The sequence below is a fragment of the Tetrao urogallus genome, assembly GCF_951394365.1.
Source record: "Tetrao urogallus genome assembly, chromosome: Z".
In the NCBI taxonomy this organism is placed as follows: domain Eukaryota; kingdom Metazoa; phylum Chordata; class Aves; order Galliformes; family Phasianidae; genus Tetrao; species Tetrao urogallus.
Window position 1 is genome coordinate 22849384 of NC_136816.1, and position 72089 is coordinate 22921472.

Genomic DNA, 72089 nt, shown 5'->3' on the forward strand with positions numbered 1-72089 from the left:
TGATCCTGCCAGGCACAGAGGTAAGACTGACTGGCTTGTGGCTTCTCGCATCTTTTTTTCCCTTCTTGAAGACAGGGGTTATGTTTCCCCTTTTTCCCATCACTGAGAACTTCACCAGATTGCCATGACCTTTCAAATTTGATGGACAGCAGCTAGGAACTTCATTTGCCAGTGGCAGGTTGCTGTTTCCTCCTGAATTACGAGTGAGTTTATACTGCCCCTCATCCCTATCTTCCAGCTCAGGGGACTGAGGATGACTATTTGACAACTAAACACAAAATGAAGAGTGCATTAATCACTTCTGTCTTTTTGATGGATAAGGAAACATTTCCCACCACATTCAATAAAGGTTAATGTCTCCTCTCGATCTTCGCCTTGCTTTTAATATATGTGTAAAAAAACCAGTTTTTGTTACCTTAGACAATGTTAACCAGATTAATTCATAGCTCAGTTTTCTAATTTTCTCTTTGCATGTCCTAGCAACATCCTCGTACTTGTTCCCGAACTGCAGGTCCCCCTTCCAAAGGCAGTGAACTACCGTTTTTTCCCCCCCTCTCAGTGAAAGTTACCTGTTCTGCCACTTTGGTTCTCTTTCCCCTCAGTTTATCTTATAGTACACAGGGATGGTTTGTTCCTGTGCCTTTCAGGTTTCATTCCTGAGGTACGCCCAGCTGTCTGGACCCCTTTAGGACTGTATCCCAATAGACTCTCTGAACCAATGTCCTAAACAGTCCAAAGTACACCTCCAGAAGTCCAAGTTTTGCTCACCTGCTCCCAGATTTCACCAAGAATTGAGAACTCAATCATTCTGTGGTCATTGTTTTTACTGCAAATGTCAGGCAAGCTGAAGTCCCCCAAAACAAGTTCTAGCAATGGCATGACTTTCTGCCAGCTGCTCACAGAATGCTTCATCTGTCTCTTAATCCTTGTTAAGTGGTCTGTAACAGACTTCCAACAGGATATCAGCTTTGTTTCACCAGAGTCATGGCATTTCAGCCAGGATCCGCCTGTCTCCTCTCCTACTCACACTCACTTATATGTAAATAGCTGTGTTGCTGCAAAGCCCCACCACACTACACATATCCTAGTCTTAGGGAAAACTGCATTATCTTCTGAAAACAGATGTCTTTCAAATCATGTTTGCAATAAGGTAAGCATTTGAAGCATCACTCACATGTTTACAAAAACTATGAAGGATTACAAATAAACTACTGGAGTTATACGGAACAGCTAGTGGGAGCCTATGGACAAACTATTGGTTTCTACTGTAGGAATTCACACCGGGGAAGAGATTCCACAAATCTGCTGCATCTTTAGAGAACATAATCTGCCTGATTTTGCCAGACATTAATTCCCTCCAATACATTAATTAGAGGAATTAATTTACTAGTTACAGGTCTCCTACAGAGCCACACATTACCGAAAAGGTTCATAACATAAAATAATATCTTACAATGTTGTGAGCCCCCTACCAAAAAAATAAGGTAACAATTATTTCACACAGCATTACAAAATATTCTCTTCCCTAACTTTTGTTTTGCATTAATCCTGACCAGCAGACAAGCACCCACACAGCCACTTGCTAAATTTCTCCTGCACAGCAGATGGTAGAAAAAACTGGAAAGGGCAAAGCAAGAAAACATGCGTTGAGATAGGAACAAGTGAAGGAAGGGCAAAGATCCCATCGATGCAGTCACTCACCTCCTCCATGAGGTGAGTGATGCTCAGCTGGTCTGTGAGCAGGAAGATAACAGTAGCTCCTGACCTCTTCCATTTATCCCCATGTTGATTCTGGCTGTGGTATAACCCTCCCTCTGCTGGAGCTGGTCTCATCACCGCCCCCTTCCATCTTGCCCATTGCTTGCTTACTTGGTGAGGACTGGGGCAGAGTGCAAAACACAGGAGGCCTCACCACTGAGCAGCAGTGCCCAGCAGCAAAGAAAATGTGTTACTCATACTCTACTACTCAAAATCCCAGATAGGCACCACCTCAGCTGCTGCAGAAAGTTAACTCCACCCTTACCAGGTCAAATACTCTTGCTCACGTATAATTTAAAGTCATTTTTTCACCAATTTATGATTAAGCTTCTGCTTGAAATCTTGCTTGTAGCACAGTAATGACTTTCCAAAAGCCACTTCCCATAGATTGTGCTCTACTTTTGGATGGTTTTAGGAAAACAGCTGCGCCACTGAAAGACATTCAAGGTTTTTTAATTCTTTGCCTTGTTCTAACGCAAAGGCAATGCCAATTCAGAAAAGTATCTGCACTGTAGCAATCAAACCAAAAGAAGGGACCCTCTTAACTGGTATGAAACATGAGGCTTTTGCCCTTTGGCAGGTCTGTTTAGCATAATGGATCAGAAGGAGAGCCAGTACTTCCTCGCAGCACCTCTTTCTTACAATAAGCGGGCCCAACACTGCAGCAATCATTTACTACAACGAAGCAGGAAACAGAACTTGCCTCCCGCCAGCGCTGCCCATCACGGGACACAGCACCGTCACGCAGTGACCATGGCCGAAGGAGAAGGTGCGGCTGCGGGTGCCTGTGGTACTGCTCGGTGTCAGGGAGCAGCGCGTCCTGGAGAAAGCTGCTGCCGCCTGTTGCTGTGCAGACATCTGCGGCGGGAGCTGACTCCCGGCTACGTGGAGCCTTGGAGTGGGGCTTTTTTTCAGCTCTCTGCATAGAGCCGGTGTAGTCTCTTCCGCACCAGCAGCTGCTGCAAAGCTAGTAAATACCGTATTTATGACCGAAATATATTTTTGATTGAAATACAGCACGAAGACCCGATACAGTTTCAAATAAGAACCATTTTTCTCCTCCAAAAGCAATTTTCTCACCAAAACACAAAAGCACCGAAATAGATTGAATTTCGATGCTGACAATCAGTGGGTCTATTCCTTTTCTCCCAAGAGACGACCACACTTGCCGTCCTTTGCTTTCCCACTCGCGCTGCTGAGCAGCCCCACGTTCACATCACGCCACGGGACGCAGCGACCCACACTTCGGGGCGCCGCCGGTCCCACACCGCGCACCCTCTTCGACGGACGGTCTGGCGGGCCGAGGGCCGGAATTGCCCCGAGGGAGGGGGCAGAGAGCCGACAGTTCGTTGAGGAAGTGGCCGCGGCTGCGAGAGAAAACGAGGAAGCGGCGGCTCCCGCAACGCCTAGCTGGGGTACAGCTCCACTCTTGGCGGAGCCGCGCCGCCCCGCTTGCTCCAGAGAGCGGCAGGAGCCGCCGGTGGGCGGCAGTAGGCAGTGAGCGGAGGAGCCTTGGCAGTGGTGAGTGGGGGCCACGCCGGGCGGGGGCTACACTTGTTAGAAGCGAGCAGGGTGGGCCGGGGTCTGGCAGCCGCCTCCGGCAACGAGAGCGGGGCGCAGGGAGCAGCAAAGCGGCGGGGCTCGTCCCGGGAAAGGAGTGGCTGGCTGTACGCGGAGAGCGGCGAGCAAATGCACCAATCTGAAAGCAAGCTGGACCGTTCCGTCCTTCTGTAATAGTATAATTAGCCCCGGCATTTAAGGAACTAGAATATGGAACTTAAATACAGAAAATATATAGATTTACTTATGTTTTGATGTTTTGTGGTAGTATTTTTAACAGAGCCAAATTTACGCTAAAGTAAGCGATTATCTGGTTTCCGAATGGTGCATAATACATCAAAGATTTGACACCTGGGAAAGTGGCTTTAAAAAAGGGCTTATTTCTTATCAAACTTCTGATTTTGTTTTTGACAAAACAACGATAGAGAATTGATAGAAGTGTTGAAAGTCAGTACTAAGGATGTGATGGCTGACTTACTGCTGATCATTTCAGTGTTGGCCAGTGTTTTCTTCTTTAGCTGTGTACTACATGCACTTTGTGCTAGGGTTCATCAGGTTCGGGTGTGAAGTGATGCTGCTCTGGGCAGAGCTGAACACTGACCCCAGAGGTGGTAGAGTCACTGGTTGGTCAGATTACATGAAGTATTGCAGAGTAATTCCATTCTAAAACAAAATTATTCCTTCTACGGGAATGAACTGCTTGTAACTTTTGTGATGTTCTTTTCTGTTGGGCTTTTTTCATGCTCTTTTTACCCAAGCAAATTTAGATTTCTTGATTCTTTGGTCTGAATCTGCAACTTAATCTGCAGGCACAGCTATCTGGTACGAGTGAATATCAGAGCCTCTAAAACTGCACTGCTACAAGCTTGGACGCCATAAGCTGAAGCAGAATACGTTGAGGCAGCCTAGTTAGAGGAACTGTGACTTTTTTTCATCCCTCTTTTGAACATTCAGTGATAGAGACAAATAAGGAAGTTTGAATGCTGTATATTTCTGACAGTTTTCCTGTGGGGGAGAAATGTAATAGTTTGGTAAAGACCTTGAACTAAAAGGTTTGGAATCACCGAACGTGCCCAAAAATGTGAGTAATTGCTTCAGATTTCAAATGTACATGAAATAATTGCAAAACCCCATAAAAAATACTGTTGAAGTGTTCTAGGTTTGCTGCCTTTGGAAAGTATTAAGTTCATAAAATCAGTGGCGAATGGTGATTTTCTTCTATTTTCATGTTACGAACCTGAAAGAAGAGCAGAATTAGATCGAAAGTTGCAGCTAGACAAAATCAGAAATTTGATTTTAGAAGGAGCTAGCAGGTTATGTTGAAAAGTGAACTGCATTTTAGAACATGGATGGTACAATTAAAAGCGGGATTTAAGCACCCTTGAAGATAGTAATAACAAAAAATATAACATAGACATGTTACTGTAGACTTCCATCTTTTTTTTTTTTTTGCATGATGACAGAGACATGAGCAGAAGTCACTACTGAAGTGTACGTTGTGTACAGAGTTCATGCGATTGCAATCATAGTTTTTTTTAATAATAAATGTTGATTCTTTTTTCATGCTTTTTCATTATGCAATATTTAGCAAAAGAACAGTAAATCGTCTGGCATTCCTAGTTAGAATATTGTGACTGCCAGCAGTCGTGTTTGTGTCTGCATCCATGGAAGAAAGATTCTAGATCTTGCTGTCAATTTTTTTAGCTTTACAGACTCTTGGATCAGTGGTTCAGTATCTATTTTGTGCACAGCAGTTGCATGTTTAGCTCCAGGATAAAATGGCTGAAAAGGGGAACATGTATGGTTTTGTATCGTAATCACAAGGAATGCAATGCATATCTCTGCATTGAGTGAGTAACAATTACAGAAAGATCCTTCCAGTGAGCTAATTAAAATTGTTTCTTTTGTACTTGAAGATGATTGTGTACTTGTGTGAGCTTCCGCATTGGGGTGAATGTACTTGTGCCATTCAGCCTGTGCACGTCTTCAGTCTGAGCACAGTGGTCCTCCTTAAAAGCTCAAGATAGTCTTGTGAACATGAGAAATGCATGAGAGTGAAAAATTCTCACATTGCAAGCATTTGCAGGATCATCTTATTTTCTAATTTGGGGAAAATACCGTATTACAGGGAAACACCTTTGTTTTGCTTACATTTGACAAAATAAGAATCTTGGAGGTGGAGGTGATGGTAGCTTGTTTTCTAACATTTTAGTTGTCATTTCTGGGAATGTTTTAATAGGGAAATGTTCCTAATATTTGAAACAAAAGAGTGGAATACTAGGAAAGGATAATTGGTACTTATTAACATTTGATATCTGCCTTAGAGAAGTAAAATAAAAGTATGTACCTTTATCTTTACATTCCAAAGCCAAGATTAGTTCAGAATTTCCTGTCTCTATATGTACAATGACGAAGTGACTACTTCTTTAAATGAGTTTGTTGAAAGGAAAGAAAGGAGAGAATATTTTAAGACCAGTTGGGTCTCTATCTTCTAAGGACTCCTTCGTATCTGCCCTCTCTCTGTACCATGTAACAGAACAACTTCAAATTTAATAAGACTAAGAACTTAAATAGCCAGTATGCAGAAATGTAGTAGAGTATTACCTTGTGTGGTTTCTCTGCTTGTTTGTAACTTGCTGATGATGGAATGTTTTGTTAATTTGAACAGTGAGGACTACCCTGCCTTTCTTCCTGCTTTGCCCTGATTTTCTCTGGGACAATGTTCTTCAGAAAAAGGATGGAATGCTAGGTGTCTTGAATGAGTAACTCCTAATATGTGCTACAGCTTCTCTATCTTCCAAAATGCAAAGAGATGATACAAGGAATCTTTCAGAGTAGATTCTCAGTAGAGGTAAACCCATAAGTGCTAAAATCTTTTGTAAAGAAAGTAGGACTGAAGTACTGTATGTAAATTCAGCCTTGTAAATCCATGGAGTAAATCCTAGGCTGAAGATAGAGCTGCAATTGTAAGAATCACAGCTGTGCTTCGAGATGCAGAGAATATGTGCAAAGAAAATGGGTGTAAAATTATCTAAATATCTTTTACGTTGTAAATTAAATAAAAACAGAGCTTGTCTATTTATTAAATAAATACTTTAAAATTATTGTGTTAAACAACAGACTCATTAAAATGAGTGAAAGATCCAGGGCTCGTCACTGAATACATCAGCCACAATTGCGCTACACCCACCCCCCTAGACAGTCTTTTTCTTATTTCTTTCCCTTTCTTTGGACAAGATAATGAACTAGTGGGAAAATAAAAATATATACATATTTTTTTAAGCCCGCAGCCTGTAGAACACAGAAAAGCCAGTGCATTTTCTTTTAGTTAAAGCTGGGGTATCTGAGTGCAACATTAAGACTGTGAGATGCCGGAGGTAGAGTGATAAAATGGGTGCTGCTGCTGATCACTGAGTGTGATGTACTGCTTTTAAAAATAGTAGTTCAGTTTTCAGAATTGGCTCTACAAATTTCAGAGGAGTTAACCTTAGCTTAAAATAGTGTCTTTTTTTTTTTTTTTTTTTTAGAAATTTTTTCTTGATGTTTGGTAGGGCTGAATGAAAAGTTAGTTTCTTTATTTGGGGCTGGAAATTTGCTGTAAAAGACTTGTTTTCAAGCTCTTCAAAAAATCTGGTACAGGAAAATACTAACTGAAAAACACTTTCTGATATTTTGTTTGGAAAGAACTTAGAAAAGCAACATATTAAGTGTTTGAAACGTGTTCATGGGTAAGTTCCATCTCCAGGAAACAGCCCAAATTTGGTAAATTGAATCAAGACAACCAGTTCACTGTGTGTAAAAGCAAAAACGGCTTTTGCAAGGTGAAGGTCTCCAATATCTGAAACATTAAGAATATAAGTAAATAAAGCAACATTAGTGCAACCAATCTCTGACATAGAGTGTTAGAGTTTACATCTGCTTTTCAAACAATACATGTGATTTTCATGATATTTTGTTCAGAAGTTGGTAAAGCCAAGTATATGTTTAAATAAGGATTATATTTGGAAATTGGATTTCAATTCCCTTTTATCCAATTAATTCCCTTTTGAATTGGGGAATCATTGTGCAAACTTCTGAGTATTATGTTTTATTTAAACCAATGCACGTAAAGAGGAAGAACACTGTTATGACCAATTCTTGTCGTGTGCACATCAGGACAGCCCCAGAACCAAAGCGAACAGCGAGGCAGGTGACAGTGGGCGAATATTTTGTCTTCAGGTTTCGCAAAGAAACCACCTGCTGCTTCGAGTTAGCTGAACTGTCTCCATCCAGTGAGCATAACAAAGGTTGAGCTGGTGCAACAGGGTCTCCTGTGCGCAGAAGAAGGGGAAGAGTGCGCTCAAATCCACTGAAGCCTTCCTTCTGCAAAGGATGCAGTGTTTTGGTAGCCTGTTGTAGTAAACACCACTCTGAACTCTGAACACAACTCAACCACTGGTTGGCAGTGTAACCATTGACAGTGCACATCACAAATGAAGAAGCCTGAGTACAAATGTGTTAATTTTCCCAGCTTGGGAAAACGAGGGAAGTACTGCAGGTACTTGTATGTCACATACCCCACAGGTATGTGGGGACCAAGGAGGTAAATCCCTCCCCACTGTAAGGGCAGAGCAAGTCCGACAGTGCCTCCTTAGACTGAATGAATACAAGTCTATGGGGCCGGATGGCGTGCATCCCAGGGTCCTGAAGGAGCTGGCTGAGGTGGTTGCCGAGCCGCTCTCCATCATATTTGAGAAGACGTGGCTGTCAGGTGAGGTCCCGGACGACTGGAGGAAGGGTCACGTCACTCCCATATACAAGAAGGGGAGCAGGGAGGACCCGGGGAACTACAGGCCGGTGAGTCTCACCTCTGTGCCTGGGAAGATCATGGAACAGATCCTCCTGGACAACATGCTCGATCACATAAAGAATGAGCATGTGATCCGAGACAGCCAGCACGGCTTCACCAAAGGAAGGTCATGCCTAACTAATCTTGTGGCCTTCTATGATGGAGTGACGGCATTGGTGGACGAAGGGAAGGCGACCGATGTCATTTACCTGGACCTGAGCAAGGCCTTTGACATGGTCCCCCACCACATCCTCATCTCCAAATTGGAGGGAAGTGGATTTGATGGGTGGACGACCCGATGGATAAGCAATTGGTTGAAAGGCCGCAGACAGAGGGTGGTGGTCAATGGCTCTATGTCCAGGTGGAGGCCGGTAACAAGTGGTGTCCCCCAAGGGTCTGTCTTGGGACCGGTGCTCTTTAACATCTTTATCAATGACATCGATGAGGGAATTGAGTGCACCCTCAGCAAGTTTGCTGACGACACCAAGCTGAGTGGTGCGGTCGATACGGTGGAAGGAAGGGATGCCATTCAGAGGGACCTCGACAGGCTGGAAAGCTGGGCTCGGGTGAACCTAATGAGGTTCAACACGGCAAAGTGCAAGGTTGTGCATTTGGGCCGGAAGAACCCCAGGCACCTGTACAGGCTGGGAGGAGTGGTCCTTGAGAGCAGCTCGGCAGAGAAGGACCTGGGGGTCCTGATGGACGAGAGACTTAACATGAGCCAGCAGTGCGCTCTGGCAGCTCGAAAGGCAAATGGGATCCTGGGCTCCATCAGGAGAGGGGTGGTCAGCAGGGACAGGGAGGTGATTGTCCCTCTCTACTCGGCTCTTGTGAGGCCCCATCTGGAGTACTGTGTCCAGGTGTGGAGCCCTCAGTACAAGAAAGACATGGAGATTTTGGAAAGGGTCCAGAGGAGGGCAACTAAGATGATCAGGGGGCTGGAGCACCTCCCCTATGAGGACAGGCTGAGGGAGTTGGGCTTGTTCAGCCTGGAGAAGAGAAGGCTGCGGGGCGACCTCATTGCAGCCTATCAATACCTGAAGGGGACCTACACCCAGGAGGGGAGTAAACTCTTCAAAAGGGCTGACAATAGCAGGACTAGGGGAAATGGATCCAAGTTGAAGGAGGGAAGATTTAGGTTGGACGTTAGGGGGAAGTTCTTTACAAGGAGAGTGGTTAGGCCCTGGAACGGGCTGCCCAGGGAGGTTGTGGATGCCCCGTCCTTGGACGTGTTCAAGGCCAGGTTGGACGGGGTCCTGGGCAACCTGGTCTAAATGTGTATGTTTGGTGGCCCTGCTAGGCAGGGGGGTTGGAACTACATGATCCTTGAGGTCCCTTCCAACCCGGGTGATACTGTGATACTGTGATACTGTTGGCCCAAGTGCATTTTCTCTGCTCAGAGCGATAAACATGTCTTGAAGAGTATTTCACTAGTTCAGGTGCTGCATACCATGTCTCAATCTTTATTGTGAGAAGCAAGGTGGCAGTTCTTTCAAGTGATTGTTCACTAACTAAAAGGGATTCCTGCCTCTGAGGAGACTGGATTTCTTGTTCGCCTACATGATAATTGGTAGCAGGTGCAATTTTCTACATAGTTTCCCTTTCTAGCCTCAGTGCTGGTGGAAGCTATTTTTGGAAAGCCTTTCCTTTGATCTAGGTCCAAGTTAGAAAATTATTTTGTTTAAGAAACCAATCTTTAATGTTAATAGTCAAGCTGTGTAAGCTAGTATCAGATCATCCCTCCTTCTCCCCCTCAAAAAGAAAGAGAGAGGAAGAAGGAAGAGAGGATAAAGGAGGGGAGGGGAGAGGAGACATTTCTTTTGTTCTGTCTTCTTTTTAATAATGACTTCCTTCTGGAAATGATGTTTTTCTTCAGAGGGATATCTTGTTTATCAGTTGCTGCTAAAAAAAAATCCCAAGAAATCTAAACTAAGTCAGGGATTATGCAGATAAAACACGCTGAAAACCTCATCTTTCTGGAAGAAACCAATCTTGTTCTGTTACATTGGTAAAACAAATCCACAATATCAACAGCTCTGTGACCAGGACTGCAGTTCTTTAATTTTTTTTCTTTTTTTTTTTTTTTTTTTAACCTTCTTGTTTTCTTTAAATACTGTTATTGATAAAATGTTCTGGTAGATCTGCTTCTTTTGGTGAGTTTATGAAAAACAACTGATAGTAGCAGATCTTGAAAAAAGATCTTGGAGTCATTTCTAGAGAAAGTTTAGTGACATCTTGACATGTCTTGGTTTTACTTTGCTTTCTTTTTCATAACTGTTCTGCTGTAGCAGTCTCTCTCTGTAGCAGTCTTCCATAAAAATACTGTATTCCATCTGGAAATTTGCTGTGCTGACATCCTTAATGTCACTAAGACTGAACCTGAAAACAGTCAGGCCATTGGTCCTGCATTCCAGTTATTTTTACAGTTCTTGCAAGTAGACTGGTATTTTTGTTTTATGTGTTCTCACTGACTTTCTAAGTTCATTTTAAAGCCCTATCTAGAAGCAGTACTAGCCGCCATGGTATGTAAAAAGGTTTTACGTTTTGCTTTTCTACAGATGCTTTAAATGAGGATCTTCATGTATTAAAGTTAACTCAGCTTGGTTTATCCTGAAATATTCAGAAATAGCTTTTGGCTCCCCAGACAGGCTTTTTTTAACTGCATTCCTGCCCAGGCTTTTCTTGTCAGCACTGGGAAGGGAGAGGTCTCCCTGTACCCCGTTGTGTAGGGCCCGCAGCACCTGGGCAGCCAGACATCAGAGACAGGAGCAGTGGAAGTTGTTGCTTCAGCTCAGCGCCCAGAAATGCTGCACTCCACAGAGCACAAGCTCATGGGCCTGCTTAAACCTGCACAACTTGTGTGTATGGCCATAGAAGCCCTGGACAAAATGCCTGGGACAGCACCTGTGACTGCAAACAGGCTCTGAGGTCATGGGCATCACATTCAATTTCTTGTGAAATCTCAGTGGTCTCAGGGCCAGCTGATAGACGTTGCCCAGCCAGGAAGGCAAGCACTCAAAAAGTGGAAAGCTCGCCTGTTCGGACACTGTTATCTTCTTGGCAACCATGTCATCTTCAGGCCTGTTGAGTGCTCTGCACTGGGAACCTCCTCAGCCCCTGGAGGGCCCTGGTTCACCCCCTGCAAGGGCTGCCAGGATAGGAGGACTCACTCCCGGGAAAGTCAGAGGGAGATCGCTTGAGATGACAGAGTGGAATAAATTGAGTAGCAAAGCATTAGCATTATTGTATGCATTTTGATACACTGGGTAACCACAGTCCTGTGGACAGCAAAAAATATGCAGCTGTGCTTTGTATTTTGATAAAGGAATTTGAAAACAGGTTTTGCCAAAATAATCATCAATTTTTTTTTTTATTTGCAGCTCCATTTCCAGACAGCATCATATTTCAGTCATACATTATCTACACATTTTCAAACAGAATGTGTAGAGTTGCAATCAGACATTCAGCTCAAAAATCTGATTGTGTCTCTCTACGAGATCTTTATAAGCCCTGTGTTACCTGAAGGAAATATCCCTTGCTTCACAGTCGCTCAGTCACGTCACTGCTTCCGGGTGGTATACACGTATGTGAACAGCTTTCACATTTTTCAAGTTTTCAAGGGTGAAGTGCAGGGAGGATAAAATTTCTTCACAGGTCTCTGACACACACCTCAAGAGCTCACAAAGAATGGCAGCCACTGCCATCAAACCAGGCTCATGCATTAGTTTCACAAAAATGAGGTCAAACTAGCTTTATGGTTCTGTTGCTCTCTCTTTTTTTTAACCAAAAAAAATACGTAAGGAGTAAGTTCTGTTGCTTGTATTCATTAGCATACAAGAGTTGTTCCAAAAGTAATGCCTTCTATTTTATTGTGTTGTTAAGCACATTAATGAAGACACTGTCAAAACTGCACACTGACATGTATGGGGCATTAACCTCCTCCATTCCCATGCAACGTATGGCAGGAAAGGTGATGTCGGAGTAAATGGTATTGACACTCAAGTGTGCACCAGGGATAAGTGTGCCGCTGAATTCCTCCATGTAGAAATAATAGCACTCCTTTACATCCATTGCTGCTTGCTGAATGTTTATAGAAACCAAACAGTGAATGTGAGTGTAGAGATGTGGTGGGTGGTTTGTTTCAACAGTGGCAGCAGTGGCACAGGTTCACCTCCTCTGGTGCATATTTTTGCAATCACCACATGTAGGCTTTTGTTCACTGCTGCTGAAAATGTTTTGCTAATGGTGGTGACTGTTTGGGAAAACAGTGTTTTTAGCTGAGAATTTGCTCTATCAAATAGTGTTATTGTGCTCTTTGTACATGTCGTTTCCATGGAAATACATAGGGGACACTACTTTTGGAGTGCCCAAGACAGTACTTCTTTATTCATCTCAGGCAAGCCGATCTGCTGGGCACCCATTTTCTAGAGGAAGAGCTGCCATGCACAAGGCCTGTCTCGCAAATCTGTTTCAGTTCCTAGCCAGTCTTACAGCATGGATGTTTCCTAATGGTAGGAAGAAACATTCTGTGTTTTTGCCTCATCTCAGTGGATAGAAGAAGTAGCTTAGCTCCATTGTCTTTACATTCTCTCTTCAGATATCTTTACACCTTGATGAGATCTGCCCTAAGCCTTCTCTCAGCTGAACAACCCAAGCTCTCTCTGCATCCTACCTATGGGAAGATGCTCCATCCTTTTCCTCATTTTAGAGGTATTCCAATGGACTTTCAACATTATGTCCATCGCTACCTTCTATTGAGGAGCCCAGAACTTCACACAGTACTTCCGCAGGGTGCTTAACAGTGCTGAGAAGAGAAAACAGCTCCCTCCTCAAGCGGCTGGTGGTATTTTTCTTCAGGAGTTCTAGAGTCACTTTGCTGGGTCATGCTTATTTTGTTGTCCACCACAAGTTTAAGGTTATTTTCCTCTGCTTTCCAGGCTGACAGTTCTCAGTGTATATTTGTGTTTGGTACTATTCCTCCCCAGGTGCAAGTCCTTGAATTTTTCCCTGTTCAGATAAGTCAAATTCCTTTCAGCTGTTCAGATAAACCAAACTCCTCTCAGCTCAGCTCTCCACCCTTTTCAGTATCACCGCGAATGGCATCCTCTGTTTTATCTGCTACAGCTTGTGGTTTAGTATTATGTGTGAACTTGTAGCCTCATTGTCCCTCTCATTAATGTAGATGTTGGATAGTACTGGCTCCTGTATGGGTCCTGGAGATACCAGTAAGAACATCCCATTGGGACACGTGTCAGTGATTACAAACCTCTGGCCCTGCAATGAGTTACTGAAATAATGCATTTAATTGAATGGGAGTCCTCTTAATCTTCTGTTGGTGCAAATGTAATTGCTGCTTTAGATGGTATTGTAGAATGGCTGTTTGTGGTGACTGCTGTTCTCTCCCCTCTCTTACCTTACAGGTTTCTTTTGCAATAAATAAACAAAGAGATGTATTGATAGATAATTTAGACTGAGAACATGACTGCCTAAAATGTAGAGATTTAAAAGGCAAAACAGAGGGAAATTTTATCAACAAAAATGCTGAAAATGTTAAATTGAATGTAGAAAGTGATCTTAAGTTAGTAATTTTTGGATGCAAACCACAAGAGTTAATAAATAAGCTGTATACACATCTGTTTTGTAGGACTGTAGTAGTTCTGTAGCTGGTATGTCTCCCTTCTTCAGGAAGGAGAGAAAATCGGAAGATCTGCAAAACATATGGCTCAGTCTTGATTGCACTGTCTATACTTCTCTGCATTGTTTTCTATACTGTGGGATTCTTGTTCAGTTGACTTGTGTGCTCCCCTCACTGCAATTATCTTGTGTACTCAGAGTAGTAAAGGTATTTCTCACCTGTGTCTTGCCCCATGTGCAAGAAATTCTAGATTGGCCACAGTTTGCTAATGATCCATCTATGAACTGAGCAGGCCACAGCCATGCTTGCAGCAAGGCTGCCAGGGAAGATGGCAGCCTGAAGCATCCTGTGACAAAGGGTTCTTTTTTAGGATGCCAACTCCTCAGTTGCAGTGTTGCACCAGGGACCCTCCCTTCTTACAAGGTTTTCCATAAAGTTCTCTCCCCCGCTTTCACATGACTTGGTTGTGCACTTCAGCCAGCTGCAAGCTGAGTGATCTTGACGTATACTTGCATTTTTTTTAATGCTGATTCCATGGACTTCTGCTTCATTTCCCTAAAATCCTGCCATTTATTTTAATTGTGAAGGCTGTACTGCTTCTGCAGCTAGATCCTGCACAGCAACTGAAACAGCAGCTGAGCTTCTCATTCTTTTGTCAGCCTTTATTCAGCCCTTATTCAAAATAATGAAGATGGAAAGACAGAGTAACAGTAATATGAATAAAACTGGTATCTATTTTCTACATGAATGTTCTCCGTTGTTGTACTTTATATACACACATTTTTCTTAGTGTACGTACACTGGAAAAAGAATATCAGATATGCAGTGATCTTGTAAAGACAGAGAAACAGTAGTCTTTTTCTATAGGACAGTACCCCCTAGCTGTCCAGGCAGTGTTAATGTGTCTTAGGGTTTAATAAAAATAAATTTCCCTGATGACAGAGTCAAATATTGAGGTAACTCAAGGGAACACAGGAGACAAGAACAGTACCCCTGTAGGTAGAGATCTGTAGAGACACTGTGCATGTTTTTCAGAATTACATAATTGGAAGAGATTTCTTTAACTGTTAAATTAAGAATAAAAGAATTTAAGCTATCGTCTTCACTACTCTTCAGAGATACTGAACTTCATTCTTTTCTGTATTTTCATTGTCAGTGTTCCTTTGTATTACTATAATATAAGCAATTAGAAATGAAAGCTGTTCAAGGTGACACTATCACATTAATTATTTTTAGTGATACTCATGTTTCCTTTTTTCTTTTCAGGCATTAAACATTAACTGACTACTTGGAAAGAAAAAAAATAATCATGGCTTCCAACATGGCTAGCCCTGCTAACCATCTGCCATACTTCTTTGGAAATATTACACGCGAGGAAGCTGAGGAATATCTGATGCAAGGAGGAATGAGTGATGGACTATACCTGCTTCGCCAAAGCCGGAATTACCTAGGGGGCTTTGCCTTATCCTTGGCCTATGGAAGGAAGGTTCATCATTACACAATTGAGAGGGAGTTGAGTGGGACATATGCTATTGCAGGAGGCAAATCACATGCAAGTCCTGCTGAGCTCATTAACTATCATTCAGAGGAAGCAGATGGCCTTATCTGTCTACTGAGAAGATCTTTCAATCGACCACCAGGCGTTGAGCCCAAAACAGGGCCTTTTGAAGATTTAAAAGAGAACCTCATCAGAGAGTATGTCAAACAAACATGGAATCTGCAGGTAAATCCAGGTGAATTTGCCATAAAGTGGGCTTCAGGCAACCTAAAGCTTCCTCACTAAGGGAGTATAGGGGCAAGCGCTAATCTCTGCTCTATGATAACAGCAGCAGGACCCACCAAGGGAGCTGCATCAGGGGAGGGTCTGGTTGGGTACTGAAAAAAGGCTCTTCACCAGAGGTGATAGGGCACTGGAGCAGGCCCCTGAGAACAGAGGTCATGGCACCAAGCTGCCAAATTTTGAGTAGTGTTTGGACAACACTCAGAGATACAGTTCGACATCTCAGGGTCGTTAAATATGTCTAGCTATGTCAGACTATCTTTTCAGTTGAGATACTGGTGTATTAAGTTACTCATTTCTTTCTCAGAATAAAGGAAAAATCTTTTAATGTCGATGTAGCAACTACTATTTTTCATCACATAAAAGAAATATGTGCATGTTTTAGGTGTCCCAAAAGCAATACAATACAGAGGTTTTATCTGTATATTTTCTACTGCAGAAGACAGTTAGAATGTCCCATTATTTTATCACTCCAGGGTCATGCTCTTGAACAAGCTATCATTAGCCAAAAACCTCAACTGGAGAAACTGATTGCCACTACAGCCCATGAGAAGATGCCTTGGTTCCATGGGAGGATCACTCGGGAGGAGTCAGAGCAGCGTATCCTCATTGGATCAAGAAACAATGGAAAATTTTTGTGAGTGTTTTCCTGCATTGCTGCTGTTTGCCACTAGTGTCATTGCATAGTTCAGTTGAATGAATAGCAAGTGAGAATATGCCCAAAGAGGTGGCTTAGTTGCAGTGAGAGCACCTAGTCCATCATGATAGATACTATATGATGTAACTATTCCTACATTAAGCAAATGTCTCCAAAATTGGGCTTTCACTTATCTAAATTATCTATTATCTATTATGGGAGATGATAATAGGGGGTGTTCATTTGTTTGCAGGTGGATCTGAATTGGCTAGATCAGTGGGTCAATTATCTGATTATTATGGCATTCAACAAGGCTATGTGCTGAGTGCTTTATTTACATCATGATAACCCCATGCAGCATTATAGGAAGAATGGCTGACGAGTTTCCTGGCAGAAAAGGACCTTGGGGTTCTGGTCAACAACTGGCTGTACATGAGCTAGCAATGCGCCTATATGTCCAAGGGCACTGGTATCCTGGCTTGTATCAGAAGCAGGAATTGACCAGGGAATGGATTTTCCCTCTGTCTCCCTCAGCACTGGTGAGACTTTACCTTGAATACAGTGCTCAGTTTTTACAAGCTGCACCAATAGAGGTTTAGATTGCATATCAGAAAGAATTCTTCATGAAAAGGGTGATTAGGCATTGGAACAGGCTGCACAGGGAGCTGATGGCTTTGCCAACCCTGGAGAAATTTAAGAGACATGAGAATGTGGCATGTAGGAGCATGAGTTAGCAATGGATTTTTAAGTGGATAGTTGGTATTGATGACCTTTAAGGTCTTATCCAACAAAAGTGATTCTGTGATTATAATATACGATTCCATATATATATATATATATACATAATTATTGTTATTTCTGTCTTCCTTTTCTGTCTTATTTACTATTAGTAAATAGTTTCTATCTCAAGCTGCAATTTCTACCTCTATTTTTTTTTTTTCCAATTCTCTTTATCCCATAAGAGGAGGGGCGTGAGCAAAAAGCTTTGTTTGATATTAAGCTGCCTGTCAAGTTAAGCCACGAGTACGAAGTGGCTGTGGTGAGTTAACTTTAGCCTACCAAGTTACTCTCACAATCTGCCATGTCAGCTGGATGGGGAGTCAGAAAACAGGAATGAAAAGCTTGTTGGTCAACATGAGAGAGAACTGGGAAATTGTTTACCAGTTCTTGAGAAAACTGATTTATTACCAATTAAAATTTTGATACTGAATTACAAAGGCAAAAACATGTACCACTGTCAGAACACACCCCTCCCATTTTCACAAGCTCATCTTCACTGCTTCGTGCCCAACTCCTCTCCCCATCAGACAGCACAAGGGGTAAGAGTCTGGATTTATAGTCAGTTCCGTAATAGTTTCCTTCTGATGCTCCTTCTCAAACTTCCTGTTGCAGTGCAGGCTCTTGGCAGACTGCAGTTCCTTCTTGATCTTCTCCTCTTAGAGGGCTACACTCTGTGTGCACAGCTGAGGGGCTGAGCAGCACTGTAAGGGTGTCACATTGCTGGCTGTAATGAGCCTTGACCTGCTCAGGGCAGATCTGACCTCCTCCCACTGTGCTCCTCCCACCAGCCTTGCCACCAACAGCCAACACAATGATTTATGGATGACATAAAAATGCCAATAGACAGCCTGTGTTAACCAGTTCTGGTGCCCGTAGCTGTCAGTGTTCTTCTGGTAGTGACTCTGTTTTGTGTCTGTCACTTTTTTTGTTAATGCAGACGCTTTACTGGAGTTGGTGACTTGTTGTAATCTTGTCAGGATCGGAGCCAGTCAAAATTTTCCAGCTAAACAGTCCTTCAGGAGATCCTCATTTCAGAAGTTCTGATGTTTTCACTGTGACATCTTTTGCCATCCTCCCTTCTTTTCCCTGACCCACTCCCCAGCCTCCAAGAAAGAAAAAGGGAAATTGGAGCTCAGAGGCCATGTCTGAGGAAGAACCACTTGGTGGACATTTCATCACCTACCCCTGTAATCTTCTTCAGTATTCATTTAGGTTTGACTTTTCTATAGCTTGTCCAAGATAAAACCTCAGAAGTGAGTATGGGGTGGATGTGCTTCTTCAGTATCAACTGTTTTCGCATTACTGATTTGCCATTATTTTGCCCAGCTCATTGGCAAATTAGGGAGATGGAGCCTTCATATTTTTTTATATGGGTAATTTAAATTTTAAGTCCTGTAAATTTTCCTTTCAGTGTGAGTTAATTCCTGTCGTGTGTTACCTACTAATACTTTGAGTGTATTGACATCTGATTTCTTGAAATATCTCCCATCTTAATCTCTGAGTTTTTTGTACTTCATGATCACTTTCACCCAAGCTTTAGTGCACCTTCATATTTTCGCTTCTTGTCCTGTTTCTTAGGATGATGCCCTAAAAGTCACCTACTCAGCTGTTTTCTCTACACATGATAAGAAAAAAATTGTTAAAAGTTTGTGCAGCCAAAATTTCCTGTTGTCATAGATTCACCTCCTCTGAACACTTCTTTCAGTAGCACTGAAAGGATTGATGAAAGTAGTCAGCACATAGTACATTACCACCAGCACAGCAATGAAATTCCTTCTTTTCATTCCCTTGTTATTTTTCTCATCTCTGTTACTATTTTCTGTCTATAGAAGCAAAATTTTAGCAAATTATTATTGCATCCTATGAATCATGGTATTGATCATATATTAAAACTTGCATCTTTTCCAGTTTACCTCAGGACATATTGTTTTATATGTGGTCAGAGTGCTTCTCTTTGGACAAATAAAGGAAATTAGGTTTCTTAAAAAAAAAAAAAAAAAAAAAAAAAAGATTCCTTAGCTAACATTTCTTAAGAGCAGGTATGTGGTTTGGAATTATGGCATTTTTTTTTTTTAGCAGATCTGACATTTTCGGTCTCCATTGTAGACCTGGTGTCTATTTTTATTATTATTATTTTTTTTATCTTAAGTATTCCTTCAGCTTCAGCTCTAAATAGAGATTATTTTCCAGCACTTTCCTCCTTCCCTTAGAGACAGCCTGGGAGGCATTTCTAATGCTGTTTACAATGAGCTGTGGCGGGCATGGTCACATCTTCCTTGGGACTGATTATGTCAATGGGTATGTGACTTAGGTATCTCTGTTACAACTCAGAAGGCTTCTTTCATGTTGGGGAGACTACTTCCTCAGTGAAAATTTCAGCTTTCAAGTTCTTTTTAGACCATGAGAAACATCTCTAGAACTTATGTTCAGCTTATGTCCTCCTTAGTACAGCAGTATTATACTTATGTATAGTACAGCAGTCTATACTTTTGCATCTGCAGGACAAATGCTATTAGCAAGAACATTACAAGAACATTAATTGTTCTTGTATGAGTTGCCTATGTGGCAGGTTTAGAGCTCAGTAACCGTTTAGCTGCGGTTAACTCCTATGCTTCTAGGGAAAAATCAAGGTGACATCATTCACTACTTCATAATTCAGCAAGAGAAGTAGGCTGTTGGTTATTTGTACTAGAAATCTGTTTTCCATTCTTCTAGCTCTGAGATCAGATCAGAAGACTAGAGACTGATAGGAAATAAAAAAGCGACTGTCTAATTCAGAGACATTTTCTGCAGTTTTGCCTAACATGGGCTTGCTAAGCAGATACAGAGAAATAAACCATTAGTTTGTAAGCTAACTGAACCAGGAGGTGCAAAATTATAGTGAATGCTAGAGAGGTGCATTGTTTTAGATTTCAGGCACAACAATCATAATTTTTCCTTACCAATAACAGTGCATGTTGGAATCTTCTTTACATCTGAGGACTGAACACTGAGAATTTTGCTTGTGAATGTAGCTGCTCGAGGACTTCTTTTTCACACTGATTGAGACACTCAAGCCTAATAGGTGACTGAAGGGTAAAATTTAGAAATATTTACTATCTAAACAGTCACTTGTTAAGCGAGGAACTGGAGGGCAGTCACAGAGAATAAATGGAAACCAGATTTTGAAAAGTTGTGGAATTGATCAAGGCCACAGGTAGGCCTGAAATAATGCTGGCATATTACAAATATTAACTTCTTTATTTTGGAAAAGACAGTAAATTTTAGGAGGCTGTAATACTTCTGTATTTTCTTTTTCAAAGCCTTTTAAAAAGTAATCACATCAGAAATCTCCTGTCTTTTTGTTGCAGCGAAAACCATTGCAGGGATCTCCATGAGACCCCATCTAATCCTTAGACTCATAGCAGTTTCTTGCATCACTACAAGATTATTAAATCCAGATGTCTATACACAATAATTATGGAAATACTTGAAAAGATTTCTAATTGCCTTTCAAAATGCCCTAAATAGCATCATAAATCTATAACTGCCACTCATTCAAGTTGCTGGAAGAGTTCTGAGCTATCTGTGAATATATTGCTAAAGAATTTTCAGAGGTCTTTTTAAAGTTTTTGTCACACCTATTCACAGGAATAACTGCTTCTTTGAGTGCTATAGAGTTTGTTTTCAAATCCAAATACAGAAACCATGACATGACATAAAATTGGAAGATGTGCCCAATTTTTCCAAAAGGAATACTTATGAAAAAGATTGCCATTCCAGCTGCAGAATTTTGAAGAATGGAAAGAAAATATAATGTCCCTTAAATGAGCTGAATAGCAACTCAAAAAAGAGGATTTAAATTAAGTTTCAAACCTCTGTTGGCTTCATAGCATTACTTTTCATGCTGTAGAGGACTCCAGCTCTTGTCAGAATTTTGATAAGCGTTAGTTTTTCATTCGACCTTATCTGGTAGAAAGTATAATTACAGAATATGGTGATCAGCACTGTCTGGGTGATCACAGATAATATTACTGGTTTTAGTGCTATTATTAATAATGTTAGTATTATCAATGTGAGTGCATATGTACATGAACTATTAGAAAAATGAACTAAATTTGGCTAGTAAGTACAGGCTAACAGTATAAGAAATACTAGCTTTCCCTGCAATTACAACTCCAGTAAAGTGTGAGATAGCTTTTGGCACATCTTTGTCATTCGTGGTGAGAACTTCAATTGTACGTGTTCTTGTTTATGTGTTAAGAATCAAAAATTCTGGAGCTGAAGGAAGATAAATAATATTCAGAAATACTGTTAAACATAAAAGCTCATCCTTAAGGAAAATGTGGCTAAGACATTACAGAATTAGCAGATTACCCTCTATAAACCTTTCATATCAGTCCACAGCCATATGTAATTCATATAACGTGTGAAAAGTTTACCATTATTTTAGTGTCATAGAACCATCTTTAATATGTATTTAAACATTCTAAAGCATACAGGACTAGTGTAGATCATGTAAGTGGATCACAGCACTACTCAGAATGGCACCTCATGACCTCTAGGGACCAAGCTGCCTCTAACAAGTCAGAACAGTCAGCACTGTCACCAGCGATTTGAAGTTCTGAAGTGCAGTTATCTGTAAGCAATCACTTCTCTTTTTTCTGAGCAAAAGTCCTGCTCAGACTTTGCAACACTTTGCAACATTTTGCAAGTGTTAGTGATACCTGTAGCTTTTTGTATTTATATTACTCTTAATATCTTCCTCTGGGCATTTGCCACTAAGGGGTGAATGAGCAAGGTGGGCCACTCACCTGACCTTGTAAAGCATTTTTTAAGTGCATCTGCCCTTACTGTGTTTGTATCCATAATTAGAACTGGGCATGGTTACATAAGATAAAATGTGAGCAAAATAGACAATGATGATACAGTCCTGCTTGCCAAATTGTCCCATCATTTTGCAGAAAATCTCAATACTCTTACAAGGAAATAAAATTTTGCATTCCATTTTCAATAACAATAGCCTGTGGCTTGAATTTTGAAGTATGCTGACATCAGAAGGCTGCATGTTGTCCCTGCCTATAGCAGGGGTTTGGAACTAGATGATCCTAGAGGTCCCTTCCAATCCAAACCATTCCATGATTCTATGATTTCTGAAGTGGTTTTTAATGTGTTCTTAGAGAGGGGAGGAAATGTGATTTAATAGAAGACTGCAGTCAGTCCATTTTCACCTTTGTGTGATGCTTTTACAGATTACATATTGTCCTCAGATTTGCAGTGTGTTCAGTGTGGTGCAGATTTTTGAAGTGAAAATGAAGAACAGTGATATGAATAACATTACAAGAAAGATGATCATAAGGACAGGCAAGCAGGGAATGGCTGTGTCTGCATGTTTAGTGGGAAATGTCAGTATCTTTGGCATCAGGGAAGCTGAGAAGGCGAAACAGTACCAAGAAGAAACTTGCTTATGCCCTTGGATATATCAGTGACATTAATTTCATACCATTCCTAAAGCAAGCATTTAGCTAATTGCTTTCCCTTATTATTCTCTTCTAGAATGCTGTCTTTTTTTTTCTATATGGTCAGTGAGACATGTTCAATAGTATTTTTTAATTTTCTTTTTACCCTCAGAGATTCTTTCATTTATAAAGAAAGATCATTTGGCTTTTCACGTGAAAGCAAAAAAATTGAGGCAAAAATTGTTGTGATTGCTTCCCAAGAAAGACATAGACTCCACCAAAAGAAAGGATGTATAGCTATTTACAGAATTTATAATGATATTCTAAATAGTAATTGCTATTTGGATTGCAGACATAAAAGCATAAGAAATACCCAAGCATTGATCTCAGGAAAATTAAAATCAAAGTTATTTTGCATTGCATTGTGTAGCAATTTGAGTTTCTCCATTACTTCTAAAATTCCTGTTTTGAATATGCATCAAAGCAAGCATCAAATGCTTTAATGCTTCTCTTTATTATATCTGTGAATTTGGATTTCCACACATTGAAGTTGTTGTGTTTTCAGGCTTATGTCAGTGTGTGAAAGGGCCGTGTTGTTTATTCCCTCTATGTTATTTCTTTACTCTCTTTATGTTTTTATTCAGATTTATAATTAGCTATGATGGCATGAAGGGGAAGAATGCTTGATATTTCACTGTTGGCTTCCTTCTTTGTAAAAATACTTTAAAAAAAAATGATCTTTTTTTAAAGAAGATTTTTTTATTTCATTTTGTATTTGAGAGTGAAAAATATCATGCTTAACTTCAGAGCACATTAAAACACGTAGTATGGTTTTAATTTTGGATTTTTTTTTCTGAATGTACTTGAACTCTGAATGTGCTCACTTTATATAGAATCAAATTTGCATTTGAGAGAGCCCCCAAAACTGATGTGATGACTGTAAGTAGCTCAGTCAGCATCAAGATAATGTGGAAATACTGATTTTCATTTGAATAGGTTTCAGACTTTCATCTTGAGCAGCTATTTTATTTGATTCAGTTTTTTATGATAAATGTAGTATACTGGATGCTCTATATTGAGCTTCAGTCCTAGATGGCTAGCCTAACCTATGCAGCTGTTATCACAGTCTACAAGACCGTGATAAAACTGTGAAATCTGTCCTATGATAATAAACCGAGGAAGAAAAGTTTTCAGTTTGAACTGTAATGATAAGTTCTGTGGGAGCAGTTTTTGGATAACTAAGTGATGTGATTGCCAAATTCAGACTTGGGAAGTATTTTGTAGTTTAAATCTGTTTTGTTCTTCAGACATGTTTTGAATTGTATGTGTCTTCTTCGCTAGGAGCAGCTCAGAAGAAGACAAAGCAAAAGTCATTCTTCATTTTAGCAGAACCTGTTGTTCTCCACTGGTCAGTAAGCACAGGAAATCAGCATGCTGAGAAAACACCTGCATGTCATGAAAAACCACGATGTGTTTCAAGTTGCTTTGGAAACAGCATGCAAGTTACTTTGGTTTCAGAAAAAAAGAATCTCTACTTCCCTCTACCATTAGCTGGTGTCTTGTTCACATCTTCAGCAACAAAAATCACTCTTCATGAAAAATAGTTGCATTGGTGGTAAAACAGAGTTTTAGCTCAGAGTTGAGAGACTGAGGAACAGAATTTAATGCTTGCTTTTTCTGGATAATAACCGCTGATGTATATAGTGACAAATAAAGTCAGTTTCAGCGTAAAATCTGAGATAGATGTAGTTGAGTGGTCTTCAGTGGTCTTTCCTCTTGCAAAAAACAGGATTTTGTAAATACCCTTCTCAATTCTGTCTGAGGAACACTTTGAAAATCTTGAGCGTCGTTCAAATCTGGGCTCCATTGATACGGGAAATTACTGAGCTGCTCCAGTGTCCCACACTGCCTTAGGAAATCAAGTGGTCAAGCAGGTCACTCCATACCTTGTCAGAACTGATCAGTATAGAATCACAGAATGCCATAAGTTGGGGGAGACCTTAAAGATCGATTATTTTCAAGCCCCCTGCTGTGGGCATCAGTGGGGAGCATGAAGAGGAAAGGAGGCAAACTCAATGGAGAGAGAGAGCACCTTTCTGTGCACACTGAAAATGAGAACGTAGGTGTTGCTGAATCAGGGCTTTTCATAGGAGAAAAAAAATATTCCAGAAAAGTTTCAGCTAACTCTACTGCTGTCTCAGTACTGCTGTCAGCAGCAACTGACCGCATGCAGTTTTAAGTAAAAGCTGCTGTCTGAACTAAAATAATGCTAGGCCAACTGTGATAGAGCTAGTAGCAAATTCTTTCTTACTCTGGATGCAGTCACTAGCAGACATCTTGTTTCAGTGTGAACTAGCCCTGAGTATACAATTGTTCAGCACAGTAAAGGCATCTCAGATCTTCTGAAAGCAGGATATCATCCTGGATACATATGAATTTTAGGGAATTATTTTGTATTATATGCAGTTATTTCTCCCTAGTGGAATTTAGACATGATCTGTAAAAAAATACTGTGTGAACTTTCACATGAATTCTTTGTGAAATCAGAAACAAAGCATTATTGTCTTTCTGGAAATTATAATTAATGATTACAGAAATGTACAATTTTCAGTTACAGAAGCTTATTACAGAAAAAATAAATCCCATTATATATATTCCTCCTTACCTTCTTCTAGTATTTTGCCTTCTACCCTTGCAGTCATCTGTTAATTTCAAAAGATAATCTTATTTTAATAAATACACATATCTATTGTTTTTAATATTTTTTTGGGATGGGATTGAAGTATAGCTTCTTACACAAAATGGATTTCCATGGGCTTTGTAGGCCTTAATGCAAGAGCTTTTTAAGTGCTTCCTAGCTCAGAGAGCACAGTGTACACTGCACAGTGTTCTGTAGCTGCCTAGCACAGAGCTCCACATCATGGATTTTCTGTTGTCATATGATGACTTTTAAGAGAAAAAAGAGAAGCATTACAGAAGTCTATCTGAAAACAAATGACACTAAGAAATGAATGAATGGTTTAACAAAATGTCTTCTGAAATTGCTGTGCAGGCTTTGCTGTTTTATAATTCAAAAGCTTAAAGGAAAAGGTGAATTTAAAAAGCATCTTCAACTCAACTCCTCATTGATAGTAAAGAGTAACCCTAAAATTCTCTCTTAATCCTACAGAATCCGAGAAAGGGACAGCAATGGTTCCTATGCCCTGTGTCTGCTGAATGATGGAAAAGTACTGCATTATCGTATTGACAGAGATAAGACAGGAAAGCTCTCCATACCAGATGGAAAAAGATTTGACACCCTCTGGCAGGTCTGTTAAATTTGAATCACTTGACTGTCTGTCATCACGTTGCAGTTTTACCCAGTTAGGCAGTCTCATTTACTTTGCTGTGCTTCAGCTGTCTTTAGCTAAATAGCAGCATGTTAAAGCAGTTTATTTGTCCTCCTTACTACTTTTGTGGTCTTCCTACACAAATAAAATGTTCATTAGTGGAGAAAGCTAAGTAAATGTAAAGATTTCAATCATTTTTAAATGGTGATGCTGCAGCTTCACTGAGTTTTAAACTGCTGTAATCATTATTCAGTTAACTGGACATTCTCTAGAACGGAAGACTAATTTAATTTGTAAGAGACATACTGTATACAATAACAGTTATGCCAGGTACAGTGTTTTGCTTATGTCCTTTGTAATAATGTAAGCAGAATTTTAAGAAACACATGGGATGATTTGGCATGCTGTACACATAATGCACTATTTAACTTTGAAATTCCCTACTTTTTAGACTGAACAAACGTAGTTTGTAATCATTACCACAACAAGATGTCTGAATTCTATTAAAATAAAACAGTTGAGAACTGGATAGTTAACTATGCCATAGTTGATAATAAAACTGGAGAAATAATTGGATAGGTTGAAGAAGCTAAAGGAAGTAAAAGCCTTGAAGAGTTCTGTATCCTTTCTTAAAACTTTAGTTAAAAAAAAGTGAGTCATAAATTTAAAAAACAAGTTTTTACCTGTGCGTATTAACTTCTAGCATTTCTTGTAAATATCCTGCATATCTGTTGAGTTATTGGAAATTTTAAGCAGCTTGCCTAATGTTCAAGTTTTTTGAACATCTCTATTTTTTTCATGTGCAGACCCCCTCCTTCCTACCCAAATGCACTAGTGCCAAAATAGGAGTCATGTTCCTGTGATGTAATGATGAAAAGCATGGATAGGATAATACAGGAACACAAAAGTCCACAGCTACTGGGGCTATATATATATGTTAACTGTTTACATACCATTATAAGCCTGAGGCCAAAGAGAGCATCTTTCAAACAAAAAATCTACAAAAAAAACCCACCACCACAAAAAAAAAAAAAAAAAAAAAAAAAGAGATGAAACTCAGATGTTTAAAAATAAGTAATTTATTTGGAGCTTAGAAATTGATGTTAATATAGCCAGGTGGAGAATATAGCATCTCACAAATCCAGTTCTTGGATTGGGTTCCAGATTCAGCCACAAAATCCCTTCAGAAATACACCCGTCTGCTAGAGAAAAGTAAAGATGGTCTAAAGATACCCACAGAAAGGTTCTGGATGTGAAGATGATAAAGGGCCTGGAGCACCTCTGTTATGAGGAAAGGCTGAGTGACGTGGATCTGTTCAGGCTTTTCAGGAGGAAAAAAAGACTGAAAGGGGATCTGATCAATGTCTATAAATATCTAAGGTGCAGGAGGCAAAGAGTTGAGACTCTTTTCAGCGGAGTGTGGAGATAGGACAAGGGGAAATGGCCACAACTGAAGCATAGGACATTCAGCACAAAAAAAAAAAGAACTTCACAGTGAGGGTGATGGAGCACTGGAACAGACTGCCCAGGGGGGTTGTGGAGTTTGAAGATGTTCAAGACCCACCTGGATGCCTACCTGTGCAACCTGCTGTAGGGAGCCTGCTTTGGCAGGGGTGTTGGAATCTCAAGGTCCCTTCCAGCTCCTACAATTCTGTGATTCTGTGATCATTTGGTGTAACAAATATGGATTATTGCACATAAGCACATGATTAGGAGACAGTCAATTACACCTCTCTTACCTTTTGTTATCTCCCTCTTTCTTCTTTCTCTCTTATTTTTTTTTTTTCTCTCATTCTGGTAGTTAGTTGAGCATTATTCATACAAACCGGATGGATTATTAAGGGTTCTGTCCATTCCCTGTCCACGACATGGCTCAGAAAGTGGTAAGTTGTTTCTATTGCTTTGTAAAGCATAAATAGATTATTAAAAATGGGTGCATTTTTTGCATTTGCAAACTGAGTGGGTGTTGATTGTCATAGATGTAATTTAAATTTAGATTTAAAAAAAATGAAATACTAAATTTTCAAGTGAGTTGAAATCCACCAGATCATGCAGGCTGGAAGCAGATCCTGTATTTTATGGGAGGATATGACAGCCAGATGGTCTAAAAGTAACATCAGATCAAAAATGCACTTTACTACTTCAAGTGGCACTCTGTTTTGCTTTGTCTATCTGTGCTACCAAGTTGCTCGTCCTGACACTCCTCCAACACACTTCACGTTAGGGAGATGTCAGCATGCCAGCACTGCTGGTTAAGGCATTTGGATAGGGTGCAGTGAGACAAAAGTTTCACTGCACCTGATACTGAAAAAGAGAATATTTAAAATGCCACCCACTTACAGTGCCTAGAGGCACTTATGTCTAGGGGGATTAGAGGAATCCTGAGGTCCCATGCAGTCTTGGACCTGTTTCTTCTTTAATGTCATGCGCCATGTATGTTTACACAAATGAGATCGCATTCACTTCCTTTTTGCTGCCTTTGTGGAAGGAAGGGATGCCATTCAGAGGGACCTCAACAGGCTTGAAAGGTGGGCATGGGTGAACTTGATGAGGTTCAACACAGCAAAGTGCGAGGTTTTGCACTTGGGACAGAGGAATCCCCATGCAGACTGGAAGGATCAGTCCTTGAGAGCAGCCCTGTGGGGAAGGACCTGGGGGTCTTGATAGACAAAAAGCTTAACATGAGCCAGCAGTGTGCTCTTGCAGCCCAAAAAGCAAATGGTATCCTGGGCTCCATCAGAAGAGGAGTCACCAGCAGGGACAGGGGGTGATTGTCCCTCTCTATTCTGTTCTTCTGAGGGCCCATCTGGAGTACCTGTACTCCAGGTCTGGAGCCTCTAGTACAAGAAAGACAGAGGGCTGTTGGAGAGGGTCCACAGGAGAGCCACGAAGATGATCAGGGGACTGGAGCACTTCCCCTACAAAGACAGGCTGAGGGAGCTGGGCTTGTTCAGTCTGGAGAAAAGAAGGCTGTGGGGTGACCTCATTGCAGCCTTTCAGTACCTAAAGGGAGCCTACAAAGAGGAGGGGAATCAACTCTTTGAAATGGTTGATAACTGCAAGATGAGGGGAAATGGTTTTAAGTTGAGGGAGGGAAGATTTGAGTTGGATGTCAGGGGGAAGTTCTTTGCAGAGAGAGTGGTGAGGTGCTGGAACAGGCTGCCCAGAGAGGCTGTGGATGCCCTGTCCCTGGAGGTGTTCAGGGCCAGGTTGGATGGGGCCCTGGCAGCCTGGTTTATTAAATGTGGAGGTTGGTGGCCCTGTGTGTGGCAGGGAGGTTGGAGCTTTATGATCTTTGAGGTCCCTTCCAACCTGGGCCATTCTGTGATTCTGATTCTGATCCTTGTCTGACTCCTCTATTTCAGAAGCAGTGTTCTCTCTATAAGAGCTGCCTTCTATTTTTCTAACTGAAAGCTAGAGCTGTGCTGAACATACTTGCTCTTACTTTTTACACTCCTTTGAGTCATTATTAAGGCAGTGCATGTACTTATGTCTTTGTGGCAGTAAGTACCATAGTGTGAGTGACGCATATTAAAGCCAGAATCTAAGAAGATGAGCTAAGAGAAATGCTGCAGTATGATTTGAAAGTAAAAAGTTGGTCTTTCATGTAAATTATTATTTTGGTACATTTCTTATCTTTTCCAGTATCTTTCACATTTGATTCTTTTATAGATAACTCTTCTTTTGACACTCGTCCTCTTCCTGGAACCCCTTCTAAGGTAGGTGGTGATGTAGCAATAAATTTAACAAGCTTATTGTCACATAATCATCTGGGAATCCTAATGTTTATACTGTTAGAGTGAACTTATTTTTCTAGGGATTGTTTTGTAAGTAGTAGATAGAAAATAAGCCTAAAATATTTTATTATGCCTATTGCTTTCATAAAATTTTTGTACTTAGCTATTAAGCATTTAATTTTGTGAATCTATTTTATATACATAATGTATGTGAAAATCAGTATGTTTCATGTGTAAAATAAACATTAAGGGTCAAGTACTTTAGTGACGGTATCAACACTGGGAGGACAGATACTAATACTATTTAAAACACGTTTCAAGATATTGGCAGCTGAAGCAAAAATGAAGGTTCACTTTACTGAGTAAAGCCAGATATTTCCTTACTTTGTAGTTAACATCCAGTTTTGCATGATGGTTTGATTCCTTGTGAAGTGAAATTAAAGCAAGTTTTTTCATTGACATTTTCATGAGTGAGCGTGCCCATTTGTGATTATAATTCTCTGCACTCTTAGACTCCTTTGATTACAAGAGCCATCTGAGGAGTGATATGTCACGCCTTCTCATTGAGCTGTAGTTAATCTAATCTGAAATAGGGAGTTCATCTTAGTTGTTTCACCACTCCCTGGAGGGCCTAATCATCTAGCTTTTTCATAGAATCATAGGATTGCCTAGGTTGGAATGAGCCTCAACGTCATCGAGTCAACTTAAGAATTTGCCTGCCTATCCACACCACATAGTTTACACATCGGGTCTCACCTAATGGTTGGGGGCTGAGTGCGCAAATACCTGGTCCAGAATTATATTTTGACACCAGTTTGAATGACTGGACATGAAGCAGAGACTTGAAAAGGAGATTTGAGAGCACATTAACTGCTGTCTTTGCACAACACTGAAGATTCACAAAAAGGCAGCTGTCTTTTCCAGACTGAACCCCCCCCCAGTTGTTACATATTATCCCTACATATCTGAGGCTGCTCCTGGGAAGGGCAAAGGCATTTTTAAATTCAAATCTAGGAGGGAAAAATAGAAGGAGAACAACAGAGGAGGCGGAGATGCTGCTGTCTTGACAGTGTAGGGCTTAGTTACTTCAAGGTGGCCTCTAGCTTCATGCCTGTGCCATATGCAGAATCCAGCTACCATATTGCCCTCAATTACACTGATGTTTTATTCTCTTTTTTCAACATTCCAGTCTGTGGGGGTGAGAGCTGAGCATAAAATCACTGTGCCTGCTTCTCTTATGGCACCCAGCTTGTGTACGTAGAGTTGTCTACTCTAAAATCTCCTCCATAGCCACTTATCCTCTTGTCACAACAAAAATGATTGTTTCAGGTCTTCTCAGATAGGGAAATGGCTTTAAATGCCATATAGTGTGATGTCTGGTTTTGAGTATGCATCTGAGCATGAAGCGTTTTACGCAGTTCCCCTTCCCTGGCATTTCTGACTCAGCAATCTGAAGAGCCAGTCTGTCCTCACAGCAGCAGAACCCGCACCTGTAAGCTAGTAATTCACAAATAGTTTACAATGAAAACAAACAATTTCAGATGAAAGTATCAATAGAAGGATATGAAGGATATGAAAAGAAGGTCACAAAAAGAATATTACAGATTGACTGAACAGATATAATTGGACAAACTGAGTTCCAAATACCAAATAAGAAGCTGTAAAATCTAGTGCCTGTATAAAGGCCCTCAGGACTTGACATTATGCCAGAATTTTACTGGAGACAGACACTTCATAAAATATATCCAGTTTTTGAGTTTCTAGATGGATTTCTGCAGTTCATGTAGTCCCACATTACAAGAAAAAAAAAAATTCATTCAAAAAAGCCAATTTAATTTATTTCACTGTTGAGTCCCCATGGACCCATGAGCAATCATATTCATATCTGTTTCTGAAAGTCAGGCACCCATTTAAAGTAATGGAATTATACAGTCAAAGTAGGTGCTGTTTTTCAAATGTCCCAACGTTTGGATTTATGTCATTTATGAGTATGAATGGGATGTTTAAGCACACCAGACAGGCCACATGCATATAATCTAGCATATACACAGTTACAGTGGCAGAGCAAGCACATTCAGTTCAGGAATACTACAAAAGAAAGTAAATGGGCCAAATTCTTCTATTTTTCATCAGTGTATTACAGTAATAATGACTCTTGTGCTTTACAGGTAAAAGACTTGCTAATAAGTTGTGATTAATCTTGCCTAACATAAATCAACTCAAAAGAGCAGCCAGTCTTAACAAATCCTGAAGGCTTGTTTTTTGAGGATTTTTTTAAGGAAAAGAGAGAACCTGCCTAGCAGTCACTTGAGCATAAAATCCATTACTGTGTATTCGTAAGTGCCTACTTCTTTCCACTCAGAAGGGGCCCTGGTGGTTTGTCAAGACTACATGCCTTGCTTATAAGTAGTCACAGTTGTATGAGATCACTTCCAACCCTGAATGTGTATTTCTCTGGCAAATGGTTGACATAAAGGAGCTTGATCACACATGCATATTTTCAGAATTGAGCAGTAGTCATTATACTTAAGGTTTGCCATGATAGAAGAAAAAAACACAACGGATAAGAGAAATAAATATATAAAGTCAAAAAATCAAATTAATATTATTATTTAGGGAGCTCAAAGACTTCAGTTAATATTGCCAGGTTGTCATACATGAACAAATTTGTGCAAAAACTGCAACTCACTTATGACCACTTGCGTAGATATTTGTATATGCAGAACCTGAAATATAATGAATTCAGTTTGTAAAAACAGAAATGTATCCTGAAAAGAACACAGAAAAATTACAAACCCTTATGCACAAAATTTGTATCTTCTTTTTACTTAGGTTACTTCCATTAAGGTTAAATTAAGTTGTTTTGTTAAAAAAGGAAAAAAAAAAAAAAAAAAAACAGAATGAATTTTATTAAGAAGAAGTGCAAGATCCTATATTCTAATAATCATCTGCAGAATACAGCATGGGAGCAGCAATTTTTCAGAGGATGTGGTAGCTGTAAGAGATCAGACAGGAACAGACAATGCACCAACAAAGTGGTAGATGAAAGTGAAACATCACAGGTGTTTCCAGTTTGCTCACTTCTGCTAAGGTCTCAGTGCTTTCTCTCATAAGGCATATGTACAGATTCAAGATGGTTAAGAATATTACAGTTTAAATCAGTTTTATTGCTAAGATTTCATATACTATGTTTGTTTGATATTTCATATGTGCACTTACCAGACATATATGAGAGAAATGTTGGGAGTGTTTTTTTTTCTTGTATACTACATGCGTTTTGTAATATACCTTTAGTAATTTTTCTGGCACATTTACTGTTCCTCTTTGACATTGTGGTTTCTAGAGTTGGGCAAGAGGTGGAATTATCTCAAGAATCAAATCGTACACCTTTCCAAAGGCTGGCAGCAAAAAGGTGCTTTATACAGTCTTTTTAGGTTATCAACTGAGTTAAAAGGACTTACACTTGGCTAATTTCACTCTTTTTTTTTTTTTTTTTTTTTGCTTGCTATTACTAAATGTGTGTCTTGACTACTAACAAACAGATTGTGCAGGTTTTGTAAGCTGCCTTCTTTACAAATCATCTGCACAATTCCAGCCTTAATTCTATAGAACTAAACAATTTCTAAAGACGTTTTGAAAATTGGGCTATTTTGAAGCAATTTTTCACATCCCAAAATGTAGAATTAGTACTGTTCTCAACATGTCTGCAAAAAATCCATGAGGGATAAAATATATTTCACAGAGTAGTCACTTAAAAAAAAAAAAAAGTGACATTTCTAATGGAAAATATAATTCCTAGAAAATTGGCTTGTTCACTAAACTTTGACAGAAGACATTCAGGGCCACAGTTTGTTAATAACAAACACAAAATATATTCCTACAGAACTTGTGCACAAATCTTGTTATGCATTGAAGTTAATTACATTTAAACAAGTGTAAGGTGTTGCAAGATCAGGGAGAATGGGAAAGGCAATGTGAGGGAGTCAAAGGAAAAAGTCTGGTGCTAGTAAAAATGTTCTGTGGACAGAAAATCATGCTTTTTAATAGTTGGTACACTTGTGAAGCATGCTATCCCTGGAGGCATTCAAGGCCAGCCTGGATGTGGCTCTGGGCAGCCTGGTCTGGCGGGTGGCAACCCTGCACATAGCAGGGGGTTTAAACAGGCTTTTTTTTATGCTAAGAATAACTTTTATGCCCCTTTTCTACATAGAAGTAGTTCTGTGAATCTCTTATTTTGCTGCTTACTTGTTTGTTTATTCAATGCCATTTGCTCTGTAACAAAAATGATGAACACAAAAAGCCCTAGAGATGCTTTTCAGAGTGAGAGTCTTTTTTACTTATACTGTATTTGATAATCCTGATTAAAATATATTAAAATATATATCTCTGGCAGGGAGAGGGAGGTGATTGTCCCCTTATACTCAGCTCTTGTGAGACCCCATCTGGAGTACTGCATCCAGGCCTGGGGCCTCCAGTACAAGAAGGACATGGAGCTCTTGGAGAGGATCCAGAAGAGGCCGCTAAGATGATCAGAGGGCTCTATCTGATGAGGAAAGGTTGAGGGAACTGGGATTGTTTAGCTTGCAGAAAAGAAGGCGCTGGGGAGACTTCATTGCAGCCTTCCAGTACTTGAAGGGAGCTTATAAACAGAAGGGGGAACAGCTGTTGATGAGGGTGGATAGTGATAGGACAAGGGGGAATGGTTTTAAACTGAGACAGGGGAGGTTTAGGTTGGATCTTAGGAGGAAGTTTTTCACCCAGAGGGTGATTACACACTGGAACAGGTTGCCCAAGGAGGCTGTGGATGCCCCATCCCTGGAGGCATTCAAGGCCAGGCTGGATGTGGCTCTGGGCAGCCTGCTCTGATGGTTGATGACCCTGCACATAGCAGGGGGGTTGAAACTAGATAATCGTTGTGGTCCTTTTCAACCCACGTCGTTCTATGATTCTGTGATATATTAGATAAGAGAGTTGTGATTTGGCTTTGTTCAGAAAAATGGACAAACACGAAGCTGACTTTAAATTATTACACCTGGTTACTTAGGTTGCTTTTCTTGCATCAAAACCTTTCAGACAGTAAAATGTAAAATTTACAATGTTATATTTTTCTCAGACTTGAAAAATATGCTGGTTCTGTGTGACTTTTTATAAAATATGTATTTGTTTCACAGACTGGCTATTTAGGTGTATTTTTAGCACTCTGAACATTTTTTTTTCCAGCTTCTTTGCTCATAAAACTGTCTTTTCTGATGAAAGTATAAGTGACCTTGTGCCACCTAGTGGCTACTGTTAAGTTTTATCCAAAGTTCATTGAGGACTTTGCTACTAAGGCCTTTGTTCTGCATTTCGCTACACAGTTTGGTTTGGCAAAATAAAATTATTTTTGTGGTTTTGCATATACGTTTGGGTTATTGCAAATCAGAATTATGAACATGAAAAGAAATAACACTTACTGTACAGATTAATTTCATAAATACAATCTCTACCATGAAATAAAAATATTTACTGTAAAAATGAGATTTAGAGTAATTTGTGCCATTTCATTCATATTTTAAAACAAACAATAAGTAGATCTCATTCAACAAGATGCTGTCATAGTTCCTGAGGGGTTATCCTACTGTGGCCTTATCCTTAAATAGAAAGTGATGTTCTTTCTACTACAAAAGAACCTGCATTTGAGTGCAAACTCTGCCTCTTCTGCTTTCCTCTTATTGTGGATATTGCTGTGTTAGCACAGGACTGCTACATCTGTATGGCCAGTCCTTCTTTAAGGAAAGAGTGGCAAGAATGTGCATCTGAGAATTTTAACCAATTAAAATTAAACACTAGCTGAAAAATGCATTCATGGGATATAGAGGTCTAGTACGAGGACATAAAATGACAATAAAATCATAGAGTCATAGAATCTTTAAGGTTGGAAAGTACCTATAAAAAGATCATGTATTCCAGCCATCAAACCAACCTCACCATGTCCACTAACCACATCCCTCAGTGCCACATCCACATGTTTTTGAGCACCTCCAGGGACAGCGTCTCCACCACCTCCCCGAGCAGCCTATTCCAGAGTTTCACCACTCCTTCTGAGAAGAAATTATTTCTAATATCCAACCTGAAACTCTCCTAGCACAACTTAAAGCCATTACCTCTGATCCTAAATGACACCTGGCTTCACAGTTTACCAGTGTGCACACCATAAGATGTTACATAACCTGTGCCATTTTTAAGGGATTTCTCTGGCAGACACTTTCCTCTTTCTGTTTTAACTGTAAAAGCAAATCCATAGGTGTTTCACTCATTCTCTATTCTGGTAAGAATGTCCCCTAGTCTATAATTTGGTTGTAATAAGGCAAAGCTCCTTTTCTCAGAAAGACCTGCACAATTAAACTTGCTGCTGTTAAAGCATAGGGCAGAAGGGACTCTGAATTGAAATAACAGTTCAAAAGGCAGGGGTTTTTGTACTATTACTCAGACCACCGTACATGCAAAGATAAGTACCTCGTTCCTCCATTGGTCAAGGTCAAGACTGCTACTCTTGATTGCAAGAGAGAAATTCTGGCCTTTCTGCTCGAACAACTTGTTCAAAGGACTGAAGGGTGCTATGTGCCTTGAACACATAATTGGCAGGACTAAGGTTGAGAATGCTATTTGAGGTTTTCTGAGTGCTAACCAATATTCCTGTATTACTACTAGAAGCTATGAAAAGATACATTTGAAACATAAAATTACAGTTTAAACCAAAATATTAATGAAAAAGCCTTTGTTAAGCCGTTTAATTATGCTGCAAAACAGGAAATATCATTCCACAATTATGTAACTGTTAGTTAACTTAACTACCTCTAATGATATATAAGATATTATCACTTATTTCAAACAGTAGAAGCCTTCTGAGACAAAATTCCTTCAAAAGTTTGTTAGATTTAACGTCAGTGGGCTATCTCCAGTTCATACCTGCAGTTTTATTTATAAGCATGGGAATTAATGCGCTCATTTTTTAGTGCGGTTCCTGGATGTGATCATCAAATTATTTCAGATTCATTTGTTTTGCTCTTGAATTACAAAGAAGAGGAAATGTCTCTACACTTCCCATTTAAGGAGTCAACACCTTTTAATGAGAATATTTTTACCAGCTGTTCTGCACAGGTGATTTTCTACTTGTGAGACAAATGTGGTGTACATCATGTTGTTTGGCCAGTGAAAAATATGTCAGTTCATACACCAAGCCTGAAACCAGAGACATCTAACTACTTCTCTGGTCCTTAGGTAGTCCTAATCACATATATGGAAAATAAGGAAAAGGTGATTAGTGGTAACTAGCTTGGCTTGAGCAAGGGCAAGTCATGTGTGACAAACTTGGTGGTCTTTTACAATGGAGTTAATTTATCAGTGGATAGAGGAAGAGCAAAACGTCATTATCTATCTGGACTTGTGAAAAACGTTTGACACAGTCCTGCATGACATCATCCTCTCCAAATTGGGAAAAAATGAATTTGGTGGGTGGACCTCTTGCTAGACAAGGAATTGGCTGGATGGTCGCACTAGTGTGTTGCAGTTAAAAGCTCAGTGTCCAAACAGAGATGGGTGGTGAATGGTGTTCTTCAGGGATCAGTGTTGGGACCAGTGTTATTTAATGTCTTTGTAAGGGTTATAGACAGTGAGATTGAGTGCACCCTCAGCAAGTTTGCAGAAGACACCAGGCTGAGTGCTGCAGTTGACACCCTAAAAGGAAGAGGATGCTATCCAGAGGGACCTAGACAGGCTTGATAGGTGGGCTGGTACTAAGAAGTTGGCCACAAAGATGATGAGAAGGGTAGAGCACTTCTCCTACGAGGACAGGCTGGTAGAGCTGGGACGAGAAAGTTCCAAGAGGACCTTATAGTAGCCTTCCAGTACTCAAAGGGGGTCTACAGAAAAGCTGGGGAGGGACTTTTTGTAAGGACAGGTACTGACAGGATGAGGGGAAATGTTTTTAACTTGAAGAGGGTATATTTAGTCTAGATATAAGAAGGAAATTCTTTACTGTGAGGGTGGTGAGATGCTGGAACAGGTAGCCCGGTGGGGTTATGAATTTCTCCGTCCCTGGAAGCATTCAAGGCCAGGCTGGATGGGGCTTTGAGCAACCTGGTTTAGAGGGAGTTGTCCCTGCTTATGGCAGGGGTTGGAACTTGGTGATCTTAAATCTCCCTTCCAACCTAAACCATTCTAGTATTCTATGAGAGCATATGCCCTCTGTGTTTTTTAAGTTTGAGGAATTGTCCAGTGCCTTTTGAACTTCTGAAAGAGTTTCTGCCTTGCTGTTCTGCAATATTTAGATATATTTATCTAATTTAAGTGATCTTTTTTTAAATTTTTTTTCTTTTTCTTTTGAACAAAGCATGTGACCTGTGCTTCAAATAGAGTTATTTTGAGCCTTGGAAGTGCAGATTTTAAGTTGCAGATTTGGCAAGATTTTGCTACACTAGAAAAACAGGAGTAGGAGAAAGAATGAATCTTGTTTCTTAGCATTCTTCTCCTTGTTCTTGAAGCTGGCTAATCAGTTTTATCCCTGACCTATGTCAGAATTGTATCACTACTCTGCTGGCCTCCCGGACAGTAAATTGCCTTTTCAACACTGTTCCACAGGACTGAATAAGGCCAGTCAGAAATTTTACCATCTCTGATGCCACCACCACACCCATCCCAACAAATCAGAATCTTGCGGAGTTTGTCTCCTTCTTCTGGTTTGCTGTAAATTGCAAGTAGCAAAACCTCTTCTGCTTCATCCACTTGGGCAGATCACGTTTTATGATTTAATTTTCTCTACCTCCTGGATCAAAAAGCTTCTTCCAATTGATAAAATGACAATAATTAACTCCTAGACATTTCCCAAGCTCTGTTTCTCATTACTTGAAAACCACAACTACTTCAGGAAGGAATTTATGCCACAGAAAGCTTCAGTTATTAAAGATAAAGAAATCAACATTTGGATATTTGAAAAATAGCCCTATCCAGGTTTTTGCAAGTACAATATATTTTTATTTCTTATGAGAACTGAGCAACTCTTATTGATGTCTGAACCTATGTTTTTGATGCACTCCTTTGGGGAGCATGAGATCATTCATCACAAAAGTTTTTACATTGTGAAAGGAACTGAAGTACTGAACTGAAAAAGTAATTTCTGTAATTTTCTATTCTTAGAACTGTTCTCTTCCAGTTCACAATAAAATAGAGCAAATAAATTTCACTCTTCTGCACTTTATTGTGTAAGAGTCATCCTTCTGGCCAGCAACTCCAGAATGAGCAGACTTCTGCTACAGTCATCTATGTGCTTCATAGTGAATCAGTTGTTCAAATATACTAGCGATCGGGTCATTTTCTCCTCCTCAGACTAGAAAGACAAACAGACTACTGTATGATATTCAGTTATTCAAACTTACTAAATTTTCTTTTACCCTCTTTTCTTTCAATTGGATTTTCTTTGTAACATCCATGAGATTTTTGGTTTTGTTGGTTTCCCAACAGGTTTGTTGGGATTTTTTTTTCATTCATTCTGGCAGTTCCTCTGTGGCCCAGATATGGTGAGAGATAACTTGGAGATAACTTGGAGGGAGGAGAAAGACAAAAGGGAAAAGAGAAATTAGATTTATAATGTTACATGGCGGATTTATAACTGCATACAAATTTAACATCTGCAGGATAAGATTTGTGCATGACCTATTCCAGTTACTTCTCACAGATTTAATGTTTTGAAATATTTCCTGTAACTTCTTGAGATGCAGCAATGTGTGTGTTATTTGGCCTGCATGTTTACTCAAGCAATAACCTCAATAATTAAATAAGCTTTTTTTTTTTTTTTTTTTTTTTTTTTTTCACCTCTGTCTTACTCTTTGATTCTCACCTGTGTTTCTCTTGCAATCATGCCATAATTTTCTGGAAAAAAAAAAAAAAAAAAAGTTTTTAACTTACTATATTTTGCTCAGTTTAAAAATTCTATTTGTGTGCTACAGCTCCAGACACCTATTGGTCCCCCATCTGATGACCAAACACCTTTTAATCCTTATGTACTGCAAAGGGCAAGAGGTCTAATAGAAGCAGAGAAAGGTAGGCAAAAGTTTATTATGCAAATACCACCTTTTTTCTTTATACAAGAGCTCTTACCACAACCCGTATTTCTTCTTTACTTGCTTGTATTTTATGCCATATTGTTTATTGGCATATCGCTGTCACAGCTCAAGCCCGATGTCAGTGTCTATAATAAAAGTGATTTAACAGGAATCCCTTTTTCCATGTAGAAGTTGGAGGTTTATTACCTCCTTGACTCTAAAAGCTGCATCCTTGCCCTTCATAAAGAGAATTGTGCCTCACTGAATTCACACTGCCAGTCTGATGCCTAGGCTTTAGGAAAGCTGCAAATACTGCAATTGGTGTGAAGAACTGTTTGAGAACTGAAGTGAACTGTTTGAATACTGAAGTGCTAAGGAGAAGAGTATGTCTTTAACCTTCCTTCTGTGAAGGAACATCCTTGTTTCACATTAAGTAATTGCTCAGAAGTGAGAAGATGTCACCATCTAAAACTCATTCTTTTTGAGAATGTTCTAAAGTGCGTGTAGTTGGACTGTATGAGGTTTTTTTATAATGCTTTCTTAAGACAAATACAAAGATGCAGCAGTTAACACTGAGCGTGGATATGTTGAATATAGCACCTGTGCAAGCAACATAGTCTCACATAATCTCTTATTTGTTTATTCCTTGAACTGCAGGTGATCAGAGAGAGGCCTTACCCATGGACACTGAGGTTTATGAAAGTCCGTATGCTGACCCAGATGAAATTAAACCAAAAAATGTCACTCTTGATAGGAAATTGTTAACCCTAGAGGAAGGAGAACTTGGCTCTGGCAACTTTGGCACTGTAAAGAAAGGGTTCTATAAGATGAAAAAGTAAGTGTTTCCTTCTATTTCCGGGAAGGGCAGCATAGTCACTGCTCAGCTGTTATTTTTGTCTTCAAAGTGGGGAAGTGCCTCCTATGATTCTATGACTCTGCTATCAGTTACAGTAGAGTAAGAAGCTCTGTGCCTTTCTCCAGAAATTGTGTGGGCATTCATGTGACTGTTCTGCACAGTCTCTCTGTGTGAGATAGTGTAGAGAGCCATGTACAGCTTACCTGTAGCGAATGGATTCTCACCTAAAATAGTATGATGAATACCTGTTTCGTGAAGCTGTAACGTTGATTTTCAAACAGACAGAAGATGTTGTGGCCTTTCTTATCATGGAGTTACAGTAGGAACAGACCCTGTTTATACTGGCAGAAGTCAAGTCACCTGACTATTCATGCATCTTCATAATAAACTGTTACCAGTATGTTGCTTAAATGGAAGCTTATGTATATGCTTTCACCAATTAAAGCTGGAGGCAGTTCTTTAACCCAGATTTTCAGAATCAAGGAGGAATTTTCATTCTCGGTATTTTCTGAGGGGATTTGTAGGGCTGTAGTTTTGTTTATCAGTAGTTGTTCACATTTAAGCTCTGTCATCTCATCGGTGCGGTAGGTTGCAGGAGGAGACTTAGTTTCTCAGCAGGTGAGAGCACTTGCCTTGGGGCTTTGCAAGTGCTGCATTGTCTGAGGTCCAAAACACATCAGTGCTGAGAAAGCCCTTATAATTTTTCCTCTGAGGGCTCTCAACATAACAGATACCTTTTTGGAAATCCTTCCACTTTCATTAGTTAAGACTAGTTAGAATGGGAAAGATAATTTTGTTTTCAGACTTGTTTAGACTTCTTAACAATTACTTCTAGTTTTCGTTCTCTCCATTTTATTTCTTTTGCTTCTGATCATTTGGTAGAGAGTTATTCCCATTGCAGTCAGATTCCTTCCTGTCCAAGTATTCAGTTCTATCTTTTATCACTGTTTGAACTGTGTGTGCAGATACATAACTTGGAGATTGTATAAATTTACATGCAGATTTTTCAGCAACTAATCCCAGGGGATTCTCTTTTGCAGGGGGGCCAAGCCAGTGGCTGTAAAAATTCTTAAGAACGAGAGTAATGATCCGGCCATAAAGGATGAGTTACTGAGAGAAGCAAATGTAATGCAGCAACTGGACAACCCATATATAGTCCGAATGATAGGTATATGTGAAGCAGAGGCCTGGATGTTAGTAATGGAAATGGCTGAACTTGGGCCACTGAACAAGTTTTTGCAAAAAAATAGGTGTGTAAGCTTTGATTCCATTTCATAGTACTTATCCAAAGGGGTAGAAAAAAACAAGAGGAAGGTCTTTTTATCTTATGTAATAATTAGCTATTATAGATAATCTTCACTGGGACATAATTATATTGAAAATGTCTCCTAAATGTCAAATATTTTTGTAAGATAGTGCATTTTGAATAAAAGAATTTTTAGATGTTCTTTATGGATATGATCACAGTTTATTGATATGATCAAGACATCCTTATGTTGCCTGTTCTAATTAAATCTTTGCTAAACGCAAATGGATCTTGTTACTAATATATTTTATATATGTATGTAATGTGCGCAAACAAGTTTGTATTTGAACTCCTTGAAAAATAATGAAAATGAACTACAGACCTCTTAAAGACTCAATTATGATTTTCAGGCACATCACAGAAAAGAATATAACAGAACTTGTACATCAGGTTTCCATGGGAATGAAATATCTGGAGGAGAATAACTTTGTACATAGGGATCTGGCTGCAAGGAATGTGCTATTAGTCACCCAGCATTATGCCAAAATCAGTGACTTTGGACTATCTAAGGCTCTTAGTGCTGATGAAAATTATTACAAGGTAAGATTTGCACAAGTTGTCAAAGCTGTTTACTAATATAGCCTAAGATTTTTTTTATTTAAGAGCAATTGTGTTTAAAAGTTGAAAGGAAGAGATACACTAAATATTTTATAGTCTGCTAGTAGTAATCATGAATTTTCAAAGTGTGTGATCAAAGTTAAGAGATGAATAGGGAGGGAAAAGCTAGTCCCTTATTTATTTATTTCTTCGGTAAATTTACCATTAGAAGATTGAAATTTACTGTGGAAATGAGATATTTCCTTCCATAACAGTTGAAACTATCTTTGTTGCAAATACTAATTTAGCACTTGGTTTGCATCATGTCAAAGGAAAATACAGGTTGGCAATCTGTCTAACTAAATAACAAAATGAGATTTGGGGAGCTTGTCGAAGGGGTACAGGTGGGAAATAATCATTTGACGTAGGTAAATTTTGTTCAGCTTTATTTTAAATTACCACAATCTTTATGCAGCAACAGATACTAAAATAAGTGCCACATTTAGTGAGGCAAATGGGAGCTAAAGCCTCTGATAGTGTATGCATCTCTTTTTCCTATATATTGCTCTTACAGTTAAAATTATTCTATCCTACTGCCTTTTCTTTCATCAGTTGTTTAAAACCAATAAGCCAGACCACGAAACACTGCAGAGGAGGAGCAAGCACATACTTCCCTCTGATGACCTTCCTATGGGAACAGTAACTGCTGCCAGAAAAGACAGCAGCATCTTAAATCACTTCCAGCTTGCCTAGTTTGTCAGGGGGTTGAGATCTGGTATCAAAGGCTCATTCCATTCACAACTTCAAAAAATGCTTTAGGGTTATCTCAATAGATATAGCACTGTGCCAATATGGTCTGATGTTTGCACTCTTGTAGCACGTTTAGCATGATGTCATCAAATTGCAGTTTGTCACAAAGCAGTTACTGTGCTCTGAAATAAAGCACTGACTCAATCTGAAATAAAGGTTCAAGACTCCTTCTGGCTAAGTTGGTATCTCTTTTGTAAGAGTTGAAAAATCTTCATTTGACAGAGCTTAACAAACATGACGTTAGGTCCTTTAACTAAGCTTTGCTTTACCACAGCATTAATTCCAATGCTTTATTTGAGTTTGGGAGATTAGGAATAATTTTGTAATGGTATTGAAGAAGCTGTTGCCAATTTCTCTAAGGCAGACTATATCAGAAATGCTAGTATGAACACACGAAAATCCAAGTAAAATTGGCTTCTGTGAATATGAGTGTTGTTTACCACTTGCTACTGTCTCAAGTCTGCTTCTCTTATTTTCTGTTATTCCGTATTTTAGGCACAAAGTCACGGAAAATGGCCAGTCAAGTGGTATGCTCCAGAATGCATGAATTTCTACAAGTTTTCTAGCAAAAGTGATGTCTGGAGCTTTGGAGTTTTAATGTGGGAAGCATTCTCTTATGGGCAAAAGCCCTATAAAGTGAGTAATTCTTTCTGTCAGTTCTTTTAATATAAAAATGTAGAGCAAATTCAAACCATCACCTATTTTTTCCTGCGTGGAAGGGTTGCTATAGGTCAAATAAGGCTTTAGAACCCATCTGTTCTAACAGACAAGTCAAAGGACAGCCCCTAGTTCAACTCCAAACTTCTCTTTGTTTTATACTATACTAACATGTACTGTAATCATATGCAACTCAGAAGACTGCTCTGATCATCCTATTCCAGGGAATGAAAGGCGGCGAAGTTGCACAGATGATTGAAAGAGGAGAACGAATGGAACGTCCTGAAGCCTGTCCAGTGGAAGTCTATGACTTAATGAAATTATGTTGGACGTACAAGTGAGTGTGATCTCTTTCTTTTAATAGTGGTATATTTTAATCTACATGGTTGGAAGCTAGAAAGCATGAAATAAGAATATTTCAAAGCATATTGCATCAACTAGATTTCAGCTTACAAGCAATCTGAAAAGGAAGGAGTCAGTTGTGCTTTCAAAAGAGAACAATGTGAAGTAATGAGTATAGTACAGGAATCTGATTCTGCACAGATGATGTATTTTTTGCTTGAGCAAAAATATACAAAAAATTATGTATCATCAAAAACAATTTATTCCATCAAAAACAATTTACTCCACCAAAAAGTCAGTCTGACATATTTAGAAAAGTAAGTTTGAAATTAAGGAAACATTTTTCTTTCATTTCATTTTGATTTCCAGGACAGAAGTTTCAAAGTTCTGTTGTCACATTATTCATTCTATGTCTCAATTTTTCTTTTTTCTTTCAGTTTTTTTCTTTCCAGTTTTTCAGTTTTTCTTTTGATTTTCTCCCTGAGTCTCAACAGTAGTTCCCAGCTCATCCACACCAGTTGTCTTCCCCCACAGCTTGCCTTACGGCACTCAGGGACAGCCTGTTCTTGTGCCTTTACGATTTCCATCTTGAGGAGCATCCAGGCTTCCTGGGCCCCTTTACCCTGGAGAAGCGACTCCCAAGGGACCCGCGCTACAAGCGCCTTCTTGGAAGTTCAAGAAAGTAGTTTTGCTGGTCACTCTTTTGACATCCCCAAGAACGGAGAATTCTACAATTCCATGGTCGCTCTGCCCAAGACAGTCCCCAGCCTTCACTTCTCCCACCAGTCCTTCTCTGTTAGCAAAGACCAGGTCTAGTAGAGCACCACCGCTGGTAGGCTCTCCTGCCAATTGCGTAAGGAAGCTATCTTCCACACAGTGTAGAAACCTCCTGGACTGCTTCCTCTGTGCTGTGTTATATTTCCAACATATATCAGGGAAGTTGAAGTCTCCCATGAGAATAAGTGCTGGTGACCGTGTGACTTCCACGAGCTGCTCATAGAATGCTTTGTGCAATTCTTCATCCTGATTAGGCGGTCTGTAACAGACCCCCACCAAGATATCACCCCTACAGCCATCCCCCTGATCCTTACCCCAGACACTCAACTATATCATTCTCAACCCCAAGCTCTTCAACCTCGAAACAGTGTTTAATATAAAGGGCCACACCACCACCCTTCTTTCCTCGTCTATCCCTTCTGAAGAGCTTGTAGCCACCTATCACAGCACTCCAGTCATGTGAGTGGTCCCACCATGTTTCAGTAATAGCAACAAGGTCATAATTAGCCTGACTCACATTGCATCCAATTCTTCCTGCTTGTTGCTCATGCTGCGTGCATTGGTGTGGATGCACTTCACCCCCAGCTCAAGCATTGTTCCCCTAGGCTCATCTCTGGTGAGGCCTGTTTTGTCCCCTTCCCCTTTGTAGCTAATTTAAAGCTCTTTCAATAAGCCCTGCTAGCTCCTGTGCTAGTATTCATTGCCCTCTTTGAGATAGGTGGGTTCCACAGACAGACAGGCAGGGGCTGAGTAAACTGCCCCATGATCAAAGAACCCAAATTTCCTGGCTTGACACCAGCCTCCGACCCAATTATTCATTGCTCGTGCTTTCCAGTCCTGCTCAGTGTCCCTTACTGGCCCTGAAGGTGTAGAGCAGAAGATCACTTGAGCTCCAGATCCTTGAACTAAACGCCCTAAACGCCTCAAATCTTTTTTCATCATGCGTAGGCTTGTCTGAGCAATTTCATCTCTGCCCACCTGAACTACAAGCAATGGAAAATAATCAGATGACCTAACCAGCTGAGGGAGTTTCCTGGTTATGTCCCTGACCTGAGCCCCAGGAAGGCAGCACACTTCCTGATGGCCCTGACAGGTCAGGTCTGCGTATGGGGCCCTCTATTCCTCTGAGGAGGGAGTCACACACCACGACCACCCTTCTTTCTTTACTGTCAGAGGCAGTCTCAAGGCGTGGGGGTGACCACCTCACCCTAGGCTCTCTCCTAGGCAGATCCTCCATCCCTCTTCATTCACCTCCCCTTCAACTTCCAGCAACTGGAACCTGTTGCTTAAAGGAAGCTGGGGAAGTGGGCTAGGCAGGCGGGTGTCTCCTGTGACACCGAGCTGGGACTCTCTTCCAACCTTCCTCATCAGCCAGGTCTGTCCAATTGTGACAGGACCACCACCTTTCTGGGAGTATTTTCCCAGAATCCTTCCCTCTGGTAAGCCAGCAAGTTAGTCCACCAGTCAATCTCCTGCTCACACTCCCTGATGGCCCTAAGTCTTTGCACCTCATCTTTAAGTTCCACCACTAGGCTAAGTAGTCCACCTGCTCACACCTCACTCAGGTGGAGTCTCTGCCATTCTCCCTGGGCAGAAGTAGACTCAGGCACTCCCTGCAGCCAGAGACCTGAACAGTGACATTTCTCAGCAAGCTCTCTGTCTGGGTCACCATGGTCTTCTTAGAATAAGTCTGCTGTCTGATGGAGACCATGTTTCAGCCTGTGGTCTCAGAGACTGACAAGGAAAGCCAGTCTCTTGAGCAAGGAGGGACCAAAGCTTACAAGTCTCACCACTAGACCCACCTCCCACACGCACAGATGTAGCACCCTATGGGACGTGTGTGCTATGCTCACTTACTGAACCTTCAGTTTCCCAGTGAGCAGAAACAATGGTTATTCACCTGGTGTGTTCTGTAGGTGGAAACAAGCTCCCCAAAGCTATTTAAAGCTTATTATCAGGTGTGAAGGTTGAGGGCAGGTGTTTAAACTAATGCCGCTAATGTGCCAGCTCCACCCTGGTGACTCTGGAGCCTGCCCACAAGTTGCCAGCTCCCAGCACAAGTGCAGTGTTGATGCTAGCCTCAAAAATGCATTTAAAAAGCCTTAAAAAGAGCTTTTTGGTTGGACTTTTTACTCCACATCCCTTGCCAGTACAGACTTACCTGCTCAGAAGCTAGTCTCCGCAGCAACTGACTTAGATTGTGAGATTGAGTGTACTCTCAGCAACTTTGCAGTTGACACCAAGCTGAGTGGTGTGGTTGTTGCAGTGGAAGGGAGGGATACCATCCAGAGGGACCTGGACAGGGACCTGGCTTGAAAAGAGAGCACATGTGAACCTAATGAGGATCAACAAGCCAAATGCAGGGTGCTGCATCTAGGTCAGGAGAAATCCCAAACTGAAGTAAAGACTGGGAGTAGAACTCCTTTGTTGAAGTTGTCTTTAGCTGTAGAAAGGTTTCCATAAAGCAAAGAAAGTCCACTGTAATGTGGCCTACTCTTCCAATTCGCTATCTGGAGAATATGTGAATAATATGTTCATTAAAGATATTTAGGTTCCATTTCAAGAGTTACGTTATTTCCTTTCTAGAAAACTCTTGCTTTTTTCTTAATTTTATTACATCTAGTATTCTAGAAAGAACATGGAACCATTAAATTTCTGCCCTTTTTCTGTACTACAGTAAAGTAGTAGCAGTTGCAGAGTGAAACAGAATCACTTTCATTAAGTTTAGTAAAGGTACTCTAAAGGGTATTGTTTTTTATTTGTTTGTACTTGAATATCCCAAATATTTGAAAGGAAAAAAAACCTTAAAAAAAAAAAAAGTTCTGTTTACGCAGTGCAGCTATCTCAATATGTAACACATTATTGTCAGAACTTCTCATCAGCTTAGCCATATTCTTCCAAATCAAAACAGGTGAGATATAGAGGAAATCAAGACAGTACAGCTATGTAGTGTTTATAGAGGCTATTCTTAATGGCACAAAGCTTATCTGTATGATTGTAGAACTCATTATAAGGAAGCTAATGCATTATAAGTATTCTTTTCTCTAGATTGTTACTGAAGTAAATGAAGTAGCAAATTAATTGAGGCTGATTTACCATTTCCTATAATACCTTCCACAATCACAAAATAACTTTGATGACAATAAATCTACTGACTGAATGCTATGCAGTAATATTAACCTCCTGGTATTCATTTTGCAGCAGTGTTTTGGTAGCCTTTAAGTACTGTAACAGCCTCTAGGAGTTGTCACTGCTGTGAAGTGCCAGCTATTGCATGGCCCACATAACCTCTTCAGCTTTCTCAGTCCTTTGTGGTGATACTTTGTCATGTTTCCACAGTGTTGATGACCGACCAGGATTCGTTTCCGTGGAGTTGCGATTACGGAACTACTATTACGACATTGCCCACTAGCCATGTGAGCAGCAGCTTGCCTTTCTTCAGCAAAGAGAAGCAGTTCAGATTCTGAAACTAAGTGACCTATTTTTGTACTGTCACCCTCGCCATATACAGTTGAGACTAAGCTCTGTTTGTGAGGTTGCCTTTTTTTTTTTTTTTTGGCTTTTTTGCAGAATGTCAAGCTCCAAAGTGGAGCAGCACAACATAAGTGCAGATGCATAGACTTCCATTATGTTCCATTTTATTTACAGCTTTATTGTCTTTACATTCTTCTGTCATGTAAAACCTATTTAAAGTCTTTCAACCCTCTTCCTCTTACATATTTGAGTGCAGATGGGGATTTAATTTTTTGTTGTTAATATTCTTAGCTCTCAAATTGTGTTGTTCCAGCCTTCTCCCTGTTTGAGAAAGAATAGCATAAACATTTTTCACTGTAAAAAAAATTTACTGTGATAGTGTCAGTTACTTTGACATTGTGTTTGATTCTATCACCACTACTTTATAACCAAATTGTATTCTTCTTGTTAGTAACATTTGCAGTCAGGAGCTGGGAGATGTGAATTTCTAAAATGTAGAAAAATAAAAGGAATCATCAACTCCATTAGGTGTTACCATCTCCTCTCTTGTGGAATCCCCAAATGGGAATTACTTTATTAATGGTAAAACCAGGGAATTCAATGGCTTGGTCTCACCTTGGGACAAAAGACCAAAGCAATTAGTCTTCTAACCTGAAGTCCATCACTGCAGTTCCTGAAAAGACAATTATGCTTTGAAAATTGAAGGAGCAGCAACTTTCCTTCATGTTGTTTCAGCCTTCTCTAGATACATCTTTTACACTGTCTCTGGATATACCAAAGCTTCTTGTGTTGTATTTCAAGCAGAACCATATCTTTTTCCAAACCTTTCTTCAAAAGCATATGTGGTTATTCACCACAGCTTATAACTTCTGAAGCTCAATTTCACTCCCAGCTCAAGTATTTTGAAATAGGCTCATGGATATTCACTTTACTTTTGTCCTCTCCTAAATTCTAGCATTATTAATCATTGTGAACATCTCAGAAAAAGGTGTTTGTCTTACCATAGGTTTTGTGATGCGCCAAGCAGAGTTTCCAGTACTGTGTAGGTATAGCAGTGATAATACAAATTATGTAATCAACTTCAATTTTTACTTGTACGTATTTTTGTTCAATCTCATTTTAAATATTCTAGAAATCAAAATTTCTTCTCTGTGTTCCCCACAAGCAGCCATTTGACAGGCACCTGTGTATATTTCAGGAGTCTACTAGATACAGAGATTTTAGAGAAATATGAAAAGATTTAGAGTTAGATATACCTATTGCATACAGATGTTTGGAACATATGTTTTCAATTGTTATGTGAACAGGACATTCTTAGCAATGCAGTGATATTTTTGGGCAGTTACACTGAGAAGTGAAATTATATGAATAAAATACAGCTATAAAAATGTTGGATTTACTGTGAAGCAATGTATTTCTTGATACTAATTTTATGGTTTATTTTAAAATAAAAGCTAAGTGATTTTGGTAGTTTAACATTTGGGAATCCAGTGCAAGATACTTCAGAAAGTATATTCTACTGAAAGATACTGAGTGTAAAGGTCATGTTTTAAATGTGATTCAAACATGACTTACATTGATGATGGTTTCATTTTTTGATTTATTTTAACAAACATTTTTCTACTAGAACTGCTCGTGTAGCTGTTGCTTGTGATTATATATAGCTATTTTTTTAGCATTATCTCTGTTGCAGAGAAACTGTCAAGCTCTACATGTGCAATTGGAACATTCATGGGGATAACAGTTGCAAAACAGTTGCAGAAATCAAAACCAGTTGTACAGTGACTGACAGCACTATTTCCTTGCAATATATATGTGTGTTTAAGTTCTACCACATTCAAGAAAGCTAAAGAAAACTGGAGGAATAGTTCTTCCTTTTTCTTTGCAGCAAATGTCTCTTTCTAGGGTTACTTAATTGTTCTTAGCTTCACTATTCTGTAATTACATTAAGAATATGAAATATTGTGAAATAACTTTTAAAACTGAGATTAAATGCGTTGTTTTAGAAAATACATTGTTTTAACAAGAATGATTCAAATTTCTGAATTTGCTGCTGATGTGCAAAGCTTGTATACTTGCTGAATTGCTGTGATTGTTGTGCAACACTGAAGACTTCCTTTTTGGCACAGGGTGGTACCTGGCAGAACAGATAAATTAACTAATTCCCCAAAATCTTTAAAAATATGCATTGTTATTTTTGCACCTAACCCTTTCCAAAACACTGCTTTTCAATGATGTTGTGCTGGATCTGGGAAATTAGAGGTGTTGAGAGTCAGTGCACTACATCAGCTATCCAGGGATTTCTGCACCATGTCAGGTATCAGCTATGCAGGATTTAATGGTGCATTACACACATACACATGAAGACTCTCTTAGAAGTGGAGGCATCTGTTTTGGAGTTCTGAAATATATATTGGCTCAAAAAAGTGAGCTTCTGAGAAGGGTGTCTGCACAGGCAGCTGTACATGGCCCTGCCAGGAGATGGCAATACATGAATGCTTTTAGGCTGATGCATTTGCATGACTATTGCTGGCAGTCCATCCTGTCCTGGTTCTTGCTGTGTCAGTGCAGCACAGAATCAAAGAATCATAGAATCACAAGGTTGGAAACGACCTATAAGATCATCTAGTTAAACTGTCTCCTCATCACCATTGCCACCACAAGCACTAAAACACATCACGCAGCACGTCATCCAGATGCCTCTTGAACATTGCTGGGGTTGGCGACTCCACCACCTCCCTGGGCAGCCATTCCAGTGTCTGACCACTCTCTGAGAGAAATAGTTCTTCCTTATGCCTAATCTAAACCTCCTCTGATACAACTTGCAGCCATTACCCCGTGTCCTGCTCGTTGCCTGTGAGAAGAGGCCAAATCCCTCTTCACCACAACCTCCCTTCAGGAAGTTGTAGAGTGCAATGAGGTCTCCCCTGAGACTCCTCCAGACTGAACAATCCCAGCTCCCTCAGCTGCTCCTCAGAAGACTTGTGCTCCAGACCCCTCACCAGTTTTGTTGCCCTTCTCTGGACACGTTCCAGGGCTTCAATGTCTTTTTTGTAGTGAGGAGCCCAAAACTGAACACAGTACTTGAGGTGCAACCTCACCAGTGCTGAATACAGGGGATGATCACCTCCCTGCTCCTGCTGGTCACACCATTTCTAATGCAGGCCAGGATGCCGTTGGCCCTCTTGGCCACCTGGGCACACTGTCAGCTCATGTTCAGCCGAACACCAACCAACACCCCCAGGTCCTTCTCTTCTTCACAGTCATCCAGCCACTCATCCCCAAGCCTACAGCACTGCATGGGGTTGTTGAGGCCAGAGTGCAGGACCCGGCACTTGGCCTTGTTGAACCTCATCCCATTCACCTCAGCCCAGCAATCCAGCCTGCCTAAATCCCTCTGAAGGGCCTCCCTACCCTCAGGCAGATTGACACTACCTCCCAACATGGTGTCATCTGCAAACTTATTCAGTTTGTACACTCAATGCCTTCATCTAGGTCATCAATAAGGATATTAAACAAGATGGGCCCCAGTACCGACCCCTGGGGGACACCACTTGTAATGGGTCACCAGCTGGATTTAACTCCATTCACCACTACTCGTTGGGCATAGCCCTCTAGCCAGTTCCTTACCCAAAGAAGGGTAACCTGTCCAGGCCACAGGCAGCCGGTTTCCCCAGAAGAAGCCTGTGACAGACCATGTCAAAGGCTTTGTTGAAGTCTAGGAAGACTACATCAACAGACCTTCCCTCATCTACCAGTCTGGTCACCCAGTCATTAGAAGGAGATGAGGTTGGTCAAGCATGACCTGCCTTTTGTGAACCCATGCTGGCTGGGCCAGAGGAACTTGCTAATCTATTTATGGATTGATGCAAAGCAAAGCTCTGCATGAGTACAGTTTGTGAATGATTTATACTGTGAATGATTGGTTGTGGATATTAGCAAAGTATTTCTGACACCCTTTGTGATCCTTTTTCTGTATGTGATGCCGTAAATGGGAAATTGCAGTAACACACTACAGAATATATCCCAAAGGTGTGAGTGTGGCATGGACTGACAGAAGACTTAACAGGAATTAAATGGACACATACTGAAGATCAAATATAACATTGTCTAAGGCCACACAAGAATATTTCACATATTTTTTTAAAGGAAAAAGGCTGTAGCTGTGTTGAATACAAGGGATATTAAATCAGCAATTAAAATTAGCAGCTTTACATTTCATGAGGACAAAACCATTGTAAATCATGAAGAAAATTGTTGACGAGTAGCTTGCTAGCCAAAGGGGCTGTGGGCCCCTCGAGTTAGCTGTATGAGCAGAACAAGGTGGGAGGCTGTAAAGACAAGATGGAAAAATACTAGTATGTTCTTTGCAAGGACACCATGTCCTTGAGGCCCGAAGTAAACAACCAAGGAGGATCTTGGGTAGGAGGTAAAGAAGTATTTGTGGGGGGCGCCGCAGAGATAGTTACTAAGGCATGAAAGCATGCGCAACCAATCATCTTTGTGGGTTAGGGGTTGTTATGGGGTTGTTAACCAATCAGTTTGTGCCAAGTTTGCTAAAGTGGTTATAACTACAGACTTTTGTTTACAATAAAGTTGGAGTTTTCTGATGCACTCATATCGAGTTTCTGTCATCACTCCCTGCACGTCTGCACTAGCGAATTGACTAAATTCTGGGACCAGCCCTGCCGTTCCACGGCAAGTGGTACCCAAACAGGGACCAGGATTGAAAGTTGGCATGTTCGTGAAGCACGTATCGGACAAAGAGCACTGATGAAGCACATCAGGGGGCAGAGGCGCCTAGACCAACCGAAAAGCGGTCTGCACGGTCCAGAGGGCAACTGCGGGATGTAGACGCAGGATTCTCCATGTTTGGGCACTGTCAGCAGTGGGACGTGGAATTGCAGTGCACCATTGTATGGGAACTGCTGAGTCAGAGCTTGAAACTCTGATTGATCACCTCAGGCGAGCAATGAGTCAACCAGAGGAGCACAGGTGAAGGCACTTCACCTGTGCTGCCAGAAAGGGTGGAGCCAGGCTCCACCCCTCCTAGACGTATTTAAGACCTGCTACCATTGGGGAAGGATCTCTTCTGGAGATTACCTCTGCTGGTGTTTCGTGAGTGGGCCCAGGATAGGGGTAAGCCTTCTATTTATTCTCTTTTGTTATCATAGTCTGCTTTGTCGAACACTCTTGTTTATTTCATAATAATAGCATCTTAATATTCATTGATTGTACACTTGGTGAGCCAGGCAGGCCAAATATACTAAAATTTACACCATGTCTTTTCTTTGGAATTTCTATAAATGGGTCAAGGGGGAGAACAATACTCCTCTAGAGAAAATGATTCCAGGGCAGATCCAGGATTTGTGGGATCTCCCTATTACTAGCTAGCGGGGTCCCTTATGCGTTATGGGCAGTATCTCTGCATATCGCATGGCAGATTACTTTCAGGGACTTAGCAAGGATGTACTGATCACTAAAGAAGGACAACTGGCTGCCTCTGCAGTGGCATGGCCACTATTAAGTGCCTTAAATCATGCGGAAATAAGAAATAATACTTTAGAGAATGGAAACCAACTTTTGAAAGACTGAATTGAAAAACTAGAGCAAGAACTTGGCGTATTAAAAGGGAAGAAGCCAATTCTACATCTTCCAATAGGCCAAATTCGTAACGTTTCAATAAACAATGACCAGACTTCTGAATCAATAGACTTGGTTGATTAGGAAAATAAAGAGTCTAAGTTAGATCTTGAATATCCGATTCTGACCGATTGACTAGATGTCCATCCTATCATAACTCAGAAAACAAAAAAAGTACAGGACAGACCAGCAGGGGTGCCGCCTGATCAGTGGCACCCTGCCCAAACTCATTTGCATGTACCGGCCTGGCCATACACGGCAACAGAATTGATGGATTTAGTTTGGCAGAATGGCCAGGATTTAGTTTGAATTTAGATTTTGGCAGAAGCCTAGAGAAAGTGTGCCAGCTTGGTTATTAAGACTGTGGGATTCTCGGGCAGAAAGTGTTTTGGTGAATGGCCTGGAAATAGCCAAGTTGGCCACCATGACTGTCCATCCTGCTCTCAGGCAGAGGTTATATGCTGGTTATCAATATCTTGATGAAAACCATTCCATAATAGAATGGTTAATGGCTGCTTGCTGTATGGTATTGCTGAATAAATCTGATATACTGCTACATACAGGAATGTGGTCCTCCATGGAGGACCTTCAGAATTATACCTGTGAACTGGGCGTAAGGGAAGCTATCTATGAAGACACATTTGATGGCCCTGATATGGTCAGATTTTCAGCAATGATGAGAGACTTGATTTTACAGCAAGCTCCCTCTCATCTCTATGGTACCCTAGTCTCTGTATTAAATCCTCTGGTGGCCTCAGAAGCTGTAGTTAGCAGGCTGCCCAGTTAGTGGCCGACCTGGGAGAAACAGAACGCCTGTGGACTAGGCGCAATGTTCGGATGTTGGAAGAAGCAGAGGTCCTACCGGTAATTAAAACCAAAATGCAGGTTACTCAAGCTACTGAATCGGGACCCGTAAGAGTCTCCTGAAAACAAATGTTTAATGATTTAATTTGGGCTGGGGTCCAATTTGCTAAGATTGACCGCCAGCCCAACCATGTCCTTCTCCAGCTCTGGAGACAACTAAAGGACAATCAAAAATTTCAAAACTACCCTAAGAAATCAAGTGTAAGGCTCATAGAAAGAGTACCAACAAAGACATGGAACCTAGAAGATTTCGTTGTTCCAAATGGGAAGAAAAAAAAAAAAAAAGCCACCTCAGGTGTCTCGGGTCACAGTGCCTGAGCCACCGGAAGCAAAAGAATTGGCCCTTGCATAGTTCATGGCGTGACAAGGGATGTTAGTCCCCCTAGGGCCTCCAGATGGGACCAGAGGCCCTATACAGAATTAACAATTTACTGGTCCCGAAAAAATATTCAGAGAGTTATGGCGTTAGTGGACACTGGAGCAAAAACATCAATTATCTACGGAGACCTGACGAAATTTGATGGGGACAGAGTGGTGATTGGTGGTTTTGGGGGACAGACTATTCCTGTCACCCAAGCATGATTAAAACTGGGAGTTGGGCATCTCCCACCCCGAGAGTACAAGCTGTCTATTGCCGCAGTCCAAGAATACATCCTGGGCATAGATATTCTATGAGGTCTGGCTCTCCAGACAACAGTGGGAGAGTTCAGACTTTGACAGAGATGTATCACTATCTGGGCGGTGCGGGCAATATTAAGAGGCCATGCGAAACATGGGCCTGTTTGCCTGCCGAAACCACGCCAGATTACTAATGTCAGACAGTAGAGACTCCCGGGTGGGCAAGATGAAATATGGAGAACGGTGCAGGAATTAGAAAAAGTGAGCATTATAAGACCTGCACACAGCCCATATAACTCCCCCATATGGCCAGTGCGAAAGTTGGATGGCACATGGAGAATGACAGTGTACTACAGAGAATTAAATAACATTAACAATAACATTGAAGCAGCTGCAAGAGTTTCTAGGTATATTGGGTTACTGGTATTCCTTCATACCTCACCTAGCGCAGCTGCTAAGGCCACTGTAGAGACTCACAAAAAAGGGGCAGCTATGGGACTGGGGGAAAACCAAACAGGATGCTTTCCAACAAGCAAAACTTGCAGTTAAACAAGCCCAGGCATTGGGTATATTTGATCCTACCCTCCCAGCTGAGTTGGATGTTCATGTTACTCAAGACAGCTTCAGCTGGGGCCTGTGGCAATGCCAGAGTTCTGTTTGGACCCCCATTTGTTTTTGGTTTCAGGTCTGGCATGGAGCAGAAGAAAGATACGGTATGATTGAAAAACAGTTATTGGTTGCCTATTCGGCATTACAGGCAGTAGAGCCAATAATTCAAACAGTTGAAGTTATAGTCAAGACCCCTCTGCAGATTCAGAGGTGGATGAAAGATCTGGCCCACCTTCCTAAGACAGGGGTGGCCCAAGCACAAACAGTGGCATGATGGGTCACCTACCTCAGCCAAAGGAGTAGTCTGTCTTCATCACCCTTAAAAGAAGCTCCAGAAGATCTCCCAGTCCCTGCAGGGGTGGATGAAAAGACTGTATGAAACCCTGCTGCACATGAATGAAAGACCTTGAGATGGCAGACCCAGTGCCCTGAGAATATTGCAGATGACATGGGCCACCCCACTTAGGGTCTGAATTACAGGCACTGATCATCAGGTAAGACCCCAGATTGGCAACGAAAATAATATTCTGCTCCCTGCCCCTGAGAATTTAGATCCAGGTACCCATAAAATAAAATGGCCCTGGAAGGTGCAGGTAGGACCCAAGTGGTGTGGCCTACTTGCACCTTGGGGAAGATTGTTGGAGGTGGGAGGCTCAGTAGTGCCTCCAGTAACAGATACATAGCCTACTGATATTGTGGTCAACACTGCGATCTTCATTGCTGAAGGGACCCCCATCATGTCCCTGTGGCAGATCAGGGCACCTCCTTTGGTGCCTGATATCCTTATGCAGCCGCAGACATCCGGCCAGAAGGTGTGGTACAGGCGGCCAGGACGTGCCCCAGTACAAGGGAAAGTGTTGACCCAGGATAGAAATAGGGCCTGTATCTTGCCCTGGAGAGCTGACCTTCCCCTCGTGGTACCTCTGAAACATCTGTATTACTCCCCGTGAGTCTGTTAGCCTTCAGGATCACCAGAAGGAACAAAACGCCATCAAGCGTTCCAGTGTTGCGGTCAGATCTTGTGCAACACCTGGTGATGGTCTGCATGGGACTGATGGAACATAGAATGGACCTGCACCTCAGGACCTCATGCCTCCAGTCACATCATCAAGCACTGGCTCATAAAAGAATACGAACATTCACTGATCATCACACGTCTTGAATTGTACCAACACGCGTCGTGATAAAATTGTATAAGCGTCGCAATATAGCAGATCTCTGTATTAGGGGAAGCTTACCCTTTAGTTAACCTGATCATTGGTTCACACCGTGAAGGGGTGGAGTATATGGGAACTGCTGAATCACGACCTGAACCTCTGATTGATCACCTGAGGTGAGCCATGAGTCAGCCAGAGGGGCACAGGTGAATTCCTGCTGGAAGGGGTGGAGCCAGGACCTATTATTTAAGACCTCCTGACCTATTTAAGAGCTGGCTACCAGTGGGGAAGGATCTCTTCTGGAGATTGCCTCTGCTGGTGTTTTGTGAGTGAGCCCAGGATAGGGGTAAGCCTTCTATTTATTCTCTTTTGTTATCATAGTCTGCTTTGTCAAACTCTCTTGTTTATTTCATAATTATAACAATTTTTTTTATAAAATAAAAAAAAAAAAAAAAACCAACCACATGATTCCTGACAACCACAGTGAAGAAAAATATAAAAACAGCACAAGAGGCTAAACAGTCCCAGGCTTGGAGAGAAAAAGAGCCACCTCATACACACTGTGATCCATATCCCAGTTCTATGCCAATGCTGCAGTTCAAAGCTATGGCATGACATGTTTGGTCCTGGACGTCCCTGCAGGTGGGCCTAGCGGTTCTGGGGAGTAGCCAGACTCTCCAGCAAGTCCTTCTTGTCATTGGGGGTGCACAGCCTGCCTTGATACCCCAAAGTCTGTAGCCAGCCTTGGAGCTGGAAAAGGAGGGGAGGAATGTGGGTGGGGCACGCAGCAAGGATCAGAAAGTCAGAGTGTGTAGGGAAATAATTTGTTGGATAATGGTAGAAGAAGAGGCAGGCCTTTGGCATGCATACCTTCCTTCAGGCTTGCAGTTCACCATGAATTCCAATGAAACAAAAGTCAAAGCAACACACTGATAACCTCACTGAAAGCATCATCAATTACCTGGAGCTCTCTGGAGCCAGGCTAACATTATGTATTAATATCCAATTTTATTTTTTTTTCCTTTTTCTGTCGCATATATGTCAGTTGAGGCAAATACTCACTGGCTTTCTCATACTATCATTAATTCTGCATCAAGCCTAACCACTGTTTCCTGAGGCAGGAGATGTGCTCAATCAGAAAAGCAGGGAAAATGAGGGCAAGCACTATACATTGTTGTTCATTAATATTCATGATTTTGATTTTAAATATCTCTTTGATGACCAGCCCAGAGTAAAGGTACACAGACCATTAACTCCCTGTGTCTGTCTACCGTTGTAGATGTAGATGAGCTGTTAGGGCAAGAGCTGATTGCACCTAGATGCCTTCTGTAGCTGAATGAATGCCTGTTGCGGGCATGTCCTATTGCCACAGCTTGAGCTGCCTGCCTGGCATGCCGTGTGCCACCTTGTGTCAGACCGAGGTGTTGCGTTCCCCAGTTCAGCTGTTGCAAAGGTGTAACAGTACCACAGCAAATAGTGTGAGCCAGCAGCCCATGCTGCAGTGCAAGCATCACTCTGCAGGAATGCTCATTGCATCCTGCAATCATCCTGCAATCATCCTGCAGCATTGCCAAAAAAAAGAAGTTTGAAGACTTTTGTTTTTTAAAACCATTACACGCACATGCATCTGTACGTTCTTATCTTTTTCTCCTACCTGTTAAGATGACTGCCTGTGCTACTGCCTCCCTTTGCTTCACAGTCATAAAGCTGTAGATCTTGTTCTGATTTGTGTGCAGATTTTGTCAGCCCTATGATTTCTATCTGACTGGCACATCAGGCAACATCCTCCAATATCCTGAAGCAATGACCAGCTAGCAAAGAATTACTGAGCTTGTTTGTGAGTCATATTTCTAGAAGACAGCAAGAAAACTGCATAGGAGAGGCTGGGAGCCAGGGACAGGAGGGATGTGAAGAGCTACACCACAATTACCAGCTCACGTTTTCCAAGGAGTGGGATTCAGGGGTATTTTATCCTGATTGTATTAACATGGTTGTAAATTGACAGCGTGTCTAATTCCAGTGTTTTTTTCCCCAACAGATACATACTTCGAAACCAATGCTTCTCTGCTTTTCCATGAGAGATATTAGCCATAGCTCAATATAAACTCCTAGAAAAGTACCGTTCTCTTTCAGTAAGGTTTCCATTGTTCCTACAAGATTCCCCAAATCCAGCAATTTGTATCAGTACAGCTCTTCTAGCAGCAGAGGAGTACAGCAGCCATCCTTGCCTCCACAAAGATCAGGGGGCAGGTAGCACCAGGAGAAGGCACACAGTGCACTGCTGCCTATGCCAGGGGATGACTCCTACCCTTCCTGTTTTGCTAGGCAATATGGCGTCTTTAAAGGAAATAAAAAATGGTAGAGAAATTTGGTACCAGATGGCAGTGGTGTGACAGGAGCCTCCTGCCCTACTTTGCAGTGGGGTATCTTCTGTATTTCTGCATGTTCCAAAGGAACAATTTTATTTTATTTTTTTCTCTTGCAGATGTTTTACTGATGCTGTCATTGATTTGTACTTTTTTTTAAATCTTCCCCAGAATCATGTAGCAATATAGGCAATAGGTACTATTTTTAAACTCCTTAGCCAACATGACTTCCTTTCCATCTGTCTGCTCTGTAGCTACTGGAAGGAGCAAGCGTGGCATTCCGCATCTTTCTGTGGTTTCTGCTCATAAGGAGTAGGCAGGACAAGCCAGGGATTCTTGCTGGAGCTGAAGTGCTGCATAAGTTAGATTACAGGATGAAATACAGATTGAATCATGTCTCAGAAATTCACTCTTCAGTGTCATGCTGTAGCCAGATAATGCAAACCAGAACTCACAGAACTCTGAGTACACAGGCATTAGTACAAAGCTCTCAGCTTGTTCCCTATGTTCACACCGCTTTTTTTTTTTTTGTGCCAGCTATATTAAAACAAGCAAGCAAACCCTAAAAAACAACAACTAAAAAACCTAGTATTACAACTAAAAAACCTAGTATTACAACACACTCCTGTATGCATTGGCCTACTTCATGTAGGCTATTTCTTGTATGATTTAATTACAAGGGAACTGAGGCCTTAACAAAGAAATATAATGAAGGTTTGCTTGGGTTTTGAGGACAAGCTTTGTCGTCCCCTGCAAAATATGAATGTCCTAAGCTGTTTGAAAGTGCAGCAAGGAGGAATGGAGGCACCCACCACCGCACAAAGTCTGGAAACTGATGTCTGTGAGACTGCTGCTGCCTGCATATACTGCCCAAGTGCTGACCTGTCTGGGTGTTAGGCAGAGCCAGTGGATCCAGTGTGGCTTTCTGCTTGATGGCAGGTGTTTGCTGCCCATCATTTGTTAAGCCTTTGTAAAGGGTAGGGATGGGGCTGTAAAAGTACTGAAGAATCTCGAACCCATGTTTTGTATTGCACTATAAAACACACTAGCTGCACTCCCCAAAAACCAGGAAGGTATCCATCCTGGAAAGAGCAAGAGACCGCAGGAAAAAGCACTTGACAAGCTGTGTCCAGGCAAAAGGCATTGTCAGGCAGTCCTGCAGATTCAGCCATGTTTTCACCAGTGCAGCTGAAGGTCAGTGAGATGAATAGAGTCACACCAGGAACCAATAACAGTGTGTCAGGAACAATAATCATAGCTCTGAAGTATTGAATATTGTTACAATTACCTGCTGACTGCATTAAAATAAGGAATGTTATGCCACTGGAAGCAGAGCAGGGTGAGAATGTCCTGCCTTTGTTTCATCAGCTGTATTAGCTTTTCCTTTGTGGACAATGCCCTGATACCAGTTAATTTACATGTACTTCGCTTAAACTGTTGTAGAGGACATGATGTACTAAGCCAACATAACTGAGGGCAGAAATTCATGTATTTTATCGGAGTTATAAAAAGTAAGAGGAAGAGTTGGCATAAGGCCTTAATTTTTTCCTTGTATTTCAGTGCTCTTCTATCCATTTTACTGCATGCACTTCCACTATTGCCACATAGGAAAAAAAAAAAAAAAAAGCAGTCTTGAATCTGAGTTTCACAGAACTTATTGCCTATTTAAAGTTTCAGTGATCAGTTCTTGTTCTGCGAGAAAAAAAAAGTAACTTATAAACACTTAGGGAAAACACCTTGGCTTTCCATTGGATGCCACTTCTACCCTCTTCCTGGTCTCCCATCCCCTAGTACCTTGAGGAGAGCATGAGCACAGAGCAGGAGATGACAATCAGTCATAAGTCTTTTCACTTTATTCACTTTCCTGTTGATACAGACCCTTTCCAGCTGCCAGCAGCTTGAAGCAGGGGAAATAGCAATGAATGACCATGCCAAGTGCAGTGAATGGGTGAGGAGGTTTACCCCCAGGGAACAGGAGTGGCAAAAAGTAATGACTAGCATTACTGGGACTCCTACCCTCCCCAGGGGATGGCCTATCTCTCATCCTATGCACTGTAAGAGTGCTTTTAAGGCTATGGTCAGGCACTGCTGGTCATGCTGTATGCACCCCAGCCATTCCCATCCTATCATATTGCAGATTGGCAGTACACACAGGAGGTCAGTTTCATGAGATTTTATTTGCCTCTTCTGCCATGTATTCCTAGAGGAAGAAGATCCTTGCTTCCCAAAGTAGCTTCAGTCCTAGTGTGTCTTATCATAAGTGCCAGCTCCCTTGTAGGCACCAACATAACCACTGTTGTCTGTCAAGTCTTCACGGCCAGCAAGTCCTTTCCCCTTGCCACTCTCATCAAAGCGCTCTTTGTGACTGCCAGTGTATTTGCTAGTGTCTGTCAGCCTCTCGACCCCAGCTACTTTTGCGACTCTCTGCATGAAAGGAGACCAGAATTAGCAACAAGCTCAGACAGGCTCACCAGTGTTAGCAAGTATAACCCTTGGGATGCAGGGGCCCATGGCAACTCCAGGTGGACAGTGGACAAAGACTTCTACTCACGGTGGTGCCCACGCTGCTTGGCTCCTTCCCCTCAATGAGGCCATGCACAGCTTGCAGGGCTTCCTCTGGTGATTTGCCCTTGAAACGTTTAACACAGATCTCCTTCATGGCCTGCTGGAACTCAGCAAAATTGATGGTGCGGGCACCCTTGGTCCTGTGGCCAGAAAAAAGAAGACGAAGGTTACTAAAAGGAAAGTTACCAGGAGGAAAGCTGTGTGGCAGTAGGAAGGAAAGACATGGAGTGTGCCCCTTGAGTGAGTGCCTGCCTGCTCCTTTGCCTACAGCATCTCACTGCCTCACTTACTTGACTTTGTTGAATACAATGTCAATGTCAGTGCTGGTCACAGCTTTTCCATCCATCACTCCACACTCTTTGCACATCTTGGAGAAGTTTTTCCCTGTCATGTTGTTGCTGCTGGCAGCTCTGTCACCATATATTGCAAATTTACGGAAAGATTCTTCTAGCCCAGACATCTTGCTACTGTGGAGAGAACAAGTTGGCGGGGAAGGAGCTGCTAGACTGACCTGCAGCTGGACTCCTTCAGAACAAGTGAAGTCACCAATGGGCATTGTCCATTGGTTGCCACAGTGCTGCCAAGGCAACCAACTAGGCACCAACACAGAACAGGTAGGATCCAGGTGGGAGAGGGCTTGGTCTGGAACCCAAGTGTCTTGGCAGGGAATTGAACCCTCGCCTGTGTGGCGGGCGAGAATTCTACCACTGAACCACCGATGTACCAAAAATCTGTCACAGAGTTGACTAGATCAATCTATGTCCGTGACAGAGGCAACAGGCCTCTGCCCTCCCCCTCCACCACAGTCCCACAAAAAATGGGAAGGAAGGAAGGGAGGAAAAGAACAGCAGTAGCAATTTATGGAGGAAAACTTATTTTACTATAATATCGGAATAAAAGATAACATAATATATACAATTTAATTGAAATTGGGATTAATAAATCAGACAAGATGAGAGAGAGAGAGTTCCCGGGACCGATTCAAACCTGAAAAGCTTGCAACGGCTAGGAAAGCACCTCCAGCACCCACTGCAAGGCAGCAAAAGAGCACCCCCCCCACCCGGAAGGGCCAGATCCCGTGACTGCTGTAATGTACAGGGATAGGTACCTCGAATTGGGGCAGTGACACTTTAATGCCCTGTACACTACATGATGTTTTGATGTGGAATACTGAAACCATAAAAAACAAAAACAAAAAAACATAGAACCATGACAGCAAGGGGTGCAAAAGAGGGGTGAAAGTAAGGCTTTGGGCCGTGATGGTCTTCTTGCTCTCAATGCCCGAGACCTGTCAGTCATTTTGATCTCCATCAATGGGACTTCGCCTTCACTAAATCAGATGCGCTCCAGCACACACTGGCTGGATATTCTGGCCAGATTACAACTCATTTCCCATCCCACGGACTCCTGCAAACCCTGCATTCATTCCCTCTGATCCCCACTTCTAAGTTAGCACCTACCCCCCTGCCTTCAGCCTAAACAGTTTTTACAGACGGCTCAGGTTGCACGGGCTATGCAGTATCGGTATGGCAGGGGGAGAATGGGTGCTGGGAGGAGGATGTTTTCATTACAGAGGGATCAGCTCAGATTGTAGAGTTAACCACGGTCATGTGGGTTTTTGAACGTTTTTTGCAACCCATTAATATTGTTACTGACTCTGCTTATGTTGCAGGTATAGTGATGCATATAGAAGGGGCTTACCTGAAGGAAGTCTCTAACCCCTGCTTGTTCGCACTATTACTGCATTTGCAAGAAGCAATTGGCAAACATACACGCCTTTATTTCATTCAGCACGTCCGATCCCAGTCTTCATGTTGGTTGATGCTCGGCTGAACATGAGCCAACAGTGTGCCCAGGTGGCCAACAGGGCCAACGGCATCCTGGCCTGCATTAGAAATAGTGTGACCAGCAGGAGCAGGGAGTACTCAGTATTCCTTCTACTCAGCTCTGGTAAAGCCACACCTCGAGTATTGTGTTCAGTTTTGGGCTCCTCACTACAAAAAAGACATTGAAGCCCTGGAGCAGGTCCAGAGAAGGGCAACAAAACTGGTGAGGGGTCTGGAGCACAAGTCTTCTGAGGAGCAGCTGAGGGAGCTGGGATTGTTCAGTCTGGAGAAGAGGAGTCTCAGGGGAGACCTCATTGCACTCTACAACTTCCTGAAGGGAGGTTGTGATGAAGAAGGATTTGGCCTCTGCTCCCAGGCAACGAACAGGACCCGAGGAAATGACCATAAGCTGTGCGAGGGGAGATTTTGATTAGACATAAGGAAAAGCTTTTTCTCTCAGAGTGGCCAGGCACTGGAATGGCCTGCCAAGGGACATGGTAAAGTCGCTGTCCCTGGCAGTGTTCAGCAGGTGTCTAGATGAGGTGCTACAAGATATGGTTAGTAATGGTGATAGGAGGATAGTTGATGATCTTGTATGTCCATTCCAACCTTGTGATTCTATGATTCTTTGATACTAAGAAATTCTAATTACTGAATGAGACATTCTAAATCTGTCAAAACGAGCTGCTTGTATTACATCTAGACCCTGAAAACCTCAAAAGATGGAGGATGAAGGTAGATCAGAATTTGCATGCAGAGATGTACCCATTCTACAAGCCCTCTGTGCATGATTTGAGATCATGTGTTTCTGCAGTAAAATTGTCTCTTTCCTAATCACTGAATGGATGAAGAACGAAGTTTTCCTTAAAACAAGAGTCTGCTGTGAAAGTGTAATGCATAGTTCAAGTTTGAAAGGCAATGATTTTAGCTGTCTTGCTGAACAAATACAATGTCTGATGCAGATGTGTGGAGAAAAAGAAAGAACAGAGGAATGTGTTGATGCCTAGGCTTGAAAGAGAAGTTATACAGAACAGTCAAAAGAACAAGAACTCTGCACTGAAAAAAACCGAAACCACTTTTCAGAAATTAAATAGAACTGAAGAGACCAAACTTGCTGCTTTCTGTGTATAGATAGTTTATGGGGTTTCTTTTCAGTATCTTGACCTTTTGTGCATTTTACTAATTTGTCAGGCACATACACAGACAACAAGAAAACCTCTTTTGGATACATAAATAAAACTTTTGTTCAAGGCAGTAAAATAGAACAAGTCCAATAAACACTAACTGTAGTTTTATAAATAATCTTGTACTGAGAATTTTCAGCCTGGGTAAATCCCATGCAGTCTCTCTTTCTAATCTCTCTAAGCGGAAAACCTGTGTCATTTTGTAGTGAAGTGACTGCCTATTTGCCTCAATCTATCTCATGTGAGCCAGAGGGCCTGGTTCTTTACTTGAGAGCTAACATCAAAAACTCTTTTTCTCCATTCTTCTAGGGCCTCTGGTGATCTGAAGACATAGTTTTCTTGATTTCCAGGCCTATGGAAGTCTATCATATTTTTTTCCAATTCTCATTTCTTCCACTTTTGCTTCACAGTGCTGCTCCTAGAAAATGGAAAAACCTGCTGTGATCAGTGAGTCTTCTAAAACAAGCAAACTTCTAACATACCACAAGACATTGTTTTAGGCTTACAGAAATTGAGAAGCAGGAGAGAGGGAACACTCATTTTCTAGATTTACAGCTAGTAAAATGACTAATATTTAACTTTAAGAAATAGTGGTATTTTCCAGACTGCTTAGGAAAAGCTGAGAGTCTACAGTTCTCAAGCAGTGCAAGACAATAGAGACAGACGCTTGAGGCAGCATGTATGACTGCAGTACATTTTATCTTTCCAAGGGAGGGAAATCCACTGCCTGCAAAGCAAGCATCACTGGCCTTGTCAGAAGCAGCAATCCAGGGCACAGAGAGATGCTGCCATCATTTCACTGATGCCAGTACCCAGTTTTTGCTTCTTTGAATGTGTTGCAGTTTCACAGCTCACTTTGGCAGTACTTGATCCATAAAACCAGAAAGAAGGACAAGGGAGCAGAACCAGTTTTCAGTTAAGTCTGAAATTCACAGAATAAAAGGAAAAGTCTTTTCTGGCTAAGAACATTCTGCTTTCAGAAGCAGCAGTCTTGCATGATTTCACTGCTTGAGCCATGTGGTATCATTCTGAGCAATTGAGATGATCTGTGGCATGATTATTACCCTGGGAAAAAAGAAAAAAAAGTATGCAGTGGTTAACAACTGTTACTGGCTGAATATTCTGCAGATGCGCCATCCTGCTCCCATCCGGGTTGTGAGGGCCACAGTGTGTTTGGCAGTTTTGGAAAGGCCAGCAGCAGCTTCCACTCTGGGATTTTGCTCTCCCACATTTTGATGCACAGTCCCAGCTTCCTTTTTGCTTCTTTTCATGTACCAGACTTTCAGCAGGTATAAATCAGTCTCCCCTGACACTTGTCAGTCACCACCAGCTGAGGGTTTGGCTATAGGTGCTTATTTTCCTGAAGACATAGCAACTGTCCCAAAATCTGTCAGGAACCTTGAGCTGTGCTCTTTCCCTGATCCCTCCTGGCAACAGACCTAGGTACAAGGATCCAGCTTAGAAAATATGAAACCATTGTTAAAGGCCTAACTTCAGAAAGGAGGACAGAACTCTCTAGCACTTTCCCTTTCTCACACTGTCTCCTTGAAAGGATGATGCCTGCTGGACATGAGCCACAGCCCTGCTGGTTGTTTCCACCAGGCCAGTGAAGTGAAACAGGCCCATAGCTGTAAGGCCAGGTTCAATGCATGGCATTTTATGCAACTATTTTTCTGGTGGGATCAAATGGCCTGGTATCTGGATATCTGCTGGAAGCAAGATACTTTGTGGGAGTCTACACAGCTCAGCTGGTGGCTGAAGCCACAACCTGGAACTGCTTCTCAGGACAGAAAAAAAAATAATAAATTCAGCTTGCTTCACACAGATATCAATCATACCCTCAGTAACCATGTTAGGTGCATCTTGAGTAAAAATTAAGAACTGGCAGCATACCCCCATGTGCCTCTCTGCTTCCCCAAATTCTATTTTTGAAAGTAAAGTCAGAGTAAACTCATGGTTCTGGCAGGATCTTGCCCCTGGCAGTTCTGGTGCCAAGTCTCCCTAGTGTTTGTGCTAGCAGAAAAATACACTCTCTTGCACACATGTTGACACTCAGTCTCTGTGAGTGCAGCTGCTCAACTGCCAACTTCAAGCCCTTGTTCCTTACTGATGCCAAGATATAAATATAAGCCTTCTTGGCCCTAAGGTCTCCATTCCATTTTAACCCTGATGTTCTTTCCTGTAGATAATTCTTAGAGTCAATTTTGTGATATGAAATCCAGCATGTAGAGCCATCTGTTGCCTTTGTCCCATGTGCCCATGCAGTTAGACTAGTACCTGTTAGCTTCAAGGTGCTCCAGGCACAACCAGGGGGCTGTAAGTTAGTAGAAGGTGTTTTAGACAGAGCCCCTCTACCTGTGCAGAGTGAAAAACACTCTCTAATTGCCCTTCTGCTTGCAGCAAAAGTAGTTGTCATTTGTGCCTGCAGTATGATTTTTTACATTCAGAAGTAATGCTGTTTGAGACTGTATGAAGGTAGCACAGAGTCAATATTTTTCTACCCTCCTTAGGACTTCTTGCTGTATCTATGGCAAATATTCTGAACAAAATCAGGGGATTTACCTGTGTCATAGTGCTGGCAGCACCCAGTCCTGGCCTGGATTGTTGCTTATTCAAGGGCATAGTTCTACGTATGCATGACCATAGACATAAAAAAGAGAATAACCCTCAAGTTTTACTCTGAAGGACCTTTAAAATTCTTCAGGAAAAAACATTTTAAAGTCTCTGTATACAACAATTTTGGAGAATGAACCTTACCTTTTTCAACATGACAGGGGACCTCAGTAATCCTTTCAGCATTAAGATTCAGCAGAATCTTCACATAAGCTATGGGGTTGAGCGAAATGCATATTTACATATCGTAAATAAAAGAAAAGTGCTCTTCCATCTTTTCCTTTGTTTATCTGCAGAGAGAGGATTGGCACAGTCTGCAAATTAGCCATATACTTAGCAATGGAGAAGACTACCCAAAGAACCCTTTGATTAATACACTCTCTGTGATCCAGCCATATACTTAGTGGCTCAGTAAATGGCTACGAAGAAGACTCTCTGAGAGGTGCCTGAGGACCTTCACCTCAAGTGTACCACATCTTTCTTTGGTGGGACAGTGGCCTGGGATGAGTTTGTTCTTTGCCAAAATCCAATCCTAAATTGCATTCTTTCTCCAATCTACATTTTACTGGAGTGTGGTTTAACAAAGTCATGTGCTATTTCAGATATTTAACAACCAAAATCAGTCAGAAATAGACAGAAAAATCAAAACCATCTTGCTACACTCAACAACTACGTACAAGTTCTTCATAATATGCAGTCAAGAAAATGGGAGAGCGCAGGCAGAAATTGTGAAGAACTATAAATCACAGGGAAGGGGCATGGGAAGAAGTCTGAAAGAGACTTCAAGAGGCCAGCTGTTTTTCTACTTAGGGCAAAATCACTATCTATGTCATTTCCTACAAATGTTTTTTCTGGTCTTAGGCAAGATAAGGCAAATGTCAAACAGTAGTAATGAAGACCCCAAAGCCTTATCATGCAATCTGTCCCTGCACTACACTGTTTTTAATGCCTTGTGTGAATTTTCTTCCTATACTTCGAAAAAGTGTACAATAAAGTGAGTAGGATTCAAATTAGAGAAATTTTGTAGAAGGCTGCAGTGAGGTCTCCCCAGCCTTCCCACCTGGGGGCGGGTGTTGAAACTTGATGATTACTGTGGTCCTTTTCAACCCAGGCCATTCTATGATTCTATGATTCTATGAACAAGATCACAAGCACTTGCTAATAAGGCAGCCAGAACAGGCAGATTTTTAGAAACTGAATGAAAAACTAACTATGCTCTAATATTAGATTAATTAAGCATAGAAAAGGAGTGTATTAAAGATGGCACTTCTGTAATTTAAGAGGGACAATTATTACGAGTAAATACCAGGTGACATAAACTAAGTTTTGCTATACGAATGGGTATGCTAGCATTGTAGTCAGAATTTTTTTTTAAGTTAAATACTTATTTTATAAGTAATAATAATAATATCTATAAGAAGGTTATGTGTTTGTCATTTATTGATGTTCTACTCTTAAGATTTAAACTATGACAGCAGGTAAGCCTGCAAGCTGATACCATTATAGGAGAAAAAAAATGTCATACCCAAAAATAAACTGCTTACAAATGAAAATCAGTCAGGTAAACTGTTTGAAGTCTTTTCTTAAAAGATAAATAACCTTTTCTTCAGATACATGCAAGGAGAGAGCAGACAGAAATATTCATGTTGGCAAGGCAATAATGAGCAGAATTTCAGCATCTGTGGATTTTTCTGAGAAAGGGCATGGAGAAACCCCAAGCAGAGAGTGCATGCACAAACAAACCTGTAAATTTCACATCTTTTAGATCCAAATTCTGTCTGTCACAAACATTTAGGCTGAGGTTGCAAGGCAGCTTGACACTCTGTTTGCCAAAGCCTTGTAGGAGAAATCATCTCACACCACCTAACTCCACTAACAGAGGGAAAGCTTGATGCAATGCGCCATAAAGATCTTATCTGTAGAAACACAGAAGCACATGTATAAATTTACATTCATGATCAGATCATTTATAGTACAAGGTCTGTTCTTTTGTGCAATCCTCCAAGTATTTTGCAAGAACTGATGTTTCATCTTTTGATATAATAAATGAACATTTTTATCATCTGCACAGCATAAGTTTTTTTCCTGGGCTGAAGGGAGAAAAAAACGGAGATCTAGGCCATTTTTCGGAAGACTATGTTCCTTTGTTCACCTTCTCCATGACATGCTATTACTTTCCCCCAAAACAGAGTGAACATCCAGCACCCCACAGTCCTGAGAGACTTTCCTGAGCAATGTGCTCCACTTTATTGTTCTTCAGCCTCTCTGTGTAGCTGAAGTAGAGTGTAACTTCAGGTTTATTACTCGTCTCCTATCTCTGTGTGATACAGGCACTCCTAGCCAGTGTTGACAGGTACTGCCAGCTTAGAAATGATTTCTTTCTCATTCCCTGCATAATATGTTTGTGATGGCAAAAACTCTAGATATAGGTTCCATCTGGCAAAAGTTTGTAACTGCCAACATAGCTAAAAGGAATTACTTTATAAATGCAAAAATAAAAATAAAAATCCAATGTTATATTAATACTGGTCCTCTGAAAAAGTGTACTAACACGTCCTCTCCAACATGGGCAAGATCTTATCTTCATTTTCCCTTTCTGGCCCCTATTTGTTCAATTGAGGCATCCAAGTTCACATATGACCTCAGAGGAGCATGAAGAGTCTCAGACCTTCCACTCACTACTCCACTATATGCCTCAGAGACTGGGGCAGCATGTACCCAAAAGGTTCTGCTCCTCAGCACTGTGCCATCTGAATCCATACTAGACTTGGTAGGTCAGCAGAGCAATATTCCAAATCCGCAGTGGGACCTCCCAGCATTTACAAATCCTTGGAAACCTCTGTCAGCCTCTCAGATGCTCTTAGCAGAAGGCCGATGTATCTATCGTGGTAATTTGCAAGGTTTAAACCTTGCAAATAAATAAGGAAGAAGCTACAATGTAAAACCCACGTATCTAGTTCAGGAGGGCTTCCGTGCTACATTTAGCCAGTCCTTCCTATATCAGCCTGATCTCTGGGACAAATATAGCACTGAGCTCTAACAAACACAAAACCTTTCTTTACATTGCTCTTTTCATTGACAGTTTTGCATGTCTGCGCATGTGTGCTCAAGGATTATCTGCAACCCCCAGATCCAACAACTGATTCAACCAGGACATCAGCTTAGATCTGTCTGTCTGCCTTACCAATTCAATCCCATCTATCGTCAGCTCAGCACCTGGGTGAAAAGATTGTTTTTTAAGTACCAGATCTTCCCTGAAGTACCAGCTACACATTCCACCTCCCTTTGGGCTTATGTCCATGCAGCAACCTTATCCAACCCTCTGACATACTCTTGCTCCACTGCTCTCCTGCTCCCTTTCCTCAGAATAGCTGCTCAGAGCCCCCGGGCATGGGTAATCCTTTGGAGGTTCAGCAAAGTGCTGGTGCTGAGCATGGACCATACCTCCACAGCTGGAGCAACCACATTTGCTCCATTGTGTATCATCTGATAATTCAGGGAACTAAGACAGAGAAATATGAATAAATAAATACATAAATAAAGATACCAATATCTCTATGCCATTGCTATCTCTTTCTCTATCTCCTTCTGTTTTTCTCACTCTCTTTTCATATATATGTATTCCAAAAGTGGCATAAGGAGGAACCTGGCTAGAGAGGCAGGATGGGAACAGTCAGGGGAAAACAGAACCTGAAGAGAGGAGGGAATTTCTATCCTAACTATTTTTCTGTCTTTGTATCTCTTTATTTCTAAAGATAAAAACTGTGGAAGGAATAGTAATAGACTATCCTGCTTCGTTGTGTGCCAGTGTATGAACTTTATAATTAATATGTGTAGTACATATGTAAAAACAAAGTAGAGGTATATGCACATAATCTCATGAGACCCAAATCACCAGCATGTTCTCAATTTATGTATTTTCTTCTGTATATCAGCACAGCTGAATTATGTTGTGGACTGAATGTTTTCAGTGGAGGAAATTTTAATCCTTTTAATCTGTTAGGGAGCATAGTGAGAAAGCTTTGACTACAAATTCCTCTCATCTCAGCTTGTATTATATCTTAACTCACACTAAGCCCAGAAGAAGCTGTATTATCCTGCTATATTTGAAAACTTGAATGTATCATAGGTGGTAATGTGTTCTTCTGTCAGAAAACAGCTTGTAAAAGCCCAGTTCTTGCTCTTCATAATGGGCACCCTTCATCTGTTTTCAGTAGTTTTAAAACTGTCCCTCAGCTTACCTGAAATACTAATGAAGCTCAGTGCAACAGACAGCATTAAATTTGCATGAAGCGTAATATGAACTATGTTTACAGATAGAATA

The 72089-nt window shown here is 41.1% G+C and overlaps 2 protein-coding genes across 3 annotated transcripts; one reads left to right on the forward strand and one right to left on the reverse strand.

Moving 5' to 3' along the window:
* Positions 1 to 15090: 15090 nt before the first annotated feature.
* SYK (spleen associated tyrosine kinase) lies at positions 15091 to 48258 on the forward strand (the record flags this gene model as incomplete). Of its 2 annotated transcripts, XM_079548737.1 has the most annotated exons (13): positions 15091 to 15504; positions 16038 to 16198; positions 25586 to 25724; positions 27547 to 27628; positions 29418 to 29464; positions 32826 to 32894; positions 39466 to 39559; positions 40219 to 40396; positions 41458 to 41667; positions 42074 to 42263; positions 43566 to 43706; positions 43952 to 44064; positions 48186 to 48258. In XM_079548737.1, 13 exons carry the CDS (start codon positions 15091 to 15093, stop codon positions 48256 to 48258), a joined length of 1911 nt encoding a protein of 636 aa, XP_079404863.1. The 2 variants fall into 2 exon arrangements, with proteins under 2 accessions (XP_079404863.1, XP_079404864.1); XM_079548738.1 differs by lacking the exon at positions 32826 to 32894.
* A 13560-nt stretch (positions 48259 to 61818) lies between these two features.
* On the reverse strand, positions 61819 to 62698 carry LOC306957121 (tubulin polymerization-promoting protein family member 2-like; the record flags this gene model as incomplete). Its single annotated transcript, XM_079548498.1, has 3 exons — positions 61819 to 62001; positions 62129 to 62282; positions 62433 to 62698. The coding sequence occupies 3 exons, from the start codon at positions 62696 to 62698 to the stop codon at positions 61819 to 61821; spliced, it is 603 nt and encodes a 200-aa protein (XP_079404624.1).
* Between the last annotated feature and the right edge of the window lie 9391 nt (positions 62699 to 72089).